Consider the following 72089-nt stretch of genomic DNA (forward strand, 5'->3'; position numbering starts at 1 on the left):
TAATACGATAATACGGTAATACGATAGTAATTGAATAACTACAACCAATTTATTCTAAATATTCTCATTTCTGAAATATCATATGATCTTCTGATATATCGATATTTTCATTCCAATATATCGGTGATATCGATACCTTGATTCGATTATCGTATCGAATCAAATATCGATATTTTGAAGTATCGGAACGTCCCTAGTTTAAATTGAGTTTGCAAATCTGCCTGCATGACCCAAAGTACATGGCAAGGTCACAGATTCAATTTGTGTCTTGAGCCTGATTTTCTGATGGCAGCAAAATAAAATTTTCATGAAGAATTAGAAATTTACCATTAAGAAATAATAAATAATCAATAAAGAAATCAGGATATGAGCAATAAATAAATATAAAATTTCAACAAATAATGCAAAATTTTCATAAACAATTGAGAATTTGCCACAAAACAAAAACTAAATTAGCGCTTACAATTGTAAAGAAAGAATTTTCTATACAGAAATCAAAATGTTCCACGAAAAAAAAAATCCGTTATAGCATTTGCAATTTCCATTTTTTTCATGGAGAACTTTTCAGAGTCAGAGAAATATGGTCAATATATTTTTCCAATCAAAAGTTATAATCATTTTGCTGTCTAAATTAAAAGCCTCGTGAAAAATTTGATCACGTTTTCGACCTGATTGTATCACGTCCCGGATTGCACCCCATAGAAAATTCAAATTTTTGTCGTTATTTTCGTTATTTTTGTAAATAATATTGCAAATAACAACGATTTTCATGAAATAACTTTTACCGCCGGTGGTTTACTATAAATGACTGCTGAGTACCTGTGAAGCATTATGTAAGCATTTTCAACAAGAAATAACGGGTATCGTTCACGCATTGTGCCATTTCAAGGCATAAATTGAATCAAATTTGTGAAATAAAATGAGAAATCGACAATAAAAAATATTCAGATTTTGTCACATGCCCAATTTTATCACACCAGAATTCACCAGGGGGTGATAAATTCAGGATATTACTGTATCACCTTGTTACAAAATTAACGAGAAAAGATGCATTTTCGGCCAAAACTATACTTTAAAGACAAAAAATCTACAAAGTTGTTCTGGACACTTGGGCCCTTATTATAGAGTTATCAAAAAACCTAGTAACCCATTTCAAACAAAATGTAAAACATAACATTATTTTTATTTTATAGCACCGCTTTTTCCAATCCACTTTGCCATATAAACTTTTCTGTATCACTTAAGCTCACTTATTTAGGGCATTTTTTGTTACATAGATTATGTTGTCCCTCAAAAAAACATTTTTTTAATCTGCACATTTTATTTTTCACGAATGTCACCTTCTGAAGACTTATAAAGTTTTCAAAAACGCGTATTTTACTATAAAAATATTGTCTGTATCTTTTTCAATTGTCGAGTTATATCAATTTATTTGAAAAAAATATGACATTAGTAAAATTAGTAAAACTTGAGATGTAAATATAACATATATCTATTTTTTGACATGCCTTGCTCTTTCAAATGCCGTGTTTACATATTTTCCAATCGGAGATATCAAATTTTGAAGAAAAAAAAACGCAGTTTAGACAGAAAACAGTTATAAACTTTGGTTGACAAAAGATATTGAGAATATTTATACATTAAAAGCTGCATTTTTTGAGCTCTAAAAGTCACCCCAAGACGACTTTTCCGAAAAATCGAAAACAAAAAAGTAGATTAAAAATACATTTTTTTATGGACACCCTAATCGTAGGTAAATAGTAGTTTGTGCAACTAGTTGCAAAAAGATGATTTTTTCAGCACGAGTTGTACGTTTATATATAAATACTACGAGTGCTGAAAAAATTGAGTTTTGCAACGAGTTGCACACGCTATTTTTTGCAATGACGAAAAATGAGGTTTAATATGATAAATCTGTACCAAAATGGTACAATTTTATTTACTTCACATGATCAATCTTGCCAAAATATCATGCTGCTACTGGAAACAAACATATTCCATGTTATCGCGCCACATTGTATGCTCGACAGACCATAAAGCGATAGACAAACCTTCCTTTGGAGAATTTGATGTCATGCCCATTAAATTATTTCATTTATTATGTGACATGGAGAATACAATATTTAAACACTCACCCAAGCTAAATGAGCTAAATGTGGTCATGTAACTACTGTTCTACTGCTGGTTTTTCATTATAGCACCCAAATGAGTGCTATAATGAATTTTATGCAACCCATTTGAGTTGCATAATGTTCATTAAAGCACCGATTTCATTGGTATGGAAAAGTAGGCCGTTTCATCACTCAAATGTCAACTGTAAAACAGGTATTATGATCAGGAATTGCAAAAATTACTTTAAATCAGCCAACTGAAGGGCTACAGAAAACGTTTTTTTTTACCGAAATTTATCGGAATGAACTCAGTTGCTCGGCATCGGTCGAATACGACGAACGCGATTGCAGATGTGTTCTACCGGAATAAGTTTTGCTTTTCAATAGTTTGCCTGTTATCTTTGTTTTGTATTACAGTCAAACCTCCATGAGTCGATATTGAAGGGACCATCGACTCATGGAAATATCGAGATGAGGAATACAAAATCGATGGGAAGCTCTTTGAAGGGACCATCACAGTAACCTAGAAAATATTTTTTTATATGGCATAATTTGCTTCCATGAGTCGATATCGAGTCATAGAACATCGACTCATGGAGGTTTGACTGTAGTCAGTAGGCGCACCGTTGCGTCGTTTGCTTTTCTACTGTGCACACAAAAAAATTTAAAGGAATCGTCATGAGCGAGGTGTTTATTAATACAAAAGATATTTTAGTTACTAGATAAAGATTGTCGCTTCGGTTCCCTTTGTTCTGCTGTCCGAAACATGTGTGGTACATACCTGTCAAATCGTATGGATTTTCCTTCTTTGACATTTAGCTACCCTATCCTCGCCAGCAAAAGATGTTCCGGACAGCGACGACAGCGACAATCTTTATCTAGTAACTAAAATATCTTTTATTAATACGGTCCAATTCCGTTTCTCGATCGATTCACCTCGACCCTCGAGGGTAGAGATTGCTGAGTTCGTAAAGCAATTGGAATGTGATGTGTCGCATGTGGAAGCTTTCTACAAGCTGACAGAAAACCGAAGGATTTGCATCAAGTTTACTTCGGAGGCTGTGATGTTAGAATCTGTTCAAAAAAATGCGGAGCCTCGGAAATTTAAATACGTTAGTGGTAAAACTGTGGAGGTGTGTATGATGGTAGCGGGAGGTAATACTCGTTACCTTCGAGTGTTTGATCTGCCACCGGAGGTATCAGACAACGCACTGTCAGCGGTTCTCAACCAGTACGGAAAAGTGCATCGTACCATTCGCGAAAAGTTTCCTCCTAACCTGGGATTGAACCATGAACCATTGAACCACGAAATTATTTGAGATCATCACCCAGTAAACCACATATCGTATAACAAACAGCAAATAAAGTCGCATTTGCGTCCACCAAAAATCTGAATCGCATTGTATATCAAACTTTGTCAGATTATTGTCAAAAGATGTTGTATTGAATGCATCGTATACGATAATTTTTACCGTAGTGAAAATCAATCGTAATTGTGTGAATAAAAACTCGTAATGACTTATACTCCTTGCAATACGCAAGATTAATAAATAATTTTATTTTAATTGTTTTCGGCTCCGTAAAGTTTAGGGAAACATCTGAGCCCTAATAAACAAATAATAAAAAAACACTTTGTAGAACATTACATGTCAGTATTCCGTGTAATATTTTTAAATTTTTTTTATATAATATGCCACCCTATTTTTTGATAGCACCATATTTTTTTTTCTATTCCTTTCTTTATTTGGTAGGCACTCTGTGCCTCTGAACCGCTATTGTGCCTGTGAATCTACTGTGAAAATATCTTATAAGAATTGAACTAACGAAGATTAAAAGCGTATAGGCTACCCTAAACCTAAGCGATTCCATCGTCGTGACTTTATCGCTGTGTTGGGTCGCTGCATGCAATATTACATTTACGCTTCCATACCAGACAGGATTGCAGTCGTCAATCGACGGCGACAGTCGTGTGTTTGGGGAACCCTTAAACTGTACATTGATTGCAAGCGAAAATTTCTCGCACTACATGTAGTTAGCAGCATAAAACAACGCAGAAACCATTAAAGGTGTTATTAACAATGGCAGTAAGACTGCCAACATTCCGTTTTTAGCAATTCAGCAGTAAGATGCTTTTCTTCTCATATATTTGCATGATCTGGCAAAATCAAGGGCTTGCCTTTATTACTGTTTGTAGAAACATACACGATGAAGACATTCGTGAAATTCCTCGAAATTTCCCTCATGAATTTCTTCAGAACGCCCACCAGGAATTTTTAGGAAAATTCTTTTGGGTATTCCTTCGGTCATTTTTCCGGAATTTTTTTTGCAACTCTCACAGAAATTACTTCGAAATTTCTTTTTAAAAACCTTTAGAATTAGGAAGGAAGGAGGAAGTTTCTAAGGTATTTACGAAGAAATTTTTAAAGAAATTTTAAAAGGAATTTCCAAGTAATTTCTAAATAAAGCTCTGACGAAATTTTTAAAGGAATTCATAAAGGAGTTTCCGTAGAATTTTTTGAAGTTTTCTTAGAATTGCCTCAAAACAAAAATGTCTTGATGAATCTCCGAAGTAATTTTCCGAGAATTTTCTGGAAAAAATCCCTAGAGTAAATTCCGAAAAAAATATTTGGAGGAATGTCCAAAGAAATTCTTGAACAAAATAATGTCGGGGTTTTCGTTGGAAATTCCGGAGGAATTACTGGAAAAATTTCCGATGGTTTCAGGAGGAATACCTGAAATATTTTTTTAATTGGGATTTTTTGGAAAACATTCCAAAGAATTTCTAGGGACTTTTTCAATAAATTAAAATGCCATATTTTTTTTTATATTTGAAATTGCCTGACATATTTTTAATTGATTTACCGCTTGACTTATTAACGCCTCCAATTTTAGCTTTTACTACTGACGCCAAAATAAAAATGAACCAATTACGCCAAAAGTTCTGGTGTCCCACCATCACCAGAGCTCTGGCGCCGCCAGATCTAGCGAATCGCTGTCCGTCAAATTTTGGTTTCTCATAGAAACCAAAGGAGGTGCCTCACTGTAATCATCATCATTTACTTCCCAGAAAAAAGTTAAATTTTTCAATATTCAAGTACAAACAATTGATTGAGGGAGTGGAATTCTTTGTTTCAGAGGCATGAAACCAAGCATTGTTTCTAAGCATTAAAAAATTCGCAACAGTCATCCTAGTTGAAAAGTTTAGATTTTCGTTGTACGATTCTTAAATACTTCCACCAGTATCCCAAGCAGCACAAGTCTAATAAAACTGGTTACAGCAACCTAATTGTGACTAAATCGGGTCACACATAAGCTACAGTGATCTGCTCGGGATGCGATATTAGTAAGTTACCCTATATGGCCTTAAACATACCCGATGACCTTCCAAGTGCATAGATCTTCATTCGCGAAGTACATTTTCGCATAATTCTCAACTAACTTTTTGTAGTTTAACAAAAGGCTATGCCATTGCCAACATGATTCCACTGTCAATGTCGGATGCAAAGAAAGTTTTCCCTTCAGTGCCAGTCAAATCCCGAAAAATCTTCAAAGGCTGTTCTGTCTGTGGAAGCTTGAAAGAGCAGCACAATCCGGAAGGCGACACGTAGCTAACGGAGCATAATAAATTGATGTCACAAAACTTTCTCCCGTTATGAGTTTGCATAAAAAAGGGACGTTTTCAAGAGCATTGCCTCAACCGTCTCCTGCATTGCAAATGCGGTTTGGATGAATCATATCGATGCTAAAATAAAACCTAGATGAGAATTGAACTGTAAAATGCAAGATTTTTACAAACAATGTATTTGTTTTACAAGAGGCCTTTGAGTAGTAATTTCAGTAATCCAGCTTATCGTACCCAATTGGAAGGTGTTGCATGGTAATATGTGGTAATTTTTTTACGCTCTTCTCAGTCTATCAAAAGTCAAAGTTCGCCTATGATGAAATTCCAATGACAATTAACACATAGCCGAAAAAATACCCTCTGAATGTTTCTTGATGTTTTGATGTTTTTTTTTCGTGGGGATTACTCATTGTTTCATTGACGCTGAGGTCTTATTCGACTAAAACCAAAACGTGTCAAAAAAAACCTGGGTGTAAAGCTTTCCTGTTGGAGAAAATGGGTACGAATCTTACTCAACCAAATTGATCGAACGAAAGCTGAGTGGTAAATCACGAGTATGCAAACAAACCAATCACCATCAATATGAATATGAAACGATAACGAAATCATTAAAACTGATCCGTGGTGCCCATCGATGGAGATACTCGTCCGGACGTGTAGGACGTACCAGACCGGGCTAAATGAATTCAGATGTTTTCGCATACTCACCTCTCGCCTTATGTTGGTTGAAATGCAAATTGGCTAGCAAAAACAGTCCACCGATGATTGCACTCTGCATTTTCCTGTTTTCTTTTTAATTGGATTTGCAGTTTTCGATGAAACTCCGCACTGTGGGAAGCATTTTCTATTGGCTATTGGTAAGACGTTTCTCGTTGTTGATTAGTTCGATTCAACAGTGGTTGCCTGAAATAGAAATATGGAATAACATATGATCAGTTCATCCATTGTATAGGGTAAAAGTTCCGATAGTCGTGGGTGTTCCTATAGTTGCGGTAGTGTTGTTTTTACACAATCTACGTATTTAACGCAGCAACCCATATGGTCTATCAATTTATTGACCTCTCATTATACGAAATACAAGAAAACAGGTTGAGAATTGCATAAAAATTGGTAAAGTATCAATAAAATACCTTTTCCTTTTCTCTGCTTTGCACCAATAGTTGCGGTAGTGTTCCTATAGTTGCGAGTCCAATATGAAAACAATGGGATTCTCAACTATAGGTACACGAATTAAAAAATACCACAACTATTGGAACACTGCACCTATAAATGGAGGTACCATTTTAGGTAACAATGATGTATGCTGCTGCAATTAGGACCCCTTTCGGATCAAACATAATTAATAAAGTTACATGTGCACCCTTGAGGTAAGTGAAATGAAGTATAGGCTTGGTGTGAACCAATAAATAGTGGTGGAACGTGCTTAGTTCCTCCACTATTGGGTCTTTTACCCTATGTGATTGAAAATACGAAAAAACAACATTTGAAAGTTTGAAAAATGACCGATTTCCGGTGAATGTTTACATTTATTATGAACTGATGTGCTAGGTGTTCTAATGGCTTCCGCTTCTACATTACAAGCAGGAGGGCATGGCTCGTCCCTTTGCTTCTTTGTATTTCACTTTGTATTTGAGATGCATCATCAAGGAGTGTTTGTTTTCCAGTTATTGACACTCAAACAAATGGACGTGAAGAGGAACGATAAAGTATTTTGGGCAGAAAACACGAAAAAAAGAAGAGCCAACATTTTCAGAGCATCGTAATCGTAATACAGTTCTAGATAGAGAGGGCGCAAAAGTCATTGCTCAGAACTATAGATGGGTGCAGTATTCACGGACAGGGATGCCTGACATACAGACATGTCTGTATTTATACAGACACTAGCAGACCAGACGAGCTTCGTTTCGGTTAAAATTGATTTATTCTCTGATTAGTTCCCGAGTTATGCAGAAATTAATTATATTTATTTGTATGGGAGCTCACTTTTCCAGAAGGGGAAGGGTTTCGAACCATATCTTCCCTTCCAAAACCTCCACATGCCACATTTGGTTCCATTTGCTTGATTAATTCTCTAGTTATGAAGAAATTGGTGTTTGTATGGGAGCCCCCCTTTCCAACATACAGATTACAGACATTATACAGACTTTTGGTTGAAGTTACAGAATTTTACAGACATTAGGTTTTCGAAAACTTTGGGCTTCCAAACATAATCCTGTTGGGCTTTCTAATTAAACCATTTTGAGTTTTCAAGTAAAATCGTTATGGAGATTTCGTACGGAATTCTATAAGGTTTCCAAACGGAATCATTTAGGAATTTCGAGCGCAGCCTTTTGGGTTTCTAAACAGGATTCCTTTTGATTCTTTTCGGAAAGCTAAAGAGATTCCATTCTGAGGCCCAAAATGGTCCCGATCGAAAGCCCAAAAAGAACTCCATTAGAAGCCCAAAGGATATCCGTTCGTATGGATATCCGTACAGAGCTATGGGAACTTCCGAACTTAATCCTTCTGCTTTCACTAACGGAATCCATTCGAGCTTCTGAACGAAAATCTTTTGGAGTTTCAAACGGAATAACTCTGAAATCCCCAAAGAGATCCTTCTGGACTTCCAAACGGAATTCTTATGGGATTTTGAATAAAATCATTCTAGAATTTACAATGTTATGAAAACTCATATGTGAATATGTACATAATGTGGAAGATAATGATTTGAAAAATGTATTGGGGGTAACCACTTTCCCTTCGGTGGGACTCGAACCCACAACCCTACAGTACTAAATACTCACGCTCCTTTAATGTGAACGTGTACTATACACATGTGGAAGTGTTGGCTTGACAAATGGATTGCGAGTGATTTGACTATGCGTCCATTTGGGAATCTCGAGCTCATTCAGTAGCCGCTAGGTTGCGAAGGCCGACGGAGGTCCTTCGTAGCTTAGTTGGTTAAAGCACCAGTCTAGCGTACTGAGGGTCGTGGGTTTAAGTCCCGTAAATAAATGTAAATTAATGCCCAAGTCAGGTGGTTTAATACCCCGGAATTAGACAATTAGCTTTGATTGACCCACATAATGTGTCCAAGTCTCTCTTGTTCTTCTTATTGGCATTACATCCCCACACTGGGACAGCTTAGTGTTCATTAAACACTTCCACAGTTATTAACTGCGAGGTTTCTAAGCCAGGTTACCATTTTTGCATTCGTATATCATGAGGCTAACACGATGATACTTTTATGCCCAGGGAAGTCGAAATAATTTCCTATCCGAAAATTGCCTAGACCGGCACCTGGAATCGAACCCAACCACCCTCAGCATGGTCTTGCTTTGTAGCCGCGCGTCTTACCGCACGGCTAAATCTCTCACATCAACTAATTTGGATAGAAAATCGTTGTTGTATACCATTCATTGGCAACACATTTTCATCAACTGATACAGAATACTACGTCGATCAAGAATAATCAAAAACTTTTTAGGAAGTATCTGTCCGGGCACGGACGGGTAGCGGTGGAACTGTCGGAATATTGGCCTCGACATCGATAACCTTCCCACAGAAAGACTGCCTGAAATGAGCCACCAGTAGGCTCAGCAGTGTATCTCTGCCCTTCGACTGAAAAGCCTCCGAGTCCGTACGATAACGACTGAAGGAGAAAATTATGTTACTTTTATAGCCTTAAAAAGAGCTGTTTGTTTCGGCTCAGTCAAAAAAATAAGAAAGAGATATTTTCAATTAATGATGTATTTCGCGTGATGGTATAAAAAAGACTGAACGCACTGCGAGACGATTAACGATTAATTTCTATTTATTTTCTTTTTGCTTTTCTTGTTTACTAAGCGTACGTAAAGGTTATACGTTCGCTTCCAGAACAATGTATGTGTGCAAAAAAAATGTCACTCATTTTTAGGGCAATTATACTTAACCAATTTGCTCGCAACAAGTTGTATTTGACGGTGAATCCTGTCTTATTGTTTCCCATTGAAAATTTATCAGATCGCACTATGGGCTCAAACGTTATGGCCAAAATACTATTTTTTAATATTGACGAGAAATGCACCCACACCGCTAGGTGGACTAACAAGGGTTTTTGTGGCTTAATAATAATTTTTCATTATAAGTGGTCAACCACTGGGCCCATCATCTTTAGAACTATTCATTTTGCCTAGAAGAGATTAAAATATGACGTCCACTTCTTTTTGGGATTTTGAGACCCCCTCCCCCTTCCCTCTGTCACGCTTTTTTGAAGACCTACACGGAAGAAAAAAAGTACCCAAAATTGAGTATTTTAAAACTTACTTTTGAGTTATTTTTTCTCTTCTCTTTCATCCACTCTTTCTTTTGTTGTCAAAAACAAAAGAGCCAAACAATCCAACGACGCCAGTTCAATACCTGAGAGAGAGAAGACAGCTCGCTTTATTTACGTTCATCCTAATGTCACCGCGATCCAGTCACTGCGAACCGAAAAAATAAACACTGCGATGCAACTTCAAATGGTCGAAACCAAAATTATTTATTTAGCAATTTATGTTCGCAACTTTTCTTATATCTGCCACAGTGAATTGAACCCATAATTATTCAAGTGAATGATCCCGTATTATGAGAAATAAGTTTTATTCCACGTTAGGAAGTTCATAAGCATTGAAATCAGCTAATTGGAACAAGTTTTTATTGGAGTGAAAAATGTTGCTTCCGACGTTATGAAATGTTACTTCGATTTGTTGAGTTTCCACCGTTTCCACACAAATAAAGAAGAAGAAGACATAGTAAATAAACGATCTGTCAGTGAAGTGGCTTCTCTCTCTCAGTTCAATACGGGAAGCCAATTTTGAGTTTTATTACCTAAGGTCGAGATTGAGTGAATTAAACTTACATTTGGGTAAATAAATTTTCCGTTGTGTACTTTTTTAACATGGGAGTAAAGGCAAAGTACTTCGACCCTACTTACTCAATTTTGGCTTCCCGTACGGATGTTCGAGGTTGGGTGGATTAAACTCACTATTGGGTAGTTTATTTCTTCCGTGTAGTACATGTACTGTCACAAAATCTTAGACCCCCTCCCCCCTAAAACCTGTGGCATCATTTTTGAACGACCCCCTATGGACTTAGGAGTTTTTTTTTACCGGGGATCGGTTTGTGTGCGAGCATTTTTTCCATAGACATGGTTGCGATCGTCCCACGCATTTGAAGTGCGCTGGTATGGCAATTACATGCAAGAGTAACTTTCTTCCATTTCACTTTCGTAAGCCATTATTTTGTGTTTTTTGCCACTGAAGACTTCTAAATGAGCATGAACATATGCATTATGACCGCACAATTCGTAGTTGCTACTCCGTGATTGACTGAACTTGCGAAATTGTACAGAGAACACAATGAATGGGGCTTGGGATTAGCTACCCATTCTCAATGTACACGTTTCGGGAGCTCAAATATTTAATGTCAATAACGGCGCCGGCCACGTCCTTACGGTCATACAGGAATGGAAGGATTGTTAGTCCGACTCTCGTTGCTACTAGAGACCGAGTACACCTCTGCATCTCCACGATTGTCTTGGGAAAGGATATCGTTTTAGTTACAAAGGATAGTACATTCAAAGTTAATTGCCTATATGCCGGGTATTAAGCCACCCGGAGTGGAAATTAATTACTATGTCTGAAACTTGATTATGCATATGTACAACATGTGATAGATTTAGTTCGGAAAAGGTATTGGAGGGTAACCCCACCGAAGGGGCGGTTACCCTCCAATACCTTTTCCGAACTAAATCTATCACATGTTGTACATATGCATAATCAAGTTTCAGACATAGTAATACAAAGGATAATTTATCTGGATTCACTTCGATATTCGATAGCTATTCTTATTACCGGTCGCGCAATACAGAACACAATTAAGGCTCCCCCAAACCTAAGCGATTTCATCGCCGCGATCGCGACAGCTAGTCGCCGCGATTCTATCGTTGGGTCGCTGCAGGCAATGTTCCATTCACCCTTCCATACCAACGGCGACAGAATCGCAGTCGCCAAGCGATAGAATCGCGTCGCGATTGTCTCATCGCGTGTGTTTGGGGGAACCTTTATTCGGCCGATCGCGCGATCGTTCTGCTGTCCGAAACAAGAGAAATCTCGCACTCTTTTTTGCCACTGAAGACTTCTAAAATATATAAACTATTATTTCCATAAGCATTACTTAATATTTTTCCTTTCCTGTGGCTTTAAAAGGTGGCCTACAACCGGATATAAAAATTGTGTTAGTCAAAAGCAACACTTCATATAAGTAGCTGTATTTGTTTCTGTTTATGTAAAACATTACAGTTACTTCGGAGAATAGTTAGATAAGGTCTGTAGCTTTCCATTGGTGACCATTAGAGCGATTCAAATTTTGACTTTTTTGCTCCTTTATGCTTAAACGATGGCATTTGCTATTTTATTAATCTTCCCAAATTTTTAGCTAATTTGGATGTAACTAGACTGAGCACGCGCAAGCTTACCGTTCGAAGCAGTGGCGTAGCCAGAAAATTGGTCTGGGGGGGGGGGGGTTTCTGAACATTTTTTTTTTCGAAAAAAAATATTTCTTCCAAAAACTTTGTCTCTGGGGGGGGGTTTAACCCCAAAACCACCCCCGTGGCTACGCCACTGGTTCGAAGTATTAACTTCAATACCAGATTAACGAAAATCCGTATTAAATCGTGTATTATCCTCGTTGGTGCTTACCACCATTAAAATTTTGAACATAATTTTCGAACTGGTGAACAATAGAGCCGGAGCAATGACCGCAGTCGAAACAAATATATAGTGCAGAGTGTCTTAAAAGTGCTGCAGAAACCTGCATGTTTGTGCAGGCACAGAGTGATCGATTGTTAGCATGGGAAATGCCCTGGCTAATAATGTGATCAAGGAATGTAAATGCGCAAAAGTGTAATGGAAAAATGGTAAGTAATTTATGATGAATCACAAATGAGTTTTTAATTATTAATTGATTTTATTACCAAATACGCGCACGAATAAAAAATAAAATTTGATCCAGGAAGTATGAAAGCACTTTAGATATCCTTATGATATGTGGGTGTAATCACGCGGGGATTATTGTGGACGACTATAGCTTTGGGAAAGAAATAAAAGAAGTCTACCGAAATCTAATCTGGCAACAGGTTAAGGTGAAGGTGGGTTGAGTACCAAAACAAAGCTTTGAAAGTATTGGTACAATGAAAACTGTCATATACTGTAGTAGTATTGGTGTAGCATTTATAAAAAAGCAAAGAATTTAGTAGGGTGGTCCAAAAAACGACCCAGCTCCACCACGCTCAATCAATTCCGTCCCATGCTCTAATGGGAAACTAAACCTTTCATTACACTGACTACAGTGCTTCTCTTCCAAACGCTGGCGAAAAGAGAACCCACATAGCTGAATGAAAACCGCACCTTGGGAAAGATCCATTGATTACGTAACGCAAAAAATAGCATTTTATACCCCGCTCACTCCCATGTCACACTTTTTGTATGAAGTATCTGCTCCTGGTGCGATAGATATCACAGACAAATTCTGGCTATTTTGTTGAATTACACGTTTCACTGATGCTTTCTGAGAAGCCTAATTATCATGCTAAGGATTGGTAATCTCGAATAAAATCGACTCACAACTATCGGAACGACAATTCAATAAGCATTGTCTATGGAGTCAAAGCTTCTTCAATATTTCATCCAATCATATGGTCTCCCCCCTCGCCATGGCCCAGTGACGAAGCGCCACAATCAGAATAATGTAAAATTAAACCTCGCCATATCAACTGTCATACAAACCTGAAACGACCTGTGCACTGTAAGCCGCTATTAAAACCAGCCCAAACCATCGGAAAACACCCAGAATATGAAACATATTCGACTGAGCGTGGCGGAGCAAAATAATTTTTGAGCCACCCTAAATATAAGTTTTCTGCTGCCGCTGCCGGTGTTTACATTCGCTCCGTGATTAGTTTTTAGTCGTTTTTTTCGATCAAGAATAGCAGTTTATATTAAGTTTTCGCTTCCAACAAGTGACTGATTTCAAAAAGTGATGTTTAATTGGCATTCCATCAACATTTCGGGCTGCTCATGTGCGGAGAAGTGTGTGAAAACTTGATTTTTTCAATGCCCCTTGAGAGGAAGTGAAGTGCAGTGATAAGCCCACCAAATCGCGAACGGCTATTAAATTGGCACGAAGCTGCTGATTTATTCTATAATTCGAACCGAAATGCATAGGACTCTCTGAAGAAACATGTTAATTATCACGGGAAGTAAATAAATATGCTGTGAGCAGGTTAGTAATTTGAATATTAAACTTTTGTTCGATGCTGTTCGATGCATTCGAATGTTGGTGGGAGAGGAGTGCGGGAGGTGTGGTAACGACCCGTGGAAGGTCCGCCCGAATAAAAAATATTATAGAAAAACAATACAATGTATTGTAACATCACTATAAAACACAATAAATTTACAATAAATTTGAACGTAGATGAAATAATAGAAATACATTAGAATGTATTGTTATGAACCATTCATTAAATTGTAAATGAAGTTTTCGCATTAGAACGTACGGGTTGTTAAGTATCGTAACTATACAAAATTTGATATTTTTTCATACACTTTTTTTTGTTAAGCAATAGAGTGTATCGTAAATATATTGTTGAAATATCAGAAGAAAACCGTTCAAATTACATTAGGTTGAATTGTATTTTTATAGTAAAACAATACGATATTGGATTTCTTAATTATGACAGCTTTACCGGTCAAAATGAAGTTTTAAGAAAAATAATGCATATTTGCGGCAATAGGATAAATATTGTTATATTGCTAATATGCAATTTGAACAACATTTTCAGAAGTTATCAATGATTAAAATTTATGCACTAACATGTAAGGGTATGCGATAACACACTTTTTTCTAACGGAACGAAACGAAACGAAATTTCAAATGTCTATGTTGATTCGAAAGGAAACGAAACGAAATATAGATTTACTTTCGTGGCTTCGAAACGATACGAAATCAAGATCCATTTAATTCGAAATTTTTCGAAACGAAACGAAATTTGATTTTTTTCCGCGGAATTTTTATTGAATTGGTTGTACATTATAATCACAATTCTGATTTCATTTTTTTAAGTCAAATAACTTCTTTGCGATCAATCGAGTCATAGTAACAGAAGAAGCAGTATGTGATAAATTGCCACAATCCGCTACCACTACCGCCGCCTGTTAGTGCTCAAAAGTTTCATCTCCTCGAAAAAGTCCCTATGCTAAATTTAATTTTAGCTCAATTGGACTTCGTTAAGGGTTTGACCAAAACGGTTAAAGTTTGACTGTTTCGAAACACGGAAATTCCCCAAGTGGGGGAGGGTGGATAAGGCAAAAATTCGAAATCAATTTTTGTTTTGATGCCAAATGTCTTAAAAATGCACGAAATATCGAGAACTGGTGTTATCTGTAAAAAAAAAAGAATTAAAAAATACTTTTTGCAATTCCTGATCATAATACCTGGTTTACAGTTGTCATTTGAGTGATAAAACGGCCTACTTTTCCATACCAACAGAATGGGTGCTTTAATGACCATTATGCAACTCAAATGGGTTGCATAATATTCATTATAGCACTCATTTGGGTGCTATAATGAAAAACCTACATTGGGACAGTAGTTACATGACTAATTTTAGCTGAATTAGTTTGGGTGAGTGTTTAAATAGTGTACTCTAAGCGTCTCGTAATAATTGAAATGGTTTGTTGGACATAACATCACAATTTTCCAAAGGCAATTGCATCCATCTCTTTAGCTTTTCAAGCTATGCAATTTGGCAGATAAGATGGAATCTTATTGTTCTCTGCCGCAACATAATTTATTCGCATGAATGATCATGTGGAGTAAATTCGATTGTACAATTTTGGTATAGATTTATCATATTAAAGCTCATTTTTCGTCATTGCAAAAAATAGCGTGTGCAACTCGTTGAAAAAATCATCTTTTTGCAACTAGTTGCACAAACTACTATTTCTGGACTAAAATTTTTTGGAACTTAAAAAATTTTGGAAGTCAAAAAAAAAATGATGCCAAATGTCTTAGAAATGCATGAATCGTCGAGATCTGCTGTTATATCGGAAAAAAGTTTTTGGAAAAAAATTGACTTTTTGGGACTTGGGATTTTTTAGAAATTTATAGAAATAAAAAAAAATTATGCGAAATGTCTTAGAAATGCATGAAACGTCGGGACAACACCAGATATAGACGTTTCATGCATTTCTAAATCGTTTAAAATTGAAATAAAAAAAATCTGTTTCGAAAATTTTTCTTAGTCCCAAAAAGTCAATTTTATACAAAAAAATTGTTTTCAGGATAACACCAGATCTCGACGTTTCATGCATTTCAAAGACACTTGGCATCTAAAAAAATTTTGATTTCGAATTTTTCCCGTACCCCCGCCCCCCCCTCGCGAAATTTTCGTGTTTCAAAACAGTCAAATTTTGACCGCATTGGTCAAACCCTTAACGAAGTCCGATTGAGCTGAAATTTTGCATAGGGACTTTTTTCGAGGAGATGCAAATTTTGAGCACTACCCGTTTTTGAAATTTGAGAAATCGATTTTCATTTGCACCCTAGTAAGTATATAATATAAACATTGTAGGATTTTTTTTTGTGTTCGGATTCAAATTCTATTAAAAACCTTATTTCACTTTGTGTAAATCATGTAATTCATATTATCATATTATATTATCAGCGTGGTTCTATGGTATTGGTATAACTCAAAACTAAAAACTGAATGAACAGATTTTTGCCTCATACAAAAAGTTGTACCAAAAGGCTGTCATTGCCTTCCAAATTTGACCTTTTCATAGGATGCTCGGAGATCCACAGTCTTATATACGATCAGCTCGGCTAGTAGGAGAGGAAAATGACAGTTGAGACGTTGAGACCGATGCTCTGCATCTCTGTGAGCGCCACAGGAAAGGAATCGTTGATAAGTCGGAAAGGTAATTCCAGTGAAGCCACCTTGGTAAGCAACTAAACATTTATGGTAAACGAAGTAAACTAGAAGATGAAAACTGTGTTTCAAATCAATCCAACGCAAAATCAATGTGCTTCGTTCAATAAATTCCTACAACACGATCGATTCTGCACTAAATAATTTTGTGCTCTTCGATGCAGATATTATTTTATTCAATTCGTGTTCTCCCGCACCAGCTAGCTTGACCAGCATCAACAGTCAACACGATCGATTCCACATTGATTGAATAAATTTCTGCTCTGCGTAGCAGATTTTTTTTAGTTCTCGTTTTCCCGGATTAGCTGTAGGAGCGTGTCTAGCAGCAACACGATAAATATTGTGCAAATAGTAAAAAAAATATCACAAAATTTAAATTTGCATCTTGAGGGCTGTATGTATATTAGAGTGGGGCGTCATGGTCATTTTTTCAAATCAATGGTTTTTCGAAGCCATTCTGGGTCCTGAACAACTGTGCAGAATTTGGGACCAATTGGTTGCTTCCTCGCTTTCCGCATCGCGTTTGAAGTTTGTATGGAAATTAGTATGGGAGAACGTGTATTTTTGCATTTCTACTACTAGAGGTTTCAGTTCATCGTAAACCAAGTGGCACATTGTGTTAAAGTATAATCCAAAGGATGCTGAAAAACTTTGCTGAAGAAGGCACGTTGCTGGAACGTCCACGAAAAAAGTTATAACGCTTCGAACATTGAGTGTTCAAACCATATGCAAAAAATCGTTTATTCTGCCAGCACTGCCGTACTAGGTAGACCAATAATTTAACTGAGTGTTACTTCAAAATAATAGATCTTCTAGGGCTATTGAGCTAATGGGAGCTATCCGGAATTATTTCACAAAGAAAAAAATCCGACAAGAAGGAAGATGAGTGTTGCCCTTCTATAACTATAGGTTGTCAGGTAGTGCTGGCAGAAACATTGATTTCTTGCAAATGGTTTGAACAATCAATTTTCGAAACGTAATCACATTTTTTGTAGACCTTCCAGCTACGTACCTTCTTCGGCAAAGTCTTTCGGCATCTTCCAGACTATATGCTAACGTATTGAGTCACGTGATTGATGATAAATTGAAGCCGCTAAAAGCAAAAATGTTAAATAGTACGTTTTCCCATACTAATCTCCATGTAAATTTAAAACGCGATGCGGCATGCGAGGTTGCAACCAATCGAGCCCATATTTTGCACAGTTGGTTGGGGTCCCAAAACGATTCAGAAAACCCTTGATCTCACTTGATCGGACGAAGTTTGCGTTTTTCCATACAACTGCGCCCCACTCTAATGTATATTTCGATGATTTGGCGTATATTGACTGTTTAGTGAAGTATCTTCAAATCCTGAACTTTCTATTCTTAGTTTTAGGTAAGATTCAATTAGTTGTTTGCACGTAAAATGTTGCATTTTGTTTTAGTTAGGGCCTTCTTCACTCTTAAACGTGCTCACCCATGCGCTTAAACCTGGTTTGAGGCCAAAGCGAAAATAAAGAAAACAGCCTTTAATAAGAGGCGCTCTAAAAGACTTCACAAGGCCCCTAGGAATCCGCATCAAGGCTTTGCCTTTTTGACAAAATCATACTGATCTGATTCATATCTGATTACATTTGCACTCGGGGCAGCGGGGACTATGTCCAAGGGCTTGACGATCCCTCCCCAGGCCATCTGCGAGTTGTGGGGCTTGCCTAGGATGTGGTGGGGTTTGACAGTGGGCCCTGTTAAACCTCTATAAAAGCTGCATGTATCCGCAAGTAGGCCCCACCAAAGCGACCGTGTGCCGCTCAAAGCGCACAAGCCCAAGTCCTGGTGTTAGGTGGGACGCTAAACAGCCCTGACACGACGGCCCTCCGACGAGACAGGAGGCTTGCGCTGGCCCAATAAGCCGCCTAGAAAACCAATCATTAGGAACAATATAAGAGATAATGCGACTCGATATAATCGGCAAAGACCTAGGCGACGAATACAGGATCACGATTGGAAGCTTGGAACATGGAATTGCAAGTCGCTAGGTTTCGCAGGTTGCGACAGGATGATCTACGATGAATTACATCCCCGCAACTTCGACGTCGTGGCGCTGCAGGAGATTTGCTGGACAGGACAGAAAGTGTGGAAAAGCGGGCATCGAGCGGCTACCTTCTACCAAAGCTGTGGCACCACCAACGAGCTGGGAACCGGCTTCATAGTGCTGGGTAAGATGCGCCAACGCGTGATTGGGTGGCAGCCAATCAACGCAAGGATGTGCAAGCTGAGGATTAAAGGCCGTTTCTTCAACTATAGCATCATCAACGTGCACTGCCCACACGAAGGGAGACCCGACGACGAGAAAGAAGCGTTCTACGCACAGCTGGAGCAGACATACGATGGATGCCCACTGCGGGACGTTAAAATCGTCATCGGTGACATGAACGCACAGGTAGGAAGGGAGGAAATGTATAGACCGGTCATCGGACCGGATAGTCTGCACACCGTATCGAATGACAACGGCCAACGATGCATAAACTTCGCAGCCTCCCGCGGAATGGTAGTCCGAAGCACCTTCTTTTCCCGCTAAAATATCCACAAGGCCACATGGAGATCACCTAACCAAGAAACGGAAAACCAAATCGACCACGTTCTAATCGACGGTAAATTCTTCTCCGACATCACGAACGTCCGCACTTACCGCAGTGCGAATATTGAATCCGACCACTACCTCGTTGCAGTATGCCTGCGCTCAAAACTCTCGACGGTGTACAACACGCGTCGAAGTCGGACGCCGCGGCTTAACATTGGGCGGCTACAAGATGATAGACTAGCCCAAGAATACGCGCAGCAGCTGGAAGTGGCACTTCCAACGGAAGAGCAGCTAGGCGCAGCGTCTCTTGAAGATGGCTGGAGAGATATTCGATCCGCCATTGGTAGCACCGCAACCGCTGCACTTGGCACGGTGCCCTCGGATCAGAGAAACGACTGGTATGACGGCGAATGTGAGCAGTTAGTGGAAGAGAAGAATGCAGCATGGGCGAGATTGCTGCAACACCGCACGAGGGCGAACGAGGCACGATATAAACAGGCGCGGAACAGACAAAACTCGATTTTCCGGAGGAAAAAGCGCCAGCAGGAAGATCGAGACCGTGAAGAAACGGAGCAACTGTACCGCGCTAATAACACACGAAAGTTCTATGAGAAGTTAAACCGTTCACGTAAGGGCCACGTGCCACAGCCTGATATGTGTAAGGACATAAACGGGAACCTTCTTACGAACGAGCGTGAGGTGATCCAAAGGTGGCGGCAGCACTACGAAGAACACCTGAATAGCGATGTGGCAGACGAAGATGGCGGTATGGTGATGGACCTGGGAGAACGCGCGCAGGACATAATTCTACCGGCTCCGGATCTCCAGGAAATCCAGGAGGAGATTGGCCGGCTGAAGAACAATAAAGCCCCTGGGGTTGACCAACTACCAGGAGAGCTATTTAAACACGGTGGTGAGGCACTGGCTAGAGCGCTGCACTGGGTCATTACCAAGATTTGGGAGGAGGAAGTTTTGCCGCAGGAGTGGATGGAAGGTGTCGTGTGTCCCATCTACAAAAAGGGCGATAAGCTGGATTGTAGCAACTACCGCGCAACCACATTGCTGAACGCCGCCTACAAGGTACTCTCCCAAATTTTATGCCGTCGACTAGCACCAACTGCAAGGGAGTTCGTGGGGCAGTACCAGGCGGGTTTTATGGGCGAACGCTCCACCACGGACCAGGTGTTCGCCATTCGCCAAGTACTGCAGAAATGCCGCGAATACAACGTGCCCACACATCATCTATTCATCGACTTCAAAGCCGCATATGATACAATCGATCGGGACCAGCTATGGCAGCTAATGCACGAACACGGTTTTCCGGATAAACTGACACGGTTGATCAAAGCGACGATGGATCGGGTGATGTGCGTAGTTCGAGTTTCAGGGCATTCTCGAGTCCCTTCGAAACCCGCAGAGGGTTACGGCAAGGTGATGGTCTTTCGTGTTTGCTATTCAACATCGCTTTGGAAGGGTAATACGAAGAGCAGGTATTAACACGAGTGGTACAATTTTCAATAAGTCCGTCCAGCTATTTGGTTTCGCCGACGACATAGATATTATGGCACGTAACTTTGAGAAGATGGAGGAAGCCTACATCAGACTGAAGAGGGAAGCTAAGCGGATCGGATTAGTCATCAACACGTCGAAGACGAAGTACATGATAGGAAGAGGTTCAAGAGAAGACAATGTGAGCCACCCACCGCGAGTTTGCATCGGTGGTGACGAAATCGAGGTGGTAGAAGAAATTGTGTACTTGGGCTCACTGGTGACTGCCGAAAATGACACCAGCAGAGAAATTCGGAGACGCATAGTGGCTGGAAATCGTACGTACTTTGGACTCCGCAAGACGCTCCGATCGAATAGAGTTCACCGCCGTACCAAACTGACAATCTACAAAACGCTAATTAGACCGGTAGTCCTCTACGGACACAAGACCTGGACGATGCTCGTGGAGGACCAACGCGCACTTGGAGTTTTCGAAAGGAAAGTGCTGCGTACCATCTATGGTGGGGTGCAGATGGCGGACGGCACGTGGAGGAGGCGAATGAACCACGAATTGCATCAGCTGTTGGGAGAACCATCCATCGTTCACACCGCGAAAATCGGACGACTGCGATGGGCCGGACACGTAGCCAGAATGTCGGACAGTAACCCGGTGAAAATGGTTCTCGACAACGATCCGACGGGCACAAGAAGGCGAGGTGCGCAGCGGGCAAGGTGGATCGATCAGGTGGAAGATGACTTGCGGACCCTCCGTAGACTGCGTGGTTGGCGACGTGTAGCCATGGACCGAGCCGAATGGAGAAGACTCTTATATACCGCACAGGCCACTTCGGCCTTAGTCTGATTAAATAATAATAATACATTTGCACTCTGAGCATTACGTCTTAAATATTGAGTCAGATCACTTTTGAAAAAATAAGATAGAAGCTTTCTGTTAGACATCTCTAAGACGTTTTATAGCAGAAAAGTAAATACGTATTTGACGACTCAGAATGGGATTATGTAGTAAGCATTAATAGGAAAAATTGTTCAGCGGCGCAGCCAAAATTTTTGATAATACGCGACCGTACAAGGCAGTATGGTTTGAGTTTTAATTTGTTTCGAAATTTCGCGAAATTCCGTTAGATTCCGTTAAAAGCTAATTTTTCCTAGCGAAATTTGTGTAATTTTACGAAACGAAACGAGATCAAGAAATCAAATTTCGCCATGTTCAAGTTTCGCGAAATTCCGCGGAATTTCGTTTCGAACCACCTGAAACGAAATTTTTCGAAATACCGCATATGCTTACTAACATGTTCTAAAAACAATTGGAAGTATTGTTACATTAGAGAACAATGTTAATATATTATATCCACGGTGTTGATACAATATGATACCATCGAGAAACAATATATCCTATTGTATACCGTAGAGCATATGGTAATTCAATTGTTTACACTGTTGAGCCTATGGTACACTGCCGGTGCCATATTGACGGCCATCGTGGTACTCTTCCAACTATGTCCTTGGCTTTGGGACAGAATGTCGAAAGACAAAAGGTCGAAGGAAAAAAGGTCGACGGACAAAAGGTCGAAGAGACAAAGGTCGATGGGACAAAAGGTCGAAGGGACAAAAGGTCGAAAGGACAAAAGGTCGACGGGACAAAAGGTCGAGGGGACAAAACGTCGACGAGACAAAAGGTCGAAGGGGCAAAAGGTCGAAAGGACAAAAAGTCGAATGGACAAAAGGTCAAATGGACAAAATTTAAAAATCTTTAATACTGTATACATGAAAAATACCAAATAAACGACAAGTTTGAAAACATATTTCTGAAAAAAAAATCTAGCTTATTACATTTCCCAGATATTTCTCCTTCTTTATTTCATGGGTAGTTCTTTAACCAATTTACAGTGAATATTCAGCAGCCAGGGCGAGCATTGTATGATTTTGATTAGTTCTCGCGACGAGAAATGAAAAATCAATACTTGTTAGAGTATCTATTTATTTAGTATCTATTTATTTATTTCGTCAACCGACGTAGACTAGTACATATACAATATACATGTTTTTCTTTATTTTCTTAATGCTATAAAAACGGTATTATAGTGTATAAAAATAAAAATAGTTTGGTTAAGTAGTGTTTAATTTTGGGATTTAGTGTAAATTTAGATGTGTAGGTTTCGAATTGTGACAAAATATTTTTTTAGGTTCTGCCGAGACATTGTAAAGTCAATAGTTTCGCAGTGTTGATTATAGATGACCATCATCTGATTGAGAGGTCCGAATTTTGCATAATTTGTACGGCAGTGATTAATTAAAAATGTATGTCGATGACGCAGTTGTCGAGATGGTGTGTAGAAATTTAATTTCGATAAAATGTTTGTTGAATCAATACGCTGCGAAACTATATCGTTAATAAATGAAACCATTGCAGTTTCACGACGCTCTTTCAAAGATTGAATGTTTATAAGCTTGCAGCGTGCCTCATATGATGGAAGTGGAATGTTGTCCAACCTAATTTACGAAGAGCAAATAATAGGAATTGTTTTGTACTGATTCTAATCTTTCTTCGTGTGCTATTGAAAATGGAGACCATACAATGCTGCAATATTCCAGTATCGACCTTACATAAGCAATATATAATGTTTTAATTGTGTATGGGTCATGAAAGTTATAGCAGAAACGTTTTATAAAACCCATCATATTATTTGCTTTATGAATAATGGCGTTGTAATGGTCGATGAACGTTAGTTTGGAGTCCAAGATAATTCCTAAATCCCTAACTCTATCGCATTTCTCTACAACCTGGTTGCCTAATGTAATTGAGAGATTTGATGCTGTTCTTTTTCTGCTGAATGATATAAGGTTACATTTTTTTACATTCAGTTGCAATAGGCTTTTATTGCACCATTCGTTGAATGTGCATATTTCGTTCTGGAATATGTTGAGGTCATTTTTATTCCCTATTTCCAAAAAGAGCTTCATGTCATCTGCATAGATTAACACTTTAAGTTTGTCAAGAATGAAGGAAATGTCGTTTACATATATTATGAATAATAGAGGCCCCAAATGAGAGCCCTGGGGGACACCGGAAGTGGCTTGAATGGGTTTTGATCTATTGTTGTTAAATTTTATAATCAATTGGCGACCAGTTAAGTAGGATTCAAGCCATTTGAGTAGTCCCGGCTCAATTCCAATTTCAATTTCAATTCCTCATTTTTTTCAATTTGAATAGAAGCATGGGTATATCTATGCGATCAAATGCTTTACTGAAGTCAGTATAAAGAGCTTCTACATGGTTTCCTTTATCCATTGCATTCAGGGCATAGTCAACAAATTCAAGAAGATTAGTTGAACTTGAACGCCCTTTATGATCGCCCTGTTAGATCATGCTCTTGTAACACGTGTCGCTTCGAGTGCATGTTTGAGTGAAATACGTTGGTTTTGGTATCTTTGATTCAGTGTCGTATAATTCGACTTCCTATACATTCCTATACATTACATTCCGATGTCGATCATGGAGAATCAGAAGATTGTCAGTCTCTTGTATAAATGTGTGTCAAATTCATTTTCCACTCATCATCATGTATTAGATAGGGATGTTATTGGTTTTAATTAAATGTGACGTTGTTCTTGGTTTTAAATAAGAAATAAACACTGAAGCATGTACACAAAGACTGGCCTTAAGCCGTACATAACAGTTTACACATAATTCGGTGATTCAACCGTACGAAACATGCGTTATGTTGTATTTTGTACAACATTAACAAAAATCTCTCTCATAATACACAACATGAACGAGCCTGCATTAGTGTTCCAGGATATAATCATGATTGTGCATATATAAGCACTCGGAGTATTCGAGAGATGGACCACCTTTGGCGGTGTACGAAAAGACGGTGTGTGGCGGCGAAGAATTAACCACGAGCTAGCCCAGCTCTACGGCGGACCCAGTATCCAGAAGGTAGCTAAAGCCGGAAGGGTACGATGGGCAGGGCATGTTGCAAGAATTCCGGACAACTACCCTGTAAAGATGGTGTTCGCTTCCGATCCGGCAGGTACGAGACGGCGTGAAGCACAGCGAGCGAGGTGGGCAGACCAAGTGTAAAACGACTTGGCGAGCGTGGGGCGCATTCGAGGATGGAGAGATGCGGCCTCGAACCGTGAGTTAACGTCGTTGCCGACCGGACTTTGTGGAATTCCATCGTCGTTCCCATCGGTGTCAGCATTTTGGAGTTGGCAACATCGAGGCGCATCAGCAGAACCAGGCGAACGATATCGAGGGCGATCATCGAACCTGTACCTACCGAGCCAGTGCAGACTCAGCATACTTATAATGTAGTTAAGTTGAGGATAATAAATCAGTTGGTTGTGAACAGTGAAGTTAGTTAGACGTTTAAGTTTTTTTTTTAAAAGAACTCTGTGTTCTCGAATTATTAACTCGTGTATTGTGGCGTTAAATTGTTGATTCAGTGATTTCTGTTTAGATGTAAACTAAATAAATGAATGAATGTGCTTATGCATATTGCATATTGGTGGTAGAGTTTTGTGTAGAAATTAGAGGTTGTGGGTTCAAGTCAAGATTGGGTCATCATTCTCACGAACAGTCTGTAGATCGGCTATCTGAATCGCTCAAAAGGGTATCTTTTATTACATTTTCCTTGTGCTGAATTTGTAGAAAACAAGGGCCAACCTGACCCTTATTTGGCCAAGTGTCACCACCGATGACGGTACTTATATCATAGTTTTTCTTTGTATTGTTCTCAATACTATGGCTTTTCAATTTTAACCAATTTTGTAATTTCGACCTTTTCCCTTCGACTTTTTGTTCTTTCGACATTTTGTGCTTTCGACATTTTGTCCCGTCGACCTTTTGTCCATTCGACCTTTTGTCCCGTCGACCTTTTGTCCCTTCGACCTTTTGTCCTTCGACCTTTTGTCTTTCGACCTTTTGTCCTTCGACCTTTTGTCTTTCGACCTTTTGTCCTTCGACCTTTTGTCATAGATTCATGTCCTTAAAGCGATAGCTGGACAACGCTCAGGATGGACATCTTTCAAGTCGGTCCTTTGCACCACCGGAGGTGTACAGGATCCATAAGTAAGTATAGCTTCGGGATGCTTGCGTTCTTGAAATGGGCTATAGGAGTTACAATACAGCTATCACCTTCGGAACCCCCCGGAGATTAACAGTCGAGCTTCTGATGTTAGAGTTACGATGGCTTTCGTTTGGAGGGATGTGGGATCTACCGTATTTGGAATCCTCCAAACCTTGATATATATACGCAACTTTTCTCGGAACTCTTCCATAGATTTCACACCATACAGCTATGCCTTTTCAGCTCCATTATCATTAACACCATTCACTGTATGTGTGATTATGGCATCTGCGTCCAAGTTGGCCTTAGCGCCTATCTAACGCATCACCAAAACAGTATTTCAAAACATTCTCACCAAGTTTCCGCTTCCGAGCACGGGGAGCTTCATGAATAACTGCACTATTTTCCTTTTTCTGGAACTCATTCAGCAAAAAGATGTTTCAAAACAATTCTCGCGCTTTGTTTCATAGGGGCGTAGCTTTATTGATCGATTTTTCATAATCGATTTTATATTTTGTAATAACTCAATTGTTTCAAAAGCTACAACCGCGATTATTGATTCTGGTGCAAGATACAATCATCCTTTATCACATAAAACCATTAAATCATCGACAAACTAGCGCCATTCGATTCAATAATAAAAAGAAAACATCAACAAAGAGAAATCGATCAATACAGCTATGCTCCTATGAAACGAAGCCCGAGAATTATAAGATTTTCTAGTGCAACATTTCCCCTAAGCCGCTCTAAAACAATTAAACATTGTTTCAATACGTCCCAACCTGCTCATTTTCTGCATTGCCACCTCGCCCACATTTTTTCCACCCATTGAGTATAGTAACTACACCACTGTGTAGAGATCCACCGTCACTGTTTCTACGATTGCCTTCATCATATGAAACCAGGCTATAGACATCCCTATCTAACTCCCTTTGCCTAAAAATATCCACCATGTCCCGGGCACAGTGTGCAGATAGACCGCTGTCAGTTGCATGAGATGTCAAAAATCGTCAACAACACCAATGATTGTAGCTTGATAATTAAAAATATCCACAACAATAAAAGAGCAGGATTTATTTTTAAATTCTGTTCAAGCTTTTCACGGTAAAATAGAAGACTAATTGTTGTTCTCCATGTAAGTAAAATCAAAATTGATCATGTAGATAAGTTTTGAATCAATTAAACTCATTAGTCATATTTAATGAATATTCCCGATTAAAGTTGCATTGAAGAAAGCTTAATTTGGATGTTTTATGATGTTAAGCTTTTTCAGATTTGACGTACGTTGCTCGGCGTTGGTGTTGGTGTTGGGTACGCTAAACATGAGCTCTTAGCATAGGCCTGTATGAAACACTATGATTATGGTTTATATTTTCACTCTGCCTCTCCCGGTTACAATGAGGCGTGCTTACTATTGATGGCTTAGAATACGTGCGGCTCATCGCTCGGAGTTCGTTTGACAAACGAGTATTATATCAGCCCTTAGGGGCTGCATTTCAGTGTGCCTTTCCCCCATCTGCTGTATTAGATTTGCGATGGTCTTGTTTGAGAGATTCAACTGATCCATCAAACGAACGAACGTATTATCTGGGTGAATATTCATTGGTGGGGCATTAGCTATGGTCGGTGGACAAGGGGGTGGAAACAAGTAGTTGCCGTAAGGGTTAACCATTTGATCTTTTCGACCAAACGCAGGAGGATCACTGAATAACACCACAGAATACAAGTTATTGTTTCCCAGAAAACTATTGTATTCACCCAGCATTTGTAGGTTGCTATATATAGTGACCTGCAGAATAAAAGCCCACTTGCCATTTTTCATACAAAATGGTCTACTTTGAAGATCTAAATCTCGGTTGCGTGTGAACTAATTTTGCTGAAAATTTGACCAGTGCTCATATATAACTAACTTGAATTTTACCATACCTATGTTTCGACCGTATTGATTCATAGAGTAAACAATTATTTGCGGTAATACCAAAATGACTTTTTTGGCCTTTTTTAAGAGCATTCTTCGGTCTCTTATAACAATGGGTGTCAAACTATTTTTCCTCTCCTGACAGCAGTTCGTCGAGCTGATTGTAAAGAAGACTATATGGACGTCGGAGCTTACTATATAAAGGTTGAATTTGAAAGGAAATGATAGCCTTTATTTCGTATCGTTTCGAAGTCTCGGAAGTAAATATATATTTCGTTTTTCGAAATAGACATTTCTTGCGCTTAGTTTCATAGTTTCATAACTTAGTTTCAACTGTATTGATCGATTTCTCTTACTCGATTTTATATTTTGTTAATAACTCAATTGTTTCAAAAGCTATAACCATGATTATTGATTCTGGTGCAAGATACAATCATCCTTTATCACACCAAACCATTAAATCATCGACAAACTAGCGCAATTCGGTACAATAATAAAAAGAAAACATCAACGATGAGAAATCGATCTATACTGTTTTGCCGCTATGCAACTAAGTGCGAGATTTTAATTTCGTTTCGTTTCGTTAGGAAAAAGTGTTGTATCGCATACCACTATGATATCTTGGGTAAGGGCGAGAAAGGCAGTATCTCTACTCGGTGAGTTAAGCTGGTTTTTAGATCTTACAATACCTCACAATTACAACACATTAAAATATTGAAAAAAAAATGTCATTCAAAAGATGGAGCACATTTTTTTTCCTTTCTTTATTTGTTAGGCACTCTGTGTTACTTAACCGCTACTGTGCCGAGATCTACTGTGGTATTCTGCTGAACAGAATCCACACAGAATCTATTTTTAGATTTCCATTACCATTATTGTTGTCGTTGCCAGTCCATCTCATCGTGAGTCCATTGTGTCCGTTTATCCATGTCGTGCATCCAATGTTCGTTGCAGTGGCGTAGCCAGAAAATTGGTCTGGGGGGGGTTTCCTGAAAATTTTTTTTTTCGAAAAAAAAAAATTTCTTCCAAAAATTTTGTCTTTGGGGGGGGGGGTTTATACCCAAAACCACCCCCGTGGCTACGCCACTGGTTCGTTGCATTGTTCAGTTGCCATTAAGCCGGGTCCGTTGGAGGAATGCCTCCGAGAAGAACAAGTTGTCAGTCGTCATCAGGCAACCGTGACGGTAATACGCGTTCCCCAATACGCTACCGCATGGGCTGCGCATCCGGCGACTGACGAGGGTTTGGTGGAGGAGCTGGGAATCGAACCCATGACCATTCGCTTGTAAGGCGAACGTGTAGCCAACTACGCTACGGGACCCCCCTACATTATTTTTTTGGCACTGTTTCAAACGTGATGGTATGTCCGATGATCCGACGGGCACAAGCAGGCGAGGTGCGCAGCGGGCAAGTAGAATCGATCAGGTGAAAGATGACATGCGGACCCTCCGTAGACTGCTTGGTTGGCGACGTGTAGCCGTAGACCGAGCCGAATGGAGAAGACTCTTATATACCGCACAGACCACTTCGGCCTTAGTCTGAATAAATAAATAATAAGGTCCGATAATAACTACGTTTGCTTGAGTTTTGAACGAACTCTCGGTAAATAAACAACTAGGGTCACGGCAGGTATTTCCGTCCATCGTCGTAGGGACTAAATCCAACGAAAGCAACGTACATTTGCTAGAACTCCACTATAGCAGAACGTTTCTCCTGAGCTTACGATTTGGTACGTATGAGTTTTACAAAAAAGCGTCTCTTTTATTGGTTTTCGAGACTATGACGAACAGACGAAAATACCTGCCGTGTCCCTATATCACCATCACAAACGACCGCGTTCTCCACATCCCGGACGAGACTCCTAAAATGTTAAAACTATAATCCGCGAAACTGTTTTGGGGAAGGAAACCTTCGTAGCTTCGAAATTCAAGTTCTGTATATATTCGAAAGTAACGTATCGCCTCTTCTGTTTCAGAATTGACTCTTTAATATCATTTTTGGTAACATTTGTGGAAAAAGAACCACTACTGTACTAGGACAATAAACAGTTCACACAGAAAGCAATAAACTGGTTCTTCTTCTTCTTATTTGAATTAGATCCCCCACTGAGTCATTGTCGCCTGGTTCAAACTGGTTCTTCTTCTTCTTATTTGAATTAGAATGTTCATTAAGCACTTCCACAGTTATTAACCGCGAGGTTCCTATGCCAAGTTACCATTGTTTTTTTGCATTCGTGTATCATAAGGCTAACACGATGATACTTCTATGCCCAGGGAAGTCGAGACAATTTTCAAACTGAAAATTGCCTAGACCAGCACCGGGAATCGATTTAGGACATTTAGGACAGCTTCCTGACCAAAAATTCTGCATGGCGACGACACGAGGAGTTGTTCCTGCGAGATTAAGTTTGCTTTTATGGACAAATTTGCCAAAAAACTGTTGATTTGACGAGGGATATGCAGCAGCAGAGAAGAACAAAGTGTTCGTGACGAATAAGACGATGGACTCTAAGCTGTACAAGGAAGAATATCTCAAAAACCGTGTACTAAGTTTCATGAAAGCCCATGAAGGTCCCGTGAAGTTTTGGCCAAATTTGGCGAGTTGCCACTACAGCCGGGAAGTCATCCAGTTGTACCGCGATAACAACGTAGATTTCAACAATAAAAACATATTCCACCCAACTGCCCGCAGTTCTGGCCCATCGAGACATTTAGGGGAATAATGAAGCAGAAGATTAAAAAAAGTGGATAAACAGCTCGGGACACGACTCAGATGACCAAAATGTGGAACAAATGTGCCAAGGAAGTTGTCTCCGGAGGTGTGCAGCGTTTGATGAGAGGAATAAAGAAGAAAATGCGGATTGTCACTAGAAATGATTTGCATTTATATTTTCTCCTTAAAGTACAGTCAATTACCTTTGTTTTGATTTATTAACCTTATTTGAATGTCAATCCGTTACCTAGATACAGACGTTTTATTCATTGGCGTAACTACAGGGGGCTATAGCCCCACCTAGAATCAAGTTAGTCCCCCTAAAATTCCTACGACTTTGCATGAGTATGGCACATATCTAGCGCTCTGATCATATCTGGGCGTAACTGCAAATAATGAATTCTTATCATCTCTATCTACAGTGAGTTGAATATATTTTATCATGTTTTCTAACTTCGAATAATTTATTTATCTTAGGTTAGGAATGCTAAACACGAAGGACATTCCGCTCCCTTTATTTTTTTTCTTCTTTATTAAAGAAGCCACGGATAGAATTGCTTAAGGTGAATTGCGTACGAATCTAATTTCTAAAGTAAATTACACTTTCGGAGGCACATAACGCCAAAACACAACTCGTTTTCAGTACGCACAAAAATGTTTTTTTAGATCAACTATGCATTGACATTTGTGCTGCCAAAATGAGAAATGAGCCAAGGTGAGAGATAGGACGGGCATGGTTACAGTCATTTTGTGACTCTGTCGAGAGAAATGTTGGAGTTGGAACAGTATTTTCATGCTGATTCAATGCTGATTGAATGAATAATAGAAGTAACAGACTAACAGAACAAATACTATAGCTGAGATTTTGATTGAATAAAAAAAATTCAAGTAAAATAATAAACTGTCTGTAATATTTAGACAACATGAAAAGACAATTGTTTCACTTGAGCAGGAGACACAGGATGCTTAGGTTTCTCAAGAATTTCTAACAAATCTTGATTTTTATTTATCAGCAAATCATCAACTCTTTAAGATTTTTATGGTAACATTGCATTCCAAGCTGTGTGTGTGTGGGTCATCCTCTATCACTCACCCAGCCGGGGGTGTTGATCAAGTAGTACTACTAATAATTTGATCATATATCATGCAATGTAATGGTGCCTTTTTTGTTATGAACACTGGTGCTGTAAAAAGGAATCACTGCTGAACTGCCCATGATTTCATAGTTGACGTAACAACCAGCACCATCGATGTTGGGAAAACGCATTTTTGTTAATTTTACCCGAATCATCATATCAATCAGCAAAATACATGATCTAATCTGTCTAAATGGACAATATAAGTAGTTATTTCAAGGCCGCGGGGAATTCATTATTATTCCTTTGATTGAAGTGGTCAAAATATGCATACGACAGTTTATGCAATCAAACAAACGTTTTGTGAAACGTTTGTTCCCATAACATGGCGTAAAAACCAGGCTACTATGTGTGGTTATAAAGCGCTAAAGAATAATTGTAGTTAGTTCCAACGATTTATTGATTGAAGAAGGGGAATCTTTTGAAAAGTTCGAGTTTCCAGGAAAGGTTTTTCGGATAGCTCCTTCCGTGAAAATGAAAATTATGTTGTAAAGATAAAATTATGTGTGGAAGAGTTCGTGTTGCAAAAAAATTAATCCGTACCGTACGGGGTTTTTTGCACTATTACAGTATTAGAATGGTTCTGTAACAAGTGTGCAAGCAGTTACCCTTTTCATGTATTGGCCAAAGCCCTCATTCCAACCAAATTTAAAGCAAACATGGTCCCAATCCCTATTTTAAAATACCCGAGTAGACGAGGATTAGAAGTAAATCAATCGTGATTAGATTGCAAAATGAGATATGGGCCTGATTTATATGTAGGATATAAAAGCACAAAATATCAGACGACAATATCCAAATTTGCTATGAAATATCATGAGGTTATCAGTAAATGGTATTTGTATTTAATGGTATGGTATTTAATATCTTGAGCTATTAGTTTATTTTTATCCATAACACATCTTGATATTTAAATAACACTTGCATTTTTGTTGTTGATATTTTTGCCTGTTTTTTTGAATCCTACATCAAAGTCCATATCATGTTTTATAATTCAGTTCTGTCCGAGTAAGGTAATGAAAAACATGAATAAGAACTGCATTGCAATTGTAAATACTAAAACAACAGCCGTGGATTATATTAGGATCCTTCCCGGTAAATGTGCTCGAAATAAACATACCAATATTATCAAGCTGAGGTACAAACCAAAAGGCATTTAACACGCACTAATTCATGTGTTAAGTCATCAGTGGCAGACCTCTCCTGGCACGCAAAAAATGAAGCTAGATTTTGGTTCTGATATGCACTTTAAGAAAATACCCATAAATTACTACACTTTAAAGGAGGAATGGGGTTCAGATAAGTGTGATTTCCCATACACAATTTTGATATGCTTCTAAAAAAGTGTGACACAAATGGCTAATCATTGCGTTACATAATTAATGGATTTTCATTCTTCTTTTATACTATACTACCTTTTGAATGATCGCGATTGTCTTTATTTTATTTTATTGATTTAAAAGAATGTAAACGTATATCTCCAAAGCTACACCTCGATGGATGAAAGCTTATTTTGTTGGATTATACCGTGGATCTCACAAGAAATGCTTGCTTTAGCAGGAACTTGCATATTAATTTTTGATAACAAAATCAGTTACGCCCAAATCATAAAGTAGTCCTGAAATACGACAAAGTAAAACGAAAACCTCTGTTGTGCTTAATTAGTGGATTGTGAATGTCGAAAAAATATGAGACAGGTTTTTGCTCCATATTGCAGCAGGTAATGGAGGTACGTCAACTTATGCGATCAAATGACCATTTTTTCAAAAACAATTATCGCCATAACTCGAATGTTTCCGAACAAAACATGAATATTTTTTCATGGAGCATATGTATAATCGTACGAAGAATCCATATCCGCAAAAAAGTGTGTTTTGGTCATTTTGGCTTATACGTCAACTATGTGATCATGGGCAGTGAAGCAATAAGGGTGTCTTCAGAGAGTGTATAGGGGATGGGGATGCACTAGCTATCCATAACAGGTACAGCAAAACATCACAAGGACGCCCTTATTCGCACTGACTACTCAGGGAGTAGAATGTCGAGAATAGCCACCGTTGCTAACTAGAGTGTGAACCGGATACCTGGGACTCCCACAATATCCGTGGCAATAGTAGCAAACGATGCCCTGTACGTATTTAGTTTTCAATATACAAGAGGTATAAAACATAAAACTTAAAAAATAATTTACCCTCTAATTCACAAGACCGACTTCAGACGGGATATCGTATTTATTTATTAAGTTTTCAAATTACCATAATTCATTACTCATTTTTATTTTGTTCAATAAATGCGTGATTCAAAGTAATTTAAAGCTAAATAAAAAAAAAGAAAATTAGTTTGGTGTTTAAATTCCAATCGCTTTGGAAAGTAAACAATTATTAGCTTAGAATTCATTCACCCAGGGAATCAATATTCGGGCAACGCCTAAGAATATACTCTTTGTCATCAACAGAGTTTGTTACTGACAAACGCACCTAGCGACAAACCTTCATCCGAACCCGAACACAATATGACAAGAATCATTTGCCTTGCATGCTCTTATATTTCCGAGAATACGATGCTAATTTTGTAATCATTGTTCGATTCTCGAATATTTCCATAAAAGCAGAAACTATGATAGCATAAAACCGAAATTTGATCTAAAAATAATGCAAAATAACGGGTTGAAAAGTTAGCAACAAGATTGTCTTCTTTTTTATTATCTCCGACAAAAACAAAGCTTCGTCTGTCATAAGACGAGTTTATACAATCCCATTGAATTCCACCACTTAATTGTATTTTGACAGATATGTACGTATTTCGACCTCAAAAGTAAGGCCGTCCGTCTAAGGCGTGTCTCGTACTTGACTCGACTTAGTCTCGTACTTGATAGCGACTTTAAGTGGTGGAATTCAATGGGATTGTATAAACTCGTCTTATGACAGATGAAAACATTCCACTAAAAAGCTCAAAATAATTTTCTTATCAAAGCTTTTTCGTTGGTTCGCTTTTGTCGCTTGTTTCGCACGCGCATTCCAGAAAAAATGATTCCCTGTTCACAATATAGATAGTAGAATCTATAGATGAGCGAAAGCATGGCTGAGTCGATTTTTTTGCCCGTGCACACGCGCATATGACGTCACAGCCCTTAACGTTTCCATTGAAATAGTGACGTCATGCTCGTTTAAAGACACGTTTGACAGTTCGTTTGGAGACAGTGGATTTATCTTCGCTCATCTATATATTCCACTATCTATAGTTCACAACTAAACCGATGTAATGGAGATCTATATGGTGATACATGATACTTTCTTAGGTCTCGAATTTATTACAAGAAAATTTAAAAATTACATACGACTTTCAAAACGACGGAAATTTGAAAATGATAAGCAGATTCAAAAAATTATGTCCGAGGATAAAAAAAACTAGGTAAAAGAAAAAAGTGGTTTCGAATAAATACGAACATTTGGGTCTTAGAGGGTTAATGGAAACAACTGGAACTTGCTCACCAAATTCTTGGGTCCGTTTTAAACTTCAGCTTCTTTGAATGAATTTCTATCATGACATCCCATTTGTTGGCTTCAATAATGTCCTCGATAAATAAAACAGCAAGAGTTGAAGCCAGCGATTTATTAAGTTGAATTAGGAATTCTTGATGAAGATTTCCCTCATCGCTTCACACAAACTTCATTAGCACAATAATAATCACTAAATTTTACAAAGGATCACTACAATTAGTATTCCATTCATCAACTTTTAAGAATTTTCAATTAATTTTTAATGAGTATCGGAAATATGACGGATGAAAATCGAAAACACTTCCGTTCGCGTACAAGCCATACTACCGGTTATATTGCATTCCGAATTTTTTTTTAAGTGTGCATATGACCTCTAGCTTTCCAATATAACCCTTAAAGATGCATGGAATTTCTCAAAAGGATTGTCAAGAGAAACCTTTCGATATTGTAATAGCTGAGTACAACGTATCGTATGCCTGTAATAGTATTCAAACGATGTTGCTGCTATTTCCCGAAAACATTGAACTTCCAATAATCTTGATATGTAATCCGATAAAAAATTACATAATCCTTGAAATCCGAAAAAAGCTCATGTTAGATTGTTAGATGTTAGATGTTAGATTTTCTAACAATTCTGTATAGGAATCTACCAAAACCTGTATAAGAACTGGAGATATGCGAAATTGTTAGATTCCTATACAAGTATTGTATAAGAATCTAATCATTTTGTTAGCTTTTCTAACAATATTTGTTTGAGAGCTTACATTTTTGTGTAAGAATCTAACAATTTTGCATATGCCCAATTCTTACAGGTTTTGTTAGAATTTTATACTGAATTATAAGAAAATCTAACAACCGTCGGTTGGGTGTAGCAATAATCCAAATAGAATGTAGCCATTGTCCATTTCCATGGATCAACACAGTTCCTGGTTGTTTCACGGTCCGGTGTCCTTCCGGAAGACCCGCAACGTCCGTAAAAGGGGTAAATTAATGAAACTTATCATAGAAGAGCGTGGTTTATCACAAAGCTTTTCATTATAGAACGCTGCATAACAAATGATTGTGGTGACCCATTGTGATGCAGTGGCCACCGAAGGTTCTCCAGATTTCAGAAGATTCAGAACGTCCGTGGAAGTGGTCAATTTTTGAAACTCACCATAGAAAAACGAGGCTTTTCCAAAGCTTTTCATCAACGTACTCTAAGTTATAGAAAATTATCGTTACCCATTGTTATGGACCTGAGTGCCAACTAACGAAACTCGAATCATAAGAGCACGATTTTACAAAAAATCTCTTATCGCACTCCGAGCAAGACATTATTGTCGTGACCCTCACTTATGGACTTGAATCATACACATACATAGATGTGAGTGGCCACTGAATGTCCTCATAAAGTTCCTCCGGATTGACCAATACCTGATACTCATCCTACTAGAGCACGATATTTTGTAAACTGCTGAAGGTTGATGTGATGCTTTGGGTTGGGCCCTCCTTAGCCGTGCGGTAAGATTCGCGGCTACAAAGCAAGATCATGCTGAGAGAGGCTGGGTTCGATTCCCGGTGGTCCGGTCAAGGAAATTTTTGGGTTGGAAATTTGCTCGACTTCTCTGGGCATAGAAGTATCATCGTGTTAGCCTCAAAATACAGTACCGATCCGATTTTGTCACTCCGCGATTTTGTCTTCCCTAGATTTTATCACTTTTTCGGCCCGATTTTATCATGTTTTCGACCAGATTTTGTCACTACAAAAATTTAAGAAAATTTTAGTAGCTCTTTTTATTTTTGCCTTTCTCGTATACTAAGTATACGGTAAAGGCTATATGATCGCTCCAAAAACAAACTTTTTATAGAAGGCCCGGAGACCCATAGTGTTATATACCAATCGACTCAGTTCGACGAATTGAGGTGATGTCTGTGTGTGTGTGTGTGTGTGTGTGTATGTGTGTGTGTGTGTGTGCGCAAAACTACTAAAAAAAATGTCACTCATTTTTCGGGCACTTACCCTCAACCGATTTGCTCGCAACAAGTTGCATTCGACGCAGAATCCTGTCCCATTGTTTCCTATTTGAAATTGGCCAGATCGGACTATGGGATCGAAAGTTATGGCCAAAATACAAATTCATACGAAAAAATCGCGTAAAAAATGTCACTCATTTTTCGGGCACTTATCCTCAACCGATTTGCTTGCAACAAGTTGCATTCGACGCAGAATCCTGTCCCATTGTTTCCTATTTGAAATTGGCCAGATCGGACTATGGGATCAGAAGTTTTGGCCAAAATACAAATTCATACGAACAAGTCGCGTTAAAATGTCACTCATGTTTCGGGCACTTACCCTCAACCGATTTGCTCGCAACAAGTTGCATTCGACGCAGAATCCTGTCCCATTGTTTCCTATTTGAAATTGGCCAGATCAGACTATGGGATCAGAAGTTATGGCCAAAATACAAATTCATACGAAAAAATCGCGTAAAAATTGTCACTCATTTTTCGGGCACTTATCCTCAACCGATTTGCTCGCAACAAGTCGCATTCGACGCAGAATCCTGTCCCATTGTTTCCTATTTGAATTTGGCCAGATCGGACTATGGGATCGAAAGTTATGGCCAAAATACAAATTCATACGAAAAAATCGCGTAAAAAATGTCACTCATTTTTCGGGCACATATCCTTAACCGATTTGCTCACAACAAGTTGCATTCGACGCAGAATGTCTCATATTTTCTTATTGAAAATTGGCCAGATCGGACTATGGGCTTAGATGTTATGGTCAAATTACTATTTATTGTGAAAAAGAGTTCGAAAAAGTCTAGCTCACTTTTTTAGCACTTAGACTTCATCTATTGACGCTCGCAACAGATTGCATTCGACGCAGAATCTTGTCCCATTGAACTTATCCTCAACCGATTTAATTCCAACTATAGATAGTAGAATATATAGATGAGCGAAAGCATGGCTGAGTCGATTTTTCTGCCCGTGCACACGCACATATGACGTCACAGCCCTTAACGTTTCCATTGAAATCGTGACGTCATGCTCGTTTGGAGACACGTTTGACAGTTCGTTTGGAGACAGAGGATTTATCTTCACTCATCTATATATTCCACTATCTATAATTCCAACAAGTTTCATTCGACGCGGAATCCTGTCGTATTGTTTTCTATTGAAAATTTGGACCATGGGCACAGAAATTATGGCCAAAATATACTTTATGTTATAAGAAGGCGAGGAAAGAAGTCTAGCTGACTTTTAATGGACTTACCCTCAACCGATTTACTCACAACAAATTGCATTAGATGCGGAATCCTGTTCTATTTAGAAAGTTGGCCAGATTGGACTATTACCTTTGAAATTATGGCCAAAATACTTTTTGCCTTTCTTGTGCAACAAAGTTGTACCGAAAGGCTATAATTTCTTTCCGAAAACGAACTATCGGATGCTTCCACACTGATACACTTCCCTTCCTCTTCATACGGGAGTTTGGTAGAAAGACGGTCATGAGATTTATATCATAATAAATATTGCCCTCCGCTCGCTTGATGGGAATGACATTTTCGTTTTCTTTTTGTGTAGTCGGAGCTTCAGTTCAATTTACATCCAAAAGTGATATCGGGTAAAGTGCCCAATAGTGGACCCCCAACCAATAGTGGACCCTCCAGACATTTTTTCATTATTACAGCACAATGGAAATATTTTGCTATGAAATTCCATCGGGAGAACCTACCTTACATTCCTATGATTTGATTACATGCATTGAACATGCTCTGGAAAGTAAAATTAGTTGATTTTTTTGAATTCTATAAAAAATGAACACGAGAGTGTCCATTATAGGAATATTTTGGGGGGTCCATAATAGGGAAGAAGAACGTCCCGAAACGAAACATGAAAATCAAATGAAGTGTCGACTATAGGAAAGCAATTTCCTATTATGGACCCCAGGGACTACTAAAGGGCAAATTTAGTCCAACTTCAGAATGTTAATTTCAAAGAATAACGTCGAGTATTTGAGTGTTTTATGTATGTATCGTGAAGAGGAGATGCAGAGCTTGATGTTAGACATCACGCAAAATTAATATTTTGACAATTTCCACTACTTATGCCAGGAAGAGCAAAATTTCGCTACTAGGGGGTCCACTATTGGGCATTTTACCCTCCTTAAAATATATGACTGGGTAAAATAAAACAGGGGTATGTACGTCAAAAAGATTGGAAAAGGAAACAAAAATGTCGAAATTCTTATTAGCATATTGTAGATCAAGCTGAAAACCGAACCGAGGTTTCGCGACAATCGCATTTTTCTCGCATTTCAGATGTTGCAACTGCATCGCGAGTAGTGCGCAACTGTGCCATAGTCGGGCACCACTCGCGATGCAGTCGCGACATCCGGGAATGGGACAAAATATGATTTTCGGTTTTCAACTGGATCTACAATATCTTTGCCATAAATAATCTGATTTTCATAGAACGGACAAAGAAATTTGTCTTTTTTACTCCTAGCTACTAGCTCATCTATTTTCAAGCACACACATTTTACGAAGGTCGAGAAAGGCACCATCACCGCTAGGTGGATTAATCTGGGTTTTGTAAATAATACCGCAAAGAATCAGGATTTTATTAAAAAAAACTTTTATTTTGTAAGTCTTTTCGATAAGAAATTATGGGTTCCGTTCACGTATTTTGCTTTCCGAAGGCATAAATTGATTCATTTTAGAAAAACAAATTGAAAAACTGAAGATCATTTTAACGTAGGACTTACGTCTTTCTTTACTATACTGAGTGTTATTTAGATTTTTAGATATCAAGAACGTTACGCAGAAAGGGAAGATTTCGAACGTTACTAACGCCTTTATCATTCGATGGATTTTTAAGATTTATATATCAATCGACTCGGACACTCTCCAGCAATTTTCCAATTTCATTGAAACTTAAGATTATAAACCATAAGCTATTGAAAATTTCACTTCTTGTCAAAGCCAGTAAAAATTTCATATGTCCGTGCATTCCTAACACGGACATCAGAATGCTGTGAGTCACGGGCCTTCGGGTCCACCGCAAGATTTTTTTTGTGTATAAAAGAAGCAGTGCCTGCCGTATGCGATTGAGGAGGGTATGAATTTTTTTCGTTTGCAATATATTTACCCGGCGAATCTGGGATTCTATTGGAATTTCCCGTTATCAATTTTGCACGGGAATTCAAAACTTTTTTGCGCGAAGGACATTCCCAGAAATTGGATTTGTGATTGTCTCCACAATAAGCACATTTAAATTCATTGAAATCTTCTCTCACGGGACAGGCGTCCTTGGCGTGAGAGATTCCACAACAAATCATGCATTTAGCGTCCATGTGACAATGTTTGGTTCCATGACCCCACTTTTGGCACTTACGGCACTGGGTGGGGTTTTGGAAATTTTCCCCCAGGCCTGCGGAAATGTTCCCATGTAACACGGACACGGGACATAATACAGGCCTTTTCCAAACTTTTCATATTATTTAGTTCACTTTTGTTAAAGTGCACTAAATAAAATGCTTGAGAAATACCCCTCTAGTAAGTACCAGAGCGATATTTCTTTTTCACCTTAATTACTTGGACCGGTGAAAATCCAAGTAATTGAGAAATTTCAATTTTAATCTCATCCAGTGATTTATCATCACTGGGGAGACCTTTCAAGACGACTTTGAACAATCGCTCAGTTTTGTCGTCGTATGTGAAGGTGAAGATTTATGCCGCTTCTCAGTTAAATACTGAAGAAGACGTTTGCGATCGTCAAAGGATCCCGGCAAAACGCGGCAGTCACCCTTCCTGGTAATTTGAAATGAAACCTTGATCCCCTGAAAGTTACTCAAAATCTCATTCCTAAAGCCAGGAAACTCGGCAACAGATACCACAATTGGCTAAATCCTTTCCTTTTTCGCATGGATCGAATCATCTGGGTTAGAAGTAGATTTGTTTTACTCAATTTCGTCATTAATTAAATCGAACTGATTGCTCAGTTGGATAGAATTATTATTTTGAATGTTTGAGTTAGAAGGAATATCTGATGTCTCCAGCTTCCTTCTATTTTTTCCGCGCTTGGGCAGAACGGTCTTGAAACCTTGTTTCTTAGAAAGAAGTGGAAGTGTACTGCTGTCCTGTTCCATGAAGCAACTCCATCCGACGGAAGTTTGCAGAAAATAGTCGATTCCAGCGTTTAATTTGGGATTTGGTTCAGGAGGTCCATTATACGCACGGCGTCCATTACTAGCACTCATTCCATATGCTACTAACAGCGGCGTTAGAGGGTACGTTTTGATTCGAAGACAACTTGAATATAATACACTTCTTTCAATTATTGTTTGTGAATTAGGCCCATAACCTATTAAGCTGATCCCAGACGAGAGATATATTGACTTATTGAACTATACATTGAACTGTTTTTCTTGAACTAATACGAATCAATTAGCGGTATAGCCCACAGAACACGCACACACTAAACCGTCATCGACTCCTGTGGGCAAACTGCGCGGGGAGATGAAGGGAAATATTGAAAAGAATATCAAACTTTTCTGATTTCCCTATATTTACTTCTATACTTTGGGTTCGTACTCACACCATCAATCTTTTTCTTGAATAATCAAGAGTTTGTCAAACTTTTTCCGTCGTCTGGGGTCTGCTTTGGAGTAGCGCAATAACACGACTTGCTCGTATGTTGGTTGATAACAAAACGAATACGCTAGTAGAAACGTCCAATAAGAAAAAGTAGAATCACGAAAAAAAATTACACAACGAGATATGGGATGCAATTCCCCAAATAATTTTTAAAATTATGTATATTTGAAAATGATTTAAAGCCCGAGGTTAGACTTTTGAATATCTACATTGTACATATCTCGCGTGATTTTTGAAAACGTCGTAAGTCCAAAAGAGAGGCTCTCTTTGTTTACTTTCTCTTTCGATTATTACAAAGCCATACTAACATTTACATTGGATTTTCCAGCACCGAGCTGAAGAAAATAGCTTTGTCTAGTGTGCTTTGAGGTGAAAATATTGCAACAAATTTTAAACTAGCCTAGATATTAGCAAAAGAGAGCGTAATGAAAGAGAGTCTCTCATTTGGCCTTACGACGTTTTCAAAAATCACGCTGTCATCAGAGAAAAAGTAGAATCATAAGAATTTAACTCGACAAGGTATAACCAATGGAATGTAAAATAATTTTCAATGATTAGAATTCAAAAATCATCAAAAATAGTAACTTTTTCGGGATTAATTCGAGAAACAAAATTATTATCATTAAAAATCAAAGTTACTATTTTTGATGATTTTTGAATTCTAATCTTGTGTAATAATCCATTTAAAAATATCAGCTCGTAATTTTGAAAATTATTTTTAATTCCATTAGTTATACCTTGTCGAGGTAAATTCTTATGATTCTACTTTTTTCTCTGATGACAGCATTCATCGGGTTCTCCTAGCCCATGGAATTTATTATTCAACATAAGTGTCATAAATTAACGGCTTACTATGATTAACTTCACAACCGAAACCCGATCAGGGATGCATAACAAAATTATAACTCAATTCTATAAATTATTGTCATTTAAAACAACGTGTGTTAAAATTAGATAATTCGGTAAAAATGTGTCTCCGGTCAGTTTTATTTGATATCAAAATTAAAACAAAATTAGTTGTGAATTTTTTCACAAAATAATTGCCTACATTTTTTGTAGACATTGGATAAAAAAATCGGAGGTAATCACCTTCAGTATAACTTGAACCCGCTCGATATTAATACATAGCTGGAACAAAGTTAATGACCTACATTATGGATGGAAATCCGGCGTGGTAGCGTACCAGATTTCTATCCATGATGTCGGCAATTACCATGAAAGTAGATTTTTGTACAGAAAAATTATATCAACGTTTGTTATAATGTTGATATGAAGGTATCAACCTCTGTTTTAATTATGTTATGGCTAAAGATATTTTTGATATAATTTTTGTTATTTTAACAACTAACCAGCAAAATTTATAACACATTTTGTTACAATATTTTTCTGAAATAATTAACTCTCCTTGTTATAATTTTGTTATGCATTCTTGATCGGAAATTACCAAGGAATTCTTGGAATTCTTGAGAATATTTGAAGAAGTACTCTGATGTAATCTCGATATTTTGAAGGGTTTTCTTTAAATGCAGCCTGAATCCCAAAGTCGAAACAGGGTTTTGTTTAATTATAGTCGTGGACAATAGTGTGCTGCATGGTTTGACCATGACCTAGTGTTGGTTGATCTAAGATTATTAAATCATCCGTTTTACGGGAGATTATTACATCTGTTAACTATACACACTGATGGTAAACTGTTCGTTTCGTAGCAAATAATGTCAAGAAAATCACAAAATGTCTAGATTACAGTCGAACCTTTATCATGCTTCATCGGATATTATTTATTTATGTATTATTTATTTAATTATAATTCATCTGACAGCTTAGTCTTAATGAATGAAACTAAAACTAACGGTGACAATAATAGTGACCTCTTCACCCTATTTTTAAAACGTTCGGGTGCTTCGCAAAAGTCAAAAAGCTCCTCATCCATTGTAAATGTCCTGATCATTGCAGAGACTGGTTCGTTGTGCCCAAAGAACGTACGATGAAATCGATCCTGCAGTAGTGATCGTTGAATGGCACGAATATCCAGTAGCCCGAGCAACCGAGGAGAGTCGATTTCTCCGCACAGTAGTCTAGCCACGAATGTCGCTTGCTACAGCTTTCGCCTTCTTTCGAGGGTGTCCATATTGAGCAATTTGCACCGAGCAGGATATGGAGGAAGATTAAGTGGATCACGCCATGGTAAATGACGCAGAGCCATTCGAATAAAACTCCGTTGGACACGTTCAATTCTCAAGTTCCATACAACGTCATTCGGAGTCCAGACAATAGAAACGGTTTCCACGACAGGTCGTACCAGCGCACAGTACAAGGACTTCAAGCAGTGTGGATCAGTGAAGTCCTTCGCAATTTTCGATAGGAAACCCAGCTGGAGGTTTGCAATTATCGGCAATTATCGACGTATAATGGGCGTTGAACGTCAGTTTTGGATCCAACACAACTCCAAGGTCAGTAACCTCCGTAACTCTTTGAAGTGTGGTTCCATCAATACGGTAATCAAACAATAATGGGTGTTTTGAACGATGGAAGGTCATAACAGAGCACTTTGACAGTCACTGACAGTCAATTTGTTCTGATAGCACCAGGTAATGAACACGATCAACAAACTTTGCAGACGATGACAGTCATCAACTGATCGTACTATTAGATATATTTTCAGGTCGTCTGCATAGATAATTCTGCAATCCAAACCCAATTTCGATGCAACGTCGTTGAAGTAGAGTGTAATCAGCAGAGGTCCCATGCTTCCTTGTGGCACGCCAGATAAGTTACAGAAAGGGGAAGAAACGCATGAGTCAATTTTCACACGAAGTGTTCTGCCAGTTAGGTAAGAACCAAGCCACGAAGTGAGTTTGGTCGTTGCTCCGAGGCACGATAGTTTGGACAACAGGATGTTGTGGTCGATCTTGTCGAAAGCAGCCTTCAAATCGGTGTAGATAACATCTACTTGAGCCTTATTCTCCATAGCACTAATACAAGTGTGAGTGAAGTTGAGCAGATTTGTAGTGACTGATCTACCCGGCATAAAACCATGCTGATCGGTAGAGATGTAGTTCTTCGATTGGCTAAGAATAACATCACTGATAATTATTTCGAATAACTTTGATGCTGCAGACAAGTTGGTTATTCCTCGATAGTTCTTGACATCCTTTCTATCACCCTTTTTGTATACCGGAAACATATAGGATTGTTTCCAAATGTCCGGAAAAATGCCGTCGTCCAGTGATCGATTAAAAATGGAGGAAAGCGGCTCAGCAAAAACAGCTGCACAACGGCAGAACACAACAGATGGGATGGCATCAGGACCAAAGAAGAAGGAGCTTCAACAGCAGCAGCGATAATCATTCCAGGAGTAACCACGAATGTTGTCAAATTAAGAAGGTCCAGAGGTACATTTAATGATGCAGATTCAGCTTCGGCGTCTGTTGCTTGCACTGGCTCGAACACTGATGCAAAGAATTTGGCGAACATTTCACATCGTTCCACAGGTGTATTTGCTTCGTCGTTATCGTACATCACATTACTTGGTATGGACGAATTTTTCCTTTTGCTATTGACAAATTTCCAAAAATATTTCGGATTACGCCTAAGACTGGTTTGTACCCTCATAACATGTGCCTTATACAGAGTTGAATTTAAACGACGGTATATCAGGACTATCTGGTATTGGAATTTCCAGGAGAAATATTTGTAATTGCTTTTTGCATTGAAACTTTTCGTTTCGTCACTGAAATCATTGACACTTGTCTTCAGCGACTGCTTCCGCGATAGAGCATTTACACATTTTATTCACTCATACATCTATATTACTGTCAAAATGTGCATTTGACAATTAAATTTTCAGCAAAAAGCTCTATTTTTTGACACCGGTGCACTCACACAACCAATCGACATCAGTTGTCAAAAAATCAGGAGTACCAACTTGACGACTATCTCCTTGTCGCCGAGTCTGGCGCTGAGTGCTCGGTGCGGAAACCCAAAGGTGGGAATAAAATTTTGGGGCTTATGCGCAATATTAGCACTAAGCATTTAACATTTGCATTCAGCACTGATAACCAAATGTGGAACAAACGCCTAACGAAGGAGGATGCAGATTTGACGATAGTTGTGTTCATTTGTATTGTAATTTATGGACGGAATATCCCGTAAAGTTGAAATCATTATACAGCTGAGGCTATACTTACACCAAATGTACGCATGATTATTCAATAATCCTGATAAATAAGCTTGGATGATCGCCAATAATCCATAGAATTCACACAATCACTGACACCTGATTATCACTCTGTCAAGTGTTAAACATCGACATTCGGCGCATCTGATGCACTTCGCCGAACGTTGAACATAGTGCTTCATTTTATAACTCGCCAAAACACCACCTCATCTGCAATCAGTTATGCGCGTCACATCACAATTCCCATCTGCCGGGAACACGAACTTTCCGCTGTTGGCACTGCACTTCCGTCCAGCTCTCAATAGTGGGCTTGTCACTTTTCCCTTCACGCCCAGACTTGGCGCTAATTGGTTTTAAATCAGCTGCAGACCAATTTCCAAATCAGTCACGTTCGGGCACCGACTGTTTGTTATTAAGACAAACATTTCCCCGGGACATGTTTGTTCATTGGCTGATTGTGAACTGTTTTTCCACTGTTAATGTATTTGTCCATTCCGAAATATACACACTTTTGCGAGAGCAGCGAAAATTAAACTCGTATTAATTCCAATACATTTTATTGGATATAAGCAGGTGCATAAACAATTCAGATCATAATATTTTTTATATTTTATTGCACAAATGCTAAAATAGCTTGGGAGCATTTGAGCTTTACCATATAGGGTGGAAAGAAAACAACATAGAAAAAAATGTGTTATGCAATAGACATACACGCTTAATTAAACCTTTTTTCCTTTAAGCAAACAATCTCCCTATGTTGTGCCATTTTTATATGCCTGTGAGGGTGAGATATATTAGGAATTGGGCAATCGACTTTTAGAGTGCATTGATGACAGATATGCAAATATCGTATAACGTCTTGGTTGCCAACACCGACCAGTAAACAGCAGGCCATGACTTTGCTTCTTTCCTCGTGGCACAACGAACGGAGTAGCACGCGTGATAAGACAGCACATCCTGTGACGGATAGCTTGTTCGGCAGAACTGGGCCACACATTTGGCGATCCTGCCAGGTTGTTCCTGGTTGGAAATAATTGTTTTGTAAGTATCCTGTGGGCGTGAATGGGACATTTTTTCATCAGTTTCGACTTGTAATGTCGAAGACGCTAAGGAAGAGCGTCGGATTGATAAATTTGCTCATCGGTTTCGACTTGTATTGTCGAAGACTGGAAGAGCGTCGGATTGAATGATTTGCACATCGGTTTCGACTTGTGATGTCGAAGACGCTCTGGAAGAACGTCGGATTGATCAATTTGCTCATCGGTTTCGACTTGTAGTGTCGAAGACGCTCTGGAAGAGCGTCGGATTAAATGATTTACGCATCGGTTTCGACTTGTGATGTCGAAGACGCTCTGGAAGAACGTCGGATTGATCAACTTGCTCATCGGTTTCGACTTGTAGTGTCGAAGACGCTCTGGAAGAGCGTCGGATTACATGATTTGTGATGTCGAAGACGCTCTGGAAGAGCGTCGGATTAAATGATTTGCACATCGGTTTCGACTTGTGATGTCGAAGACGCTCTGGAAGAGCGTCGGATTGATAAATTTGCTCATCGGTTTCGACTTGTAGTGTCGAAGACGCTCTGGAAGAGCGTCGGATATAATGATTTGCTCATCGGTTTCGACTTGTGATGTCGAAGACGCTCTGGAAGAACGTCGGATTGATCAACTTGCTCATCGGTTTCGACTTGTAGTGTCGAAGACGCTCTGGAAGAGCGTCGGATTAAATGATTTACGCATCGGTTTCGACTTGTGATGTCGAAGACGCTCTGGAAGAACGTCGGATTGATCAACTTGCTCATCGGTTTCGACTTGTAGTGTCGAAGACGCTCTGGAAGAGCGACGGATTACATGATTTGTACATCGGTTTCGACTTGTGATTTCGAAGACGCTCTGGAAGTCTTCGGATTGAATGATTTGTATATCGAATTAGACTTGTGATTTCAAAGACGCCGTGGAATGCGTCGGAATGAATGATTTGCTCATCGGTTTGGACTTGTAGTGTCGAAGACGCTTTGGAGGAGCGTCGGATTGAATATATGTACATCGGTTTCGACTTTCTGATGTCGAAGAAGCTGGTTTGACAAATGTGTTGTTTCTCAACGGTTTCGACTTAAAAAAAAGTTGATGGCGCTCTGGAAGAGCGCCAGCATAAATAATTTGTTTTCTCATCGGTTTTGACATGTGATGTCGAAGCTGCTTTGGTAGAGCGCTGGATTGAATGTCTTGGCTTGTGACTTCGCAGACGCTCTGGAAGAACGCCGAAAAAAAGTTATTTGTTTTCTCATTGGTTTGACCTACGAGTTAATATGTCGAAAGAATTCTGGAGTAGCGCCGAAACAAATTATTCGTTTTCTCATCGGTTTCCACTTGTAATGTCGAAGGTGCCAGATTGAATGATTTGTTTCTCTTATCGGTTTCGACTAAACATGATATTTTTCGGAATAAATGATTTGTTTTTCCACCGGTTTTCTGCTTGTGTTGTCGAAGGTGCTCTGGAAGAGTATCGGATTGTTGCAGCTTTTGATGGTGAAGGTTGGGTAGAAGAGGGGCGAATTGTTCGCGTCAAAGAAACGTTAATGCATATCAGCAGAACACAACTATTCAAATTTGAATTTCGAAGGTGTTGTGTGAGAGTACCGTACTTATTGGCTTGAGATTGAAGGGCCAATACATAGTATGTTTGAAGAGCTACCGATCTTGTTTTGATTTTCCCATTGGAAAGCCATCAAATTGTATTGGATATGGTCTGCCGAATCGAATTCTATTGGTTTTGGATTGCAATGCTGGAAATATTTGCAAAAAAAAATTTAAATAAAGGGAATAGCTGGAGGATCATGAACCTTTAATTTGCTTAGTAAATATGCATTTACGTATTTGTATGTGGACTTGGAATTGAAATATTGAATTTGGATTGTTTTTGGTTTTGGTTTTAATGAAATATTTGATATTTGATAATGGGTGAGGTAACATGATTATTATATTTGAAAATTGGAATTGGCTTGGTTGCAAATATTTAATATTATTTTAGAATCATCTTTTGGTTATAAGCTAAAGATTGTATTTGAAAGATGGAGTTGGATTATTAGTTGTGAAAATTGGATATGAATATCAAAAAAAAATACTGAAACGAGTTATTTATAACCATGCAATGGCAGGCATAAATAAAACTTTAAATTATTTACTGTAGAAATGCTAAAAAACACGTAAATAGTAAACCAAGAAATAGTTGCAATGCAGAGCCATGGAAGATGAAGAGAATAAAAAAAAACTTGAATATTTTATATGAATGTTTGATTTTGGTATTCCATTATAGATTGGTTCCAATATTGGTCTTTGATTAAAACTTTGTTCATGGAATGGGAATATTGGATTTGCTTTTCGGGTTCCAACATTGGATTAGAGTATCAGATAGGAAAATTCTATTAAAATATTTGAATTCCAATTTTAATTAGGATGTTTGGATTGTAAAATTAGAAAAAAAAATGCGACAACTATTTACTTGTTTATGAAAATCCTAAGTCAATGGTTTTTTTTCTCTTTTTTTTAGTGAAAGAAGAAGGGGAATGTGAGGGTGAGATATATTAGGAATTGGGCAATCGACTTTTAGAGTGCATTGATGACAGATATGCAAATATCGTATAACGTCTTGGTTGCCAACACCGACCAGTAAACAGCAGGCCATGACTTTGCTTCTTTCCTCGTGGCACAACGAACGGAGTAGCACGCGTGATAAGACAGCACATCCTGTGACGGATAGCTTGTTCGGCAGAACTGGGCCACACAATGCCTACGGCTAGTTTCATGTTCCAATTGCTGGCTTTTGTTTGATTTATTTAGATTTACCTACGACACCTTGATTTCGAGCTAAATGTATCATATTAAGAGCATCAAAGTCGTAGTGCAGGAAAGTGATGCGATGTAATAATGATTCCAATATCCGGAATCTGGCTACAAAAGTTTGTTAGTCATAACTCAGCAATTATGACTTCCCATATATTTCATGTGGTGTTTATACCACATTTTAGTCGGCAACAATAAATAACAGTTCACAGCAATATATCACATTTGATTGCATTCATGGGTTCAGCTATGCACCAGTAAAATGTATCCTATAATACATGGTGCGTGACGAATTTTTGCAGTAATTGACAAATTGAACAAAATTACACCACTTGTAAATATTCAGTGTTTCCAGATATGTCTAAATCTTGTTATGCAATAAAAAAACGTTTTGAAATTTACTGCAAAAATTCGTTACACACCCTGAAAAACTCATAAACATAGGTTTCCTTATTTATGGATTGATATATTTTTTTCCTTGAATAAATTCACTCCAACCTCTGTTCATTTCACGTTCAAGTTTGTTAGTAATATCATTTGTCTTCTATTTCAGGAAGGTCTTTTCCACGAACACGCCGTGTTTGTAACGGGCACATATGGTGAATCTGAATCCCATGTGTTTTCTTTGGAATTTATCCTGCGATTTTGATGGAACCGTACTCAAATCTGACACTGTAAAGAGTATCTGGGGATTGTTATGGATTTCTTCGAAACAAAACAAAACTAATATTGGAATTCGAAAATATCTGATAAGACTTTTCTTCTCCTTCTTCTTCTATGGCTCTACTTTCCCACTGGAACCTGGCCTGCTTTTGAACTTGGCATTCTTTTAGCATTTCCTTGATTATTAATTGAAAGCTTTTCTGTGCCCGCCATTGCATGAGTAGGTATGTATCTTGTGTGGCGAGAATGTTTCCCCGCCTGAAAACATCCTGAACTAGACTGAGAATCGGGCTCGCAATCTCCGGCTTGGCAATCCTACATCTTTGCCTCAAGGCTACTGGAGATGATGACGCACAACAACAAATGTTTAAAACAACTTTTTTTATTTTGGAATCCTTGTTCATTTGTTATCTGCTCCGCTTTCAAAAGAATATTCGTTGTAATGGTTTTTCATCTAAGTGATTTGAAGAGTTACAAGGCAATTAGTTCATTCCCCCACTCTTAACACACCTATTTAAATATTTATTCCACACAGCTATCCCCAGCAGACACCGGCTTGATTACGTTCATCATGAACCACTTCAAAATTGCGATCAAACGAGAAACACTTAATTTAAATATCTCACTAAGCAAGCTTTTGCTTAGTTTCACTTGTCAGCATCTCACGTTTCGCCATCCGCACACGTATCGACTGTAAATCCTTTTACGAAACCAGCCTCCGAGCAACCAACACCGAAAATTGACTTTTTAACTACGGGAAGTACCCCAAGGCTTCACAGCCAATTTCACATAAATCCTAATGTGCGCTCCCTCACGTATTATTTCGCGTGCCGATTCTGCCGCTATCCATCGGAGGCGCACTCTTCACGCCACTCGAAACATCACAACAGAGCACAACAACGCTTTTTTGCGCGAAGAGGCAGAAAAACTTCACGTCTCGAATTGACTCCCGCTGGCGAACTGTGCGGACAATCACCATTAGCGCTGGCGTCGCACCGACCGTCAAAATCCTACTGAACGCTGGTTCTGGTGCGTGTCAAATCGGTAGCACCAGAGCAGCCAGCATCTGGAACGGTTTTTCTGCCACCGACCGAAACCCTGCAACCGCCAGACGTTCGCGTGTCCTTAACGGTCATCACCGGGGAAAGCGTTCTCATCGGTCGTCGTTCTAGCGACCGACGACGAGTACAACAACAGCGTCGTCGGAGCGTGAGTTACCACATTTTTCTTATGGTTGCTGTATAGGGTTGCTGAGAGATGGGTGCATTGTTATTTTGAGAGACTTTGAGAGGCACTCGCGTTTGAACTGTGACTATGGTGCACGTTCACGCCGTTTACCAGCACGTGGTTGATACTTCGTGATAACAATGAGAAAAGAAGATATCTGTTCCGTTGTCGAATTGTTTTATGACTGCAGACAACTGTTTTTTTTATAGAATGATATAAAAAAATATGAACATATAAATGTAAAGATAGACAGGTTGATAGAAAAAAAATTATACGAATAGAGAAAAACATGAAGACGAAAGCATAGATTGAAGAGATAAATAAAAACAGCCCATGGCCATGCATGGGTCCTCCTTAGCCTTGTGGTGAGATGCGCGGCTACAAAGCAAGACAGTGTTGAGGGTGGCTGGTTTCGATTCCCGGTGCCGGCTGGGAAATTTTCGGGTTGAAAATCTTCTCGAATTCCCAGGGCACAAAAGTATCATCGTGTTAGCATCATTAGGGGAACAGGTGGTAAAATGAACACGTTAAGGACTTGCGCTGAATTCAATCATAAAACGAGGATAATTTGCTAGTTTTACCACTTGGTTCAGCAATTTAACTCATATTCTTATTGCACTGAATATTTTTTTCGCTAATAAACATTGTTTTAGTTTTTCATCGAAATAAAAAACATCGAAATTTCGTATGTACAAAAATAGTGCGGGTAAAATGAACACTGCCTGATGGTAAAATGAACATCGCTTATAAAACCCTTTTGAAACATTTAATTTTCTTTTTTTACTCTGGCACTGTATATACAACGCATTGAGATTACGAGAGCCTTTTGAAAAATCTGGTATAACTTTTGAAAAGCTCTTAATTATAAAAATAATATAAAGAAGGAATTTTTTTTTAAAATATCAATTATTTTTTAACTAAATTTACATATTCAAAGTTTTTCTTGGTTATTTGATATGGTTTGTTTCTTGAACTTTCGCTTCACAATCGCACAACTTTTATCACAAATTTGTGAAAGTTTGATACAAGTGTTCATTTTACCCCCATACGTGCCTTGTGATAAATAACTCTTCCTCTAACTATGCAAACCAATAATTTTACTATTTACCCCTGCAACATCTTTGTGAAGGTTGTCTTATTTGCCGCTGTGGTTAGAACCGGTTTAAATCAATTTTATTATGAATTTATTAAGAATTAAAGCTTGCGGAAAAATGGTAAAAAATTACATCAGACCCTATTTTTACGGCCTCTTTTGATATTTTGGATAGTAATAGCTATTCGTTCGGTGTCAAAACCAAAATATTAGCTCAGGTACCTTATTTTATTTTGAGGAAAACGTGTGCATGATTAACATACGCCTAAATAGTGTTTTAATATAAATATAGCCAACTGTTCATTCTACCACCTCTTCCCCTATATACAAATGCAAAATTGGTAACTTGGCTTAGAATCCTTGCTGTTAATCACTAAGGAAGTGCTCAACTAAGCAGCAAAGCGAAGTCTCGCTTACTTTTTTTGTGCTTACCCTAGACCGATTTCTTCGCAACAGGTTGCATTCGACGCAGTATACTGCCTCATTGTTTTTTATTGAAAATTGGCCGGATCGGACAATGGGCTTGGTAGTTATGGCCAAAATACTTTTTCTCATAAAAAAGTGCGTGAAAAAAGTCTAGCGCACGTTTATTGCACTTACCCTAAACCCATTTCCTCGCAACAGGTTGCATTCGACGCAGAATCTTGTGAATGTGTTATGTGGGAATGTGTTATTTTTCTATCTCAAGTTTTACCAATTTTACTAAAATCATGTTTTTTTCAAATAAATTGATATTACTCGGCAACGGAAGAAGATATAGCCCAAGTAACAATATCAAGGCTTAATAGATTTATTTAAGTTTTTAACAGCTTTATCGCTGCTTTGCTCAATGCCGCGAGATTAGCCTTATTGGAAGACTTGTAGATATCTTCAAAATCGTAATAAAACGTTCAATAAAACCACAAATGTCAAATGCTTATAAGCTTATTAGGGGCCTGATGATTATCTTCAGGAATTTAATAAAACCAATTTTGAAAACTTTCATAAAGCCTTGGACTTGTCTTACGCATAACCTAAATAAAACTTAATAGTTTTTATTAGGTTTATAATGGTATTGTACAAGAACACAATGTTTATGTTGAACTTAGTGAACTATGGTCAATCAAATGGCTAAAAACAGATGTTTCTGTTCCATGTTCCCATTTGTGGAAATGCTATATTGACCACAATGTTGAAACGCAAGCCAAGTTCCAGTTGCATATAGAACCATCATGAAGCCGATTGGAACCGATTGCAGCAACTTTCAGCAAAATACTTATTGTATTTGAAAGTTACGAAAATTGTTATTTTGGTCGTCAAAGTTGCCCACAGTGTAATAGCAGCCATTCTGGTAGAAAAAAATAATTTTATGTCGGCGTAATTCTTTTGCAAAATCCATTGTCATTAGTAATAATCGGTGCATTTGAAGATGATTTGAAGCACGAGAAATGTTTCGGAATGCCACCAGAAAAAATCGACTTATTATTTACACTAATTAAATGGCCGTTTATCACAGTATTACGACGGCGCACTTGAACAAACTCATTTTCTTACCTGTTTTCACCAGAAATTCGAACGCGCAGAAAAATTTTGAAGCACGCGAACGAATTCTGGGCATCCGTTTTCCAATTATTGAACATTATTTTCCATCCATGTCCGTGATGTTGTTTTTTGTTTCATTCTTCCAATTATTCGATTATCCTTTTTCTACAATACAATAACAAAAAGGTCGACGGAAAATAAATTCCCTTTTTTTAAAGCGGTTTTATGGAACTCTTATGAATAACCTTAAACTTGCTTTGAAGACGATCTCAAGATTGGCCCACTTGGTCATAACCTAATCTTGTAGTGGTCATCAAGAGGTTGTCATGTAGATTTTAGTTTTATTGCTAGTCTTGAAAATTTGCTTTACAAAACTGCTAATAGAATATGATAAAACTCAAAATGTTACTTGGGAGACGATATTCTTAAGTAAAACACGCGTTTTAAAAGCCCCAAAAGTTTTAGAAGGTGACATCCGTGAAAAATAAAAAAATGAAATGAGCAGATCATAAATATTGTTTTTTGAGGGACACCCTAATCCTGGTAAGTAAAATTACTCTAAACAAGTGAGCTTAAGAGCTACTTAAAAAGTTTATATTGAAAAGTTGATAAGAAAAAGCTGCGCTACAACTTTGTAGAACATTTTATGTCAATATTCAGCAAAATAAAAATCTATCTTAGTTCTTTCCGTGTTTCACGTTCTACCAAAACGATTCCTACTGTTATCACCTTCCACACAATTCCAAAACCTCCCGTGGCACCTATGAGAGGTCGTAGAGTTCTCTGCATCTTTCTTAAGTAGGTGTCCAACAAACCATCCTTCCCCTTTCTCAGCATTCGCAAGGACATGGCCAGGACAAATCTCGACTATTGGAGAGTACATTGCTTCCATCTAAGAGTTAGTGATTAGTCCCGAATCAATATATGTGGTAACGGATGAAAGTGATGCTACTCTCATACAATAATCTTGGCTTGTAGCACCTACGAATTTGTGCGAACTGCTAAATGCTAATGCTAATGCTAATGCTAATATTCAGCAAAATAAAAATAAAAAAATTCACATTTTTATAAAATGGCCCACCCTATTTTTCAATAACTCTATAATAAGGGCCCAAGTATCCAGAACAACTTTGTAGAACAAATTTTTTTTCTTCAAAGTATGCTTTACGCCGAAAATGCATCTTTTCTCGTAAATCTTGCAATACGATGATAATGATAAAACTTATAAAAGCTGTAGATTTTTTTATTTTTCATTTCTCACGAATGTCACCTCCTGAAGACTTTTGGGGCTTTTCAAAACGCGTGTTTTGCTATAAGAGTATCGTCTATATCTTCTTCCGTTGTCGAGTAATATCATTTTATTTGGAAACACATGATTTTAGATATTGGGCAATTTTTTAGGCTCTAAAAGTCACCTGAAGACGACTTTTTCGAGAAATCTAAAACAAAAAAGTAGATCAAAAATACTGTTTTTTTAGGTACACCCTAATCCAATTAAGTAAAATTGCTCTAAGGGCCGATTTCTTCACCTCCGCTTAACTCTTAAGCGGTACTTACCCATACGCTTAAACCTGGTTTAAGCCCTAAGCGGAGGTGAAGAAATCGACCCTAAATCAGGCAACTTAAGAGCTACAGAAAAAAAAATTCAGCAAAATTTATTGGAATAAGCTGCGCTATATCTTTGAAGAACATAATATGTTAATATTCCGAGAAATAATAAAAAAATCTACTTTTTTATATGATGGGCCACTCTATTTTTTGGTTGCACCACAATGATGGCTTTACTTTTTCGAACAATTTTGTAGAAAAACAGTTTTTTTTCTAAAAAAAATATAGTTTTGGCGTGAAATGCATCTTTCCGCGTAAATATGTATCCTGGACCATAGTGCAATGTGCCAGTGGGGATGTAATGCAAATAAAGAAGTAGAAAAAGGAAGGCAGCCCCTACTTTGTACCGTTAACCTTCCTATAATGCGCAAAAAAAACTCAAACGGGCTCGGGTCATATTGACCCGGATTTGGCTTAGTAATATCTCCGGCATTTTCAGCCAAATTTACAAATTTATATAGTCGGAATTCGCTGGTTGGACCACAATCTCGACCCAACTAACGAATTCAGTTTATTTTAGTTGGGTGAACCGATAGCCATTTGAACACGTGTATTCTGACTTGAACATCACAAATGATGTCTTTCTTGAACATCACAAATTATATCTTTAAGTCCCGATTTCCACGTTTCCATTGGATTTTGACATATGATTGATTTCTAGTTGCGTCATAATTTACGGAACAATCGGATGTTATTTACGGATCGTTTTATCATTTTTTTCGTGTATCATTTATTATTGTTTATCAGAAGACACCTGCTTCCTTCTTCACAGCAAAAATAAACGCCACGTGAAGAGGAACGGTTGGCATGAAACAATTCACAACTAAGAGCTTATCGAATTACTTCGAGTTTAACAGGAAAGCGAAATATAAATCAGATTCGACGTAATCCAGAAAATATGTTTCAATGTGGCATAATTTTCTTCCATCGAGTCGTTCAGCGTCGGGTGGTTGCGTTTTAAAATCAGTACAAATCTTGACTATATAATAATAGCTACTGAAGCTCTTGAAGAACATTTTAGATTACTGGAGGATGCTCGAATACAAATGGCAATGACTGCTACTTGTTTATGTTATTATTATCATCAGTTATAAATAACTTTACAACCTTTTTTGTCATTAACATTAAATGCATCTACAATCAGAGGATATTCCGGGTAGGGTTATGGGCTTGAAAACAAGGGTGGCACCGAAATTCTGTCGAATCAAGCTTGTTTGGAATTACGGCTTTTGATTCGATCTCGAAAACGAATTAGGGTATCCAATCATGGTTTGAACTAGTGAAAAGCGTATCATGGTTTGAACCATTTTGAAATCAGTCGAAATTACCATCTCATTGGCAGGAATTGAACCTAAAACAGTATGAATGGCATATTTAGGTATACTGGAAGTGATAGAGTTTATTTAAACATTCGTACATATTGTTTAAGTAATAAAATAAAGTGATTTAAAAACGTCCTGAATTTGCGCTCAATCCCCCCCACCAGTGGCATAATTTCAACAAGCTCGTACAGGACGCATTTTATGACACAGGAGTGAGATCAATATATCAAAAGGACGCTATTTTTATCTGTAATCGATTGACATCATTATACAATTGAGAAACAGTTTTAAATAGTTGAAATAGTAACATTTATACAAGGTAAAAACTGATCATGGTTTGAACTAAATTCGTATCATGGTTTGAACTTGTAAATGCAGTCATGTTCTGCTGCTGTCCGCTAGGAGCGCTGCATGCGCCTTGCTGCAGCATTTTGTTTACATTTCCAATATGAGAAAATCGCAATTTTCTTATCGATAATTTAGACGATTTTCACACGTTTCGAGTTACTAATCTAATGCGAGAAGATGAATAGTAAAACAAATTTGCTTTTCTATAGATTTTCTCAGCGATTCATGCATGTGATTATGATTATATTTAGGAGCTGCTGGCTGCTGCAGTAGTTCAAACCATGGTACGAATTTAGCTCAAACCATGGTACGAATCAAAGTTATGTAATTATTAAGTTTTTTCAATGAAGCTAAGCATAAATATGTGCACCCAGGATGTTTTTAGAAAGATAATGAACTAAGCTTCCATATGAACTAGAAATCGCAGTTCTAACATGTCCATTTAATGAAATAAATCAACTTTGTTTTGACGGCTTATCTGAAACTCGCCATTTGGTTCAAACCATGATTGGATACCCTATCGTTCTAGTATGTGCGTGGCAGTACAAGAATATCGGGATGTTTTGCCATCACGGATACTCGATACTCAGATACACGAGATTCGAGAATGATCCAAGTCGAATGAAAAACGCTCGTCACCTTTTTGCCTTTCGCGTATACTAAGTATACGCAAAGGCTATAGGATCACTCCAAACCCGATTTTTTGATAGAAGGCTCGGAGACCCATAGTGTTATATACCAATCTACTCAGCTCGACGAATTGCTGTGATGTCTGTATGTGTTTTTTTTTCTTTCTAAGCAATGGAGGGGGAATCTGCTCAACAGACATCCTGAGTTGACCAGGAAGTGCGGGGTTAGGAATCACCGAGGGAGGCTGGACTACATCCCCGACCCGCTAAACCGTTTCCATTGCCGCCGAGCCCATAGTCCCTTCGGTACAACCAGAAAGTAATGCTTTAAAGGGGGGCAATGCACAACGCACCCTCGAGGTTAGCTGCGTGTCCTTGCAGCACCGAACATCGTAACTCGCTTTTCTAGAAGAACACCATGGTATCGTGCCTGCGCGTTGCCGGCTTTCCAGGTGGCCTTACCACGCCCTATGTCCTCGGAAGGTGGGAAGGGTCGACTTCGCGCCTGCTTCCCTCTGCACGACTGGTATCAAGAATGATGATGCCTCGTGCACCCCAAATTGACCTTTCTGCGATAGGGCCTATTCGCCAACACCCAGAGGGACTTGCCGACGCGGTGCCTACGCCTGCCCCAGCCTTGACGAGGACCCCTTTCCGTCCTCGGGCTCGGAACCCGCCCGGTTGACCGACGCCGCGAAAGCGACGATACCATGTTGTTCTTCGCGCGGCCACTTGTTCGGTAAAAGGATCGAGTTCGACCACAGAGCATGACCACCGGTATGACCCATGAAGCCGACTCCGATCCCTTGGACCACCTCTTATTTGCGCCTGAACTAGCCATCCTTGAGTCCACGCGCCACCTTCTATGTAGCTCAGAGACGATTTGGGCGATAGCCGATAAAACGGCATTCCAGCCAACTTCATCTTTACACATCCTCCGAACTAGGTTGTCCGGGGTCTACCCCAGACACATGTGACATGTGTCCAGACCACATGTGGCAAGCATATGGTCACGCATTGCACGAAAACGTGAGCACACGAACAACACGTGTTCCGCCGTTTCCTCTAAACCTGCGCACACCAAACACTCGGGCGAGGCCGAGCAAGCCAGCTGCGTTACCTGCACTGTGATTTTGCAGCACGCTTAAACGCCGGGCACATCGAACCCCCCATGGGGTGCTTGCTGTTCACAGCTTTGCTGGAACAAATCAAACAATTGGGAGGGTTCGTGCAGCATTGTGCCTTATGTCCCTCCAATCCGCAGCGTCGGCAGAGATTGTAGTCCCATTGCTTGTGCCCCGGTTCCAGACACTTGAAACAAACTTGGGGTTGCTCATATATGCCCACAGGGCATACCATCCATCCCTCCTTGACGCTCCCTAACTTGACTACCTTGGAGGCGTCCGCTGCAGATAGCCGAACCAATGCTACCTGCGTCCCTGCCGGACCTTTCCGTGCGTCTCCACTTCACACTGCACTGTCGCCGCAGTGCCGTGACGAGCTCTTCGACTTCGGTGATCTCGTCCAGGTCTTTAACCCTTAGATTTACCTCCGTCGTGAGTGCCCTCACCTTGACCAACTCGCCTAGGACTTCCTCCACCAACTTCTTGTAGGCGGCGCCATTTTGCGAGACGCCCCGCTTCAGCTCGAGGATCATCTCGCCCATCCGGGTACGTCTTATTCGACGTACGTCGGCGCCGAGTTCACCGAGCTTGACGTCACTCCTCATCGCCTTCAAGACGTCCGAGTACTTAGCCTCGTCCGCCGTGATGACTAGGGCATCGCCCCTGGAGCGATTGGCGCCTACCCTAGACTTCTTGCTACCCTCATTCGCCTGGGCCTTCTTTTCAGCCCTTGACGTCTTTGGTTTCCTCTTGTTCTTGACCAGGGTCCAGGAGGCGTCATCCCCCTCTATTTCCCTGGTCTGGTGCGGCTGAGAGCTCTGCCGTAACCCCTTACCACCGTCTTTCCTGAGTGGACGGACCTTTCCAGGTCCTTCCTCCCCCGGTTTTGGAGGTACCTGGCCGGGGTTCAGCTTCCCAGCCCCACTACCCTTGTTCGGGGTAGTAACCCTCCGCGTTTTGGAGCTCATCCCCTGGAGACTGTCTCCCCCGTTTTTGTGTCTGCTCCGTTGGAACAGTCACCCCCGACGTACCCGCAAATACTTGAGCCTCAGTCTGGGTAGACTTTGGCACCACCGTCTTCGCTGGCACGCCTTCGGTCGATTCGACCTTGCCCGAGTCCGCGAATCCTTGGGCCTCAGTCTGGGTAGACCTCGACTCCACCGATTTCACGGGTTTACACTTGGCCGTCCCGACCGCCCTTTCCAGCTTGGCGTCCAGCATCGACTTTCGAAGTTTCTGCAAGCTCCTCTTGAGGTCCTTGCTGATATTATGCTTCGATGACGCAAAGTCGATGATGGCGTCCAGCTGTTCCGTCGCCACCTCGAAGGCCGAAAGCCCATCGCGTTTGCGGTTCATCGCCTCCACAAGCCATGGGCCGTCAATAACCCCTACCGGCGTTTTTCTAGCCGAGAGGAAGGTTGAGTGACCCACGCTGGCGCTGCGCACTGAGCTGCCGACTATTGCCTCTGGCCTCCTAGGCGGAGACCTGAACAACCCACCTCTTGCGAAGGGGTTGTCGCCTACACTACTACCACTAATTGAAGAATTGACTTGGTTTTCCATTTTGGTCCCACGAGTTGCTCGGGAAAGAGGTCCACCACGCCAGAGCCCAGCATGACGCGGTAAGGGACAATTACTGTGGAGGGTGCCCAGGTACCCCACAGGCTCCGTTAAAGGCCTAGCTCATTATTTCACCCCCCTGGCCATGCATCCCCTCGGCACGGGTCGCTTGACGCCTTGGGATTAGGGGTTAGGGACGATGGTCCCGGTCTAACTCGCAGTGGCCATGGGGAGGGGTCGTCAAGCCCTTGGACAAAGTCCCTGCTGCCCCCTGTGTGTTGAGGTACCTGACCTGTGTGTGTGTGTGTGTGTGTGTGTGTGTGTGTGTGTGTGTGTGTGTGTGTGTTTTTTTTTTTTTTATAGAGGGATGAAGGCAAATCTGCTTACAGACACCTGAAATTATCACTCAGGGAGTGGGGTTGGCGCGGTCGACAGAAGGCCGGCCCGCCGGACCCACTAAACCCACTCAAGTAACAGAAGGTTACTTGAGTTACCCTCTCTTCACATGCCCTGTTCCCCCCGGGACTTACTGGATGTCAATACTTCGGAGGGGGGCTGTGCTCATGCACTTCACGTGTTCAGCCTCTAGCAAGCACAGCTAGTTCGCTACATTTTTCTCATCGAAGCATTTTTATTCGGTTTGCGCGTCTTTTAATCTTTGACGCTCACTGTCTCTCTTCCTCATGCCATTTAGCACCACTGTATCTTTGAGCCATTTAGCTCTTGACGTGCTCGCATCCTACTCAGATAGTCCCCGGCGGCGAATCTATCCTACTCCGACGGGAAGTCCGCCGGCGGCGAGCTTCCCGAAAACCGACGACCCGTGGAAGTTTATTGCGTGTCCAACACTAATGTCTCACCTAGATAGTCCGAGGCACTTTCTCACTTCAACGGGAAACCGGTTGGGTGCCAAAGTCGGTCCAGAGATTCCGGGTGGAGCATAACGTCCGGTTCACTGGCGCTTCGACTACCCAAAGCCGATTATTCGACGCGTCACGAGCTACTCGGCATAGTCCCCGGCGGTGGATCTAGCCTACTCCGACTAGAAGCTTCCCGGTAGCGGAAACTCTCCCGAACGGAACTTTTGTTAACATTGAGCCATTCGGCTCCCAGCATAGTTTTCTTGACTTTTTGCTGCACTTTTTCGTTGAGCCATTTAGCTCACAGCTAAAACGCGGGCTACTCGGATGATCCCCGGCGGCAGATCTATCCTACTCCGACAGGGAGTTCCCCGACGTTGGAATTTCCCTCGGAACCGACGACTCGCTTCTGTGTAAGACTTGTTGAATATTTTTTACCACTTTTAACATTTCTAGTGTTTTCCAGATCAGCGCAGGACTGGAGGCCTTTCTTACTTCAGCGAGTGACCGGTCCGAGTGCCGAAGTCGATCCAGAGATTCCGGGTGGAGCATAGCGTCCGGTTCAATGGTGCTCCGACGACCCGAAACCAGTTCTACCAACGCGTCACGTTCTACTCGGCCTAGTCCCCGACGATGGATCTAGCCTACTCCGACTAGAGGCTCCCCGACGGCGGAAACTCTTCGAAATTGATCTTCTGTAATCTTGAGCCATTAAGCTCCCAACTGGATCGCGATTTACTCAGATAGTCCCCGGCGGCGGATCTATCCTACCCCGACAGGAAGTTCCCCGACGACGGAAGCTTCCCCGTAACCGACCGTACTATTATGATCGCTTCCAGATACCCTCTGGTCTTCACGCCATTTTCGCTGCAACGATTTCATGATCTGCGTTACTGCTCTTCCTATTTCGTTCCACGTATTCTCATTCTTGCACATTTCTTGCACGATGTTCTCGGGGTTTATATTACTAGCGCTGCCTACTGAGAGCACACTTCGCTCTGTCCTGAATCGAGGACAGTCGAAAAACACGTGTGTGTGTGTGTGTGTGTGTGTGTGTGTGTGTGTGTGTGTGTGTGTGTGTACAAAAAAAATGTGAGACACACTTTTTTTGTATTTACCCTTATCCGTATTTACCCTTATGCTTGCAACAGGTTTCATTCGACGCAGAACCTTGCCTTATTTGCCGCTGTTGAAAATTGGACCAATCGGCCATTGCGTTCCAGAGTTATTGAAAAAATCAGAAGGGTTATATACAAGATATGACCGCCCGACGTAAACTACGTAAAACAGATAAGATAATTCATTTGATTGCCTATGTCACTGGCTTGAGCATGAGCTTAGAGTGATTCAAATTTTGACTTTTTCGCTCCCCTATGCTTGAATGATAACATTTGCTATTTTAATGAACCTCCTCCTGAATTTGTTGTAATTTGACTGAGCACGAGCAGTTTGATACTTGTATGGAAATTACTATAGAAATCGGCCCTTATGTGTAAGATCATTTTGTGAGGTGGCCCATTAACTATTTTAATATAGCCAACCCGAAGAATTCATAGAATATTTCCCAATATTTAAGACAGTTATTGTTCCGAAGCGATCGGATTGTTGCTCATTATTGATATTTATGTTATTCTTTTACGTGTTCAATTGATTTTCCCACTATTCAGTAATTTCGCGAGTATGTTCTGCATCGATCGCGCACCAATTACGGTCCGTACTCATCTCGATGTTCTAAATCTCTATATATCTCTCTATGTCCCTTTTATCCGTCCCTACGAACTACATACATTTTTGCTTTCTGCATCTAGATAACATCCCTATCTCGGTATCTCTATCTCGATGTGTTCTGCTCATGTTTTGTTCAGGATTCACTCTCTCTATGTCAATATATTCAAGTTTCTAGGCTATTAGACAACCTTGGGGCAAAAATAAACACAAGAAATAACATTTGGGTTTTTACCGTTTTTCATAGCAACGAGGTTTTTTCATCTACTACCCATTTAAATTTTCCTTCCATTCCTCGATCTCTCCTTATCTCGATCTGATCTGCACATCTAAATCATGTTCGATCGCATACCAATTCTTTTATTACAAAATATGAAAATAATTGGATGCGACAATTTAAAATTTTTATTCAAAAAACCCAAATTCATTCCCCAGTGGTGATGATGCCTTTCTCCGACTATTATTCGACTTAGAGTGGTTAATGCATCTCAAAGGTAATTGCCTAATAAATGGCTATTAAATTCTTTGAAGTGTTAGGTATTTGTTGATAATCAATTTTAATAAAACTTGTAAACTGGTGGCGAGTTTCCGAGTATATTGATAAATAAATCCTAAAAACTCATTAAAAAATAAAGGTGCTATTAACGTTAAAAATCTTACATGATTTCATGACGGTCCTCAATTTTGAAATATTGCACAAATTGTATCCCTGCCTTCACCTTAGACGCAGTTTACGTCGAAATTGGCTTAATAATGTTAGTCTAGGATTGCCTTTAGACATAAACCTGTTTATGCATTTCGAAGGATTACAATGAAAATTTGACGTATAATTATGTCCATCAGTGTAGGCTTTAAAGAATTATTAGCAAGGGCGTCGCTTAGGTACACTAACATGTCCAGCACTTTAAGCACTTTTTTATAAACATTACTTTTTGCTTTGACCGTGGTCATGGCTTTGGTTCTTTGTTCTAGTTTTGTGCGAATCACCGCACAAAAGTAGAGCGCAAGAACCAACAGCACCAGATTGCGGCCGTAAAGAAACTCTGAAATTTTACTGGGTTTGTGAAGAATTGGATTTTTCAATGTTCTTACGTTAATAATCAATAGTTCCGATGGGCATAAAAATTGCTGGAGAGTTTCCAATTTGATTGATAATAAAATCTATAAAATCCATCGAAAGATAAAGGAGCTATTAGCGTTTGAAATCTATCCTAATTTCGTGACGGTCTCGAATTTGGAAATTTTCGTTTGTCACCCTGTATCCGAGTCTTCCCCTTAGACGTAGTTTACGTCAAAACATTGATTTCTTCCCCATTTTTCCATGTATGCAGGTTTCGATAGTTTCCATATCATTTGAAAGCAACTGCTGCTAGGGGCTGGGCTCGCCGCTCTTTTGTCCAGTTAGTAAGGGAATATCGTCCTGCATACATTGGGGCGTTTTGGCCATTGGAACATATTTTCGAAAAACGTAACAATTTTGAAGATAAAAGCAATATTATATCAAATGTATTAACCAAGTTATTTTGTTACCCTACTGAGTTCTCCAGTTCAAGTTTTGCGAACAGTAGGGGAGGAGGTTCGGTTGTGGGCACCGTTCGGTTATGGGCACCCCTATGTATCTTTTGACAGATAAGAGATGCTGTCATTCTGACAACCGTCATTTGTTTGCTATAATAGCATGATGTTTTGTGCTCAATATCAAACCGGATGGGCATCTCTACTTTGAACTAGATACAAAAAAATTTTTCGTACAAGAAAAACAACACGAAAGTTTTTTTTGGCCTTTTTCAAAGTGTCATAAATTAAAGGATTTAATTCAAAAAGTGAGTTCTAATGCGTATTTACACAGTAAATTTAATCTATTTTGAGGCCCAATGTCGATTGCCATCAAAATTTTAGCGCGATTTTTTTTTCTTCTCGTTCCAAAAAGGCTGCGAAATTCGGTTGTGGGCACCTTTATTGGTTCGGTTATGGGCACCCTCATTTTATTGATAAATCATTCAATATCGTTTTACTTATCCCCTAACTTATTTTTAATAACGTTTTAAGGCAGTTTCTTAAAAAAATGTACAACGTAAAAAAAAAAAATTGCGTTTAAAAATATCATTTTTGTCACAAAAACTCAAATATCTCAAAACCCTATCTTTCTACGAACGTATTTTTTTTCGGGGAAAACGGTCCATTATATTAGCTATCTACCATATAAATTTGGTGATGGTAAACATTTCAAACATTTCACAATTTTCACATATATAAACAAAAAAAAAATTCCGTGTATTTTTTTTCGTTTTTTTAGGATATTCCATAATTATGTATTCATCGGTATTATGTATATTATATCTATAAATATTATAGAGGAAATGATGGCTTTGGCAGGTTTTGTTCTATTATTGGCAGGGGGGTTTTCTATAATCAATTATGCTCAAATTTGGCCTAAACATTCTTTGCACATCAAAGAATAGGGGAACTGGGGGTGAGACGCCCACGTTAAGGAAAATGCCATTTTTATCAATGAAAACCACAATTTCAGCCAGTTTTCATCAGCGCATACTGAAGAACAGCATATCTGCGACTGACTACCGATAACAGATATCTAATTGTCCATTTTATTGCACAGAAATTTGATTTTTAAAAGCACCGAAAAAAATGATTTTGAAACCATGCGGGGTGAGATGCGCCAGTGGATGGGTTAAAACGCGCATGTGCTTATCGTACTGATTTTCATTTTAATTGCCTACATTAAGGCAATTAACCGAATGTTTCAGCTGTTTCGGTCATACGAAATGAGCATGGGCGTAATGCCCCACACCGACCTCAGAAGTTTGAAGGCCCATAAAATCGTTTTAAAACCATTTTTGACGACGATTTCGTGTGGAACATAAAGAACACGAGTAAGCAGCATGGCTCATGGCTCAATTATTAATTTATCTATGTATAACAGCGACAGAAAGACGAAATTCCACCGAGCTAGAATTGCATCAAAACACGCAAAAATCGTTTTTCGAGTTTTTCATGTATAACTAGAGAAAAATCATGAAATATATGTATCCAATGGCAATATTTTTCATTGCTTTAACGTACACTGAGGAAAATGGACGTATGATTTTCAATCAAACGCCTTATGAAAATTTGCCACAAGGAATCGGTATGAATTTCAATATGTTGCCTTATGAATGATGATTTTCATTTAAAAAAAAGTGAAGTGCGGCAGACTGGATTCGAACCATGGACGTCGGGGTTGGGAGGCCGGTATGTAGACCACACGCCCATCGACGCTTGAATAGTCGGGAAGGTAACTGCGTATAAGAAGCACTGCTGGTGAAATAATCGGTCGAAGATTCATAAGGCGCCAGTTATGAATTTCGATAGTCCAGTTCGCTGAGTGTATAGACTATTGAAAATAATCAAAATGGGGATATTTAACCTTATTCAGGGGTGGCGCGTTTTAACCCCTATGGGCGTGCTACCCCCACTTCCCCTATTGTGGCCAAATTTCATAAAATTTGGTCAACAAAAACCCCCATGACAATAATAGAACAAAACCTGCCAAAGCCGTCATTCCCCCTATGTATAAATAATTAAAAATAAAATAACAGATCACAAAAATAATCTTAGATTTGACATTTAATATCAACACCAGAATTTTTTTTTTGCAGAGAATGATCGATGAGTCTCTCTACTCGATCTATCATATTATCCTAATTATTAAATAAAATGCGACAGTTACACAATGTTGTTATAGAAACTCTAAGAGTTTTGGGTTTGATTTTCGGTATGGTATCATAAAAACTGTTTATTAATACTTATTTTTTTTATTTATTTTTCATTCAATTTTTTTATAATATCGAACACTTTTGAATTATTATCAGCACAGTTTGAATATAGTTTTGCTTTAATTTTTTTCCGACAATGGCAAAACAGTGAAATTTTTGGGTTTACTTGGATCTTTTTCGCGTTATTATATTGCTCGCTGAGCTCTTAAGGTCACTCCTGACGGAATCCAAGATTAAAAGTGCTCGCGTTTTCGGGGGGCACACAACTGTCATTTTTGTTGATTTAGCTTTGCTGCGTCGCAGCATCCGTATCGAGTGGTGTGCCCCCGAAAACGCGAGCACTTTTAATCTTGGATTCCGTCAGGAGTGACCTTAAGTCTTTATTTCCTACTCTTCAGTAGTTTTTACTTGCTAATGGATCCTTTACGTGTACACCTCCGGTGGTGCAAAGGGCCGACTTGCAAGATCTCTGTCCTAAGCGTTGCCCGGCTATCGCTTTGACATGTTACTTACTTACTTATAGATCCTGTACACCTCCGGTGGTGCAAAGGACCGACTTGAAAGATCTCCATCCTGAGCGTTGTCCAGCTATCGCCTCAATTTGTTGCCAGGTTAGATTTCGGTCGACTTCTTTTATTTATTTATTGAGGCTTCGCCACCAAGAGCCTCTGGGTCTGCCTCTGCTGCGATGTCCCGCTGGGTTCCAGTCTAATGCTTGTTTACAGATTTCGTTTCCGCCCCTACGTAGAGTGTGGCCGACCCAGCCCCACTTCCGATCCCGAATTCCTGTTGCTATCGGCCTCTGGTGACAACGACGATGGAGCTCGTTGTTTGAGATCCAGTTATGAGGCCACCAGGCCCGAATCATACACCGCAGGCATCTGTTAATGAACACCTGTAGCCGTTGAGTGTTCTCAACTGATACACACCATGTTTTGCTAGCGTATAACAGCACAGATTTCACATTAGAGTTGAAAATTCGTATTTTGGTGCGTTCACTTATCTGTCTGTTTTTCCAGATATAATAACCAGATAGCATAATGAATTTTGGAATATTTTAATACAATTGTTGTATTTATTGTGGTATTTCTCGGAGTTGCACTACCACAATGACACTTTTTCGAAGGACGGAAAGAGACTGACGACACATCGCCGGTGGTAAATCATTCAGAAAGTTTTTTTCACCAATTTTTCTTGAGCTTCAATGACTGGACCAATTAAGTGCCATTTGTGATTTCCACGTCCGTGGAAAATGGTAACACGGAGTGTACGGCCATCACAGATAGGTAGGTACAACAATCTTAGGACTAATGTTTCCTGATCTATAGCTGTCCTGTTTATTAAATTGCATTTCCTTCTGAAGCCTCTATTGCAATGTTCCACATATACGCATCCACTACACTTGCCCTTCAGTACGAGCGAAATTGTGTTTGCCTTTTTTTGTAACATTACTGTTTCAATTCTAGCATCCAATTATGCAACCAAAGCATACACTTCACCGCAATTTAGCTTTCCAACCAAATTTAGCTTTCGGAACTAAATGTGGTTTTCTTACGTGGTGTGGCAGCGCACATGGCAGGTGGTGTTTGCCGTCGTACATATCGTTATTATATATGGTGTCTACGTTTGCCCCAACACCACAAACCAACAAAAACGATAAAATAATAAACTTTTTTCCGCCTTCAACCATAAACGGTGCCTGGACCGCACGATCTCGACGTACACCACGTGCTGGTTATCAAAAACAAATCTCCGCAAACATTCTTCATAGGTTGTCACTCCCCTAAAATTCTCCGGAGACAGTTTTATTGTCCGTAACGACTCAACCATTGACAATTATGACCCTACAACAATGTGGGCTCGTGTCGGCTGGCGCGTTTCCCGATCAGGGCTACATAGTTTTCCACTTTTCTGGTTGTGAAGGAGAAACAAAACTTTTCAAGGACAATGCAGTGGAATACAATAAAGTTTCCGAATAAATTCAAATATAAAGTCCCGCTCGTTATGGGCATCCGCAGCGTGAATCTTGGCCCTTTCGAACCATGACTTCTGCACATTACCAATCTGGTTTCCGTATCCCGAGCGTAGGCGAGTAACAAACTCGGCTATGATCTTTTATTTGTAACGATTTTCATGAGTATTTCTGCCTAATGCGATAGTTTACAAATATAGGTCTACTTAAATCTACCAAAATTCTTAAAAACGTAGATAACATTCACATTTGAATAAAGGTGAAAATACTCTGCGGTTGGAAAACTCAAAACACCTATTGTGTGGATAAATAGCGTATTTTATGTTTACGTTCCAAGAGCTGCCGTCTAACAGCTGCTTTGCCTCCATTTTTCCGGCAGTAGAACATTACTTTTTTTTCTGAATATGATTGTTAACAAAGTTAGGAGCGATACATTAATTACTAAAGATATTTTGTCATTCCAACTCTTCCTCTCTCCATGATTGTTTGTGTTGAAAGAAAATATTTTTTTTCAAGAAAATGGCAATCCCCTCATTCATACCTTCATGTAGAAACTAGGAAGCCATTTATTGAGATTGCCTGGGATGTGGAGACGCATGGTACATCGTAGGTTAGTTATGTGAGAAAATTTCGACTCGCGTAATTCTTAAATGTTTCATCCACATAAAAAAATCTTAGTTTTCCATACTAATATTTTTTACTACTTGTTTCACCGAATTTAGTCATAGTTTGGTTACATCTATTAACCTCAACTGAAGCGAGAATCGATCCTATACGCAACATTTGTCATCACTAATCTATTTGCCATTGCTCGGGAGTGGTTGTCTGTGGGAGAAAGTGGCTCGCTCCCCAAATTTGTTTCACTAACAACGATCTCTGTAGTCTGGTTTGCCGCAAACCATTCTTTTCACCCTCTTCGGTCCCCGCTGCTCAGCAAACGAACCTCGCACACACGTGCCACAAACCGATGCGATTCACCAACCCATGCTACTGTTAGGCCACGCAGAAATAGATTCGGAATTAATTTGATCCTGCTTTATGTGGGCTGTGCGTTCCGAACGTGTTAACTGAATAATTAATTTCGCTTGGCTTATTGGGAATGATCTTTCCAGTTTTGGAGCGAATCGTTACGAGACTAATTGACCCGTTTTATTCCGAACAGTTACCCTCACCGCAGCAGATTGGCGATTCCTGGGCCGACACATTTCACCGCCTTATCGTGTGTTTATCGGTTGAGTGTGATTGTAAAATTAAAAAGTTAATTTAAATTCTGAGCTGAAATCACACTATCAAAATATGCCATAAAGCGGGCAGGGGTCCGGACAGGCACGGCTGGAACGGTTTCGGACTGTTTTGGACCAAAACAAGAACAATAAATTGTCATGCATTTTACCTTGCTTCGGTCAGGGGATGGAAGGAGAAATTGTAACACTTGTAGTTACTACGGAGTTTTTGGGCATATCAGGATGAAGCAACTGCAATGCTGTGTGGGATGTGGCGCTATAAAAGTGTTGTTTACGTAGGTGGCTTAAGTGCTTCTGGCTTGCTGGCTGATGTTTGCGGTGGAAGGTAAAAGGTTTAATGAAAATTGGAACCGTAGCAGAGCTTAGTTAAGATATGATATTGCTCTTTTTAATGGCTATTGGTGTTTCAAGCTAATATGGAAATTTGGCTCCAGGTATCAGCATCGTCCATATTTTGTTTATTGTTCAACTTAGATTGGATTCCTTCTGTAACGCTATTAGAAAATCTGCGCCTTGAAATTGAGTGCGAATCAGAGAATGCTATCTGGGCTAGGTTCTGTTATCCTCCGGAGTTCTGCAAATAGAAAAAGTAATTCAAAAACTCTACTTATATCAAGGCAGCGTCGTTTCTATTGATATAAATAATCAGAACATTATTTTTTACACATGTCTTTATATCAAGAGCAATACGAGAGTTGCATGGAGAAAGAATAAATAAATTTAACAGACAACCTCCATGGGAGGTACAGATTTCAGAGTGTCCCGCAACGTTGATAGGATATTTGTTTCATAATTTATAACATATTCCTACGTACATGGATACCTGGTTGGCCACAGCGTCGATACAACTATGCCTGGCGTATTGTAAAGCTCCATAATCGTCGGTCTTCAGCGATGTTCCTCCAGTTTCCCCGGACGTTCAGGGTCCTCAGGTCCGATTTTACCGCGTGCAGCCAGCGTGTTCTTGGCCTTCCACGAAGTCGCCGGCTCCTATCTGGTTCTCTGTTGAATATTGATTGCGCTATTCTTTCTTCCAACATTCACACTAAGCGAGCAGCCCACTGAAGTCTGCCGTATTTTATACGATTCACAATATGTTCTTCTTTGTTTACTTGATACAGCTCATGATTCATGCGTCTGCGCCACTTGCGTTGCGTTGTAACGGAGTATTTCGTAGATTGCATACTGATAGTTGTCATGTATATTCTTTACCAACTGCTTATAGATTACTACATATTTGGGATTTAATAGCAACCCAATTGGGGGTCCAAAATGATAAAACATGAAAGCTAACATTGCCGGCCACGCCCATCTTCTCCGATACTAGGGAAAGGAAGAAAATGATGATATGACATCTACTTAACGAGAGGCCAGTGACTCACCGACGCCTTCATAGATGTCAAGGAGTTGGAAGGATGTATAGTTTAGGAGTATCATTATAAGCAAATGATATTGTGATTTTCAACAAGACGTTGGGAGTGAGAATGCTAAGAAATTTATGCCACGTTTTCCTGGATGTTGAATCTTCTGGGATGGGACAAGTTATTAGACTTGCCCTGGCTAATGAGCCTAGGTTTAAGCGCCATTGCTCGCTCTCTGGAACGAGAAAAGAAGAATAATAGTTAAA

At 39.3% G+C, this 72089-nt stretch overlaps 1 long non-coding RNA gene across 1 annotated transcript; it reads right to left on the reverse strand.

Annotated features, from left to right (window-relative positions):
• Positions 1-6446: 6446 nt before the first annotated feature.
• Positions 6447-51487, reverse strand: LOC134216281 (uncharacterized). The gene is made up of 3 exons (XR_009980591.1): positions 50967-51487; positions 45962-46459; positions 6447-6636 (listed from the first exon to the last, which is right to left on the reverse strand). It is a non-coding gene; the product is annotated as an uncharacterized LOC134216281 (long non-coding RNA).
• Between the last annotated feature and the right edge of the window lie 20602 nt (positions 51488-72089).

Source organism: Armigeres subalbatus, chromosome 2 (assembly GCF_024139115.2).
Source record: "Armigeres subalbatus isolate Guangzhou_Male chromosome 2, GZ_Asu_2, whole genome shotgun sequence".
Classification (NCBI taxonomy): Eukaryota; Metazoa; Arthropoda; class Insecta; order Diptera; family Culicidae; genus Armigeres; species Armigeres subalbatus.